The following is a 71,068-nucleotide window of genomic DNA, read 5'->3' on the forward strand; positions in this document are numbered from 1 at the left end:
TCCTGTTTGGTTAGTCCACTGCCTTGCAGGCTCCTGCCCATTCCAACCATTGTACCTTGGGTGCCCTGGAGCTTAATCCTGGTATTTTTTTTTAATTTATTTATTTATTATAATATATGAGTACACTGTAGCTGTCTTCAGACACACCAGAAGAGGGCATCAGATCCCATTACAGATGGTTGTGAGTCACCATGTGGTTGCTGGGATTTGAACTCAGAACCTCTGGAAGTGCAGTCAGTGCTCTTAACCACTGAGCCATCTCTCCAGCCCCCCCCCCCTTTTTTTTTAGACAAGGTTTTACAATGTTGCCCAGGCTGTCCCCTGAAATCCTGGGCTCAAACTATTGTCCTGCCTCAGTCCCCTGAATAGCAGATTACGGTTGTCTATCATTGTGCCCAGCGCTTACTTGATTGCGTATATGTGTGTACACTCACATGTGATCTTTACTACTTGGCTAAATCCTTTAGCCCACCTCTTTGTCAATTTTTAAATTACATTTGTGTGTGCACGCATGTATGACACATTGCACACATGGAGGCCAGAGCCTTCAAGAGTTGGTTTTCTTCTTCCACCAACAAGATCATAGCCTTAGTGGCAAGCTTTACCCCAAGCCATCTTGCCTGTTCCTCTGACTTCTGTATGTTCACTGCCTAGGCATTCTCTTATGGCTTTAAAAACATCTATTTTTTCTAAAGCAAACTGTTTATTTCAAATATGTCTTTCTAGCAGTTTCAGGCCCCCCAAAATGAGCAGAAAGCACAGCATTCGAATAGTTCCTTATTTCTTCTACTAAAATATTATTACATCATTTCTTCAAAAGCCATATACTAGCTCCTAAGTTTGGCTCTCCAGCTGTGCCTCTCCTGATTTCAGTAATTAATGCAAGGACCCACTCAACTGCCCTACACGTCTAATATGCATTTCAGACAGGAAAACCAAATTCCCTATTCCCCATCCCAAATCTGCACCAGCTCTTAACTTCTTAAAAGCTGCCAGAACATTCTTAATTCCTATCTTCCTCACTTCCTAAATTCGCTCATCTGCTCTACCTGTAAAATAATTCCAGAACATAGCTCCTGCACTGTTGACTGTCCAACCACCAAAGGCTACAAACTTCTCAATAATCTACTCAGTAGCCAGTGTTTGGGTCCCCATGCTGAATGCCTGTAACCCTAGCATTTGAAGGCTAAGACAGGAGTGAACCTAGGCCACCCAGGGAACAGTGAGACCCTGTCTTCAAACTTAACCTCTTCATGTCTCCATCCTTCACACCCCTAGCAAACGGCAACCTCACTCACTAGAAACCAAAGCTTTCAAACCACCCACTGATTATCCACAAATTGACGCCACCTTGCACCTCTGACCTCCAGACTTTAGATTCTAGTGGTTCTGCTGTCAAGGGTACTCTTCATTAATCGTCCACACGGCTCCCGTTGACTTTTTCAGATCCAACACCACTTTTTCACAGAAGCTTCTGCCTTAAATGCAATAGAAATCCCACCTCTCTAGGCCAACCCATCCTATCTCCTAATCTTTTCCTAATCTATACCCACTTATGCTTTTCCCGCCATGGACAAGGACATTGTTTTGCCTACTGTATTGTATTGTATTGTATTCCCTGCACTACAAGGGAAAAATATCCAAGTTACCAACTAGTTAAGAAGTATCAAAATAAAAGCATGTGAAAACTGGGTGGCATTGTTCAGAATATGCATCCATGGCCTCATCTCTCATTACAGAATCCATTTCTGAGGACTTACCAAAACCACAACCCCATGACCTCTAGGCCCCTTGAAAAAGAGCATGTCACATCCACAACTCAAATCCTCTCATGAAGAACACTAAATTGAAATTTGCCCAATTGGATATGCATGGGATTTTTAACCTCAATATTCATGTTTGTTTTCAGACAACAGGGTCTTGGCATGTAGCCCAGGCTGGCCTTGAACTCTTGACTCCTCTTTCTGCCTCCTGAGTGTTATGTTTGTGAAACCAGACTCAGAACGTTTGTTTTGATGGTGAGTTTGAGGGATACAAATAACTTAACAGCTTATTCCCACAAATATGGAATGTCTATGCTCAGATCTGACCCTTTCAAGAAGCTATTAGGTCACTGGGACTTTGTCCTTTATAAAACAAAACTTTTAAGACTTAGAAATGTATCTGAATTCATTTTAAGTAGCTTGCTAACCAACCACACTGTCCCTACAAAGACAAAACACTAATTGTTGGAATGGCATCTTTACAATCAAAAATACCCTAAGTGGCTCTGTGTAGTCTGGGAACACTAGAGTTGGACCTTTTGAAGAATGCAAAAGGTTTCTGGCTTACAGGTGCACTAGTTACTGGTCTTCACCTAATTCGTGGACTCCTGGAGAATACATGCGCATGCCCATGAACTAGAACATTAGGGAGATATGCAAAGCAAACAATCCTATTCTCCTCGTCCTGTCCTGGAAAAACTGCCTGGAGACCTATGAAATAATCCATATCCTGTCACCACCAGTGCCATAGTGACATTTTGTTCCTCACTCTAGGAAGTGCCTTCTCCTTACAAGATGCATACTAGCTGTCTCCCGAAGCTTAGGTTCTAAACTTTTCTAGTAAAAAGTTCTACTTCTCCCAAGTGAAAAGGACTCCTATGTGAAGCCCAGATCCAGTCTTGAGTCAACTCTAAGACCAGTGAGGTACTTTTGTGAACAGTGAAGATTTATCCTGCAAACTGAAACAAACTTCCTAATATCTTTCAAGGCTGGACATCTGAGTAATTTTAGGTATACATAATGTGAATTAAAATAAAAGCAGGCCAGGCATAATGGCAAGTCTTTAGTCCCAGCACTCAGGAGGCAGATGCAGAGGCAGAAGCAGAGGCAGAGGATATCTGAGTTCAAGACCAGCATGGTCTACAGAGGGAGTACCAGGCCAGGGCTACATAGAAATACCCTGATCTCAGGGAAGGGGGGCGGGGGGAAAGGAAGAAACCAAATCTCCTGGAAAAAAGAATTTATCCTTCCAGTTAAATTGCTTGAGCTTGGGCCATTTAATCAAACTTTGGAGAGGATTTTACAATGACTCACCAGAAGTCTATCAGTTTAGGTATGAAATCCTTCAGAGATTTTAGGGTGGGAGGTAATGTCTAAAACATATTGAGTGGCATAGACCTATATTTCAATTGACTGCAAGAAATTCATCACACAAACACCAGAGATGGAGGCAACATACTGGTTCCAAGTACAACACACACCCACACGTACCAAGTGCTTAGCAGTCCCATTTTAAACAGCTTGTTTGAGAAACAACACACAATACCTCTGGATAAACAGCACCAGCAGGGGTTTATTTAGTGACAGTAAGGTTAATGACTCCCTCAAAACAATAAAGGACAGGCCACTTGGTTTATTCAAACTGTATCTAAACCTTAGATATCTGACTCAACAATAACATAAGAAACCTTTAATGACACAAACCCGTGTTAAACCAAAGACAGTTTAAGTGAGTCTCATAAGCTCTACTATTGATGGGCTGGCATCTACAACATGACAAGTGTTCAGTTCGGTTACAAAAGCACATTTGAGTTTCTTGCTGCCATATGGTAAGCAGGTCTGAAATATGCTGTTTTATAAGGACTTCACCATGTCCCCACTGCTGCCAGTCTCTAGTCATTGTTTCTTCAGCCCTCAGAACATTTTTAGGAGAGATTTTCTTTTGACCTGCTTGTCTTGACAGGTACATAAGAACTCAGTAAACTGACAGAATGAAGATTAACTGAGATGCCAAGAATAGTTTTTATTGCAAGCACAGTGAGCAGAAAGAGATGTCTTCTCACAGAGTGGCCACTGGGTCTGCCGTTAACTAAACCTCTGACAATCTTTCATTGGTTTAAAGCACATGAATTAGCTTCTTGTTATCAGGTGTACATCATCTCTGCCATGTGGGACATTTTCTTAGGGATATACAAGTAATACTCCATGTAGCCTGCTAGGTCCTCAATGGTCACATCATCCACATAGACACGAGCTTGCTCGGAACAGGATCGAGGAGAGCCAGACAGAGTTCTGGTGTGCAGTGACTGGGAGTAGTCCTCAAGTGATCTTCGTTCTGGGGCCAAAGGAGGGACATTCTGCAGACCTGAAAAGGAATACACTTCCATATCATGCCACCTCTTACACTGGCACTCCTTGCCTACACATACACATGGCTTGCCCTGGCTTAGCTTGGAAACAGATTGAAAGTCAGAGAGATCATTGGCCGTAAGACTTTCTTGGGAGACTTGGGTAGCATCAGAGAGCTCTTCTGTTTTACTCTCTGATGGGAGCCTCAGAACTGAACTTCTCAGAGGCTCAATGGCTGCTCCTATGTGATTAATATCAAGAGAAGTAGAGTTTTCTCCTGTGTTGAACTCTTTGGGTGTTGAAATTCCCCGTCCACTGTTGCCTTCAGGTGGCTCAGTCTGGCTTCTGTGCTTCAGCTGGCTGCTGGAAGGAGATGCTGTTGTACTGCAATGTATGAACTTGGGAGGATGAAGAACAGGAGACTTAGAGCGTCTACGACGCTGGGTTCTCACTACCCCTCGTGAAGACTTCCTTGTAGACCTAAAAGAGAAAAAGACACAAGATGTGGAGATACAAAGCCCTCCCGAGAGAGTCCACATGACAGCTAGAAACAGACCTGTGGGTTTAAGGTCATCAATGCCTCCATATCCAAACTACCTAAGATTTTGTGTCTCAAAAAATTCAGCATCCCTTATTAGCAATCTACAGAAACAAGTGAGAGAACACAATCACCCAGGCCAGACATATGGGAGACCCGTGGAGAGCACTTATTTCTTCCATTCTTGGCTTGTGAGCATGGGAGAAGCAGATAAACTGATGGAGTAAAACCAAAATGCAGTCCCATCAGCTTGACTATGGCTCCTGTACCAAGGCTAATGGCTCACTGCCACTGTGCCAACATTAACAAACAGGGTGCTGGCACTACAAACCACTATCACTGGTCACAGCCAGCAAACAAACAATAAAGTGACAAGTGAGAGCTGGCTCAGTAGTAAAGTACTTGCCATGCCAGCAACCATGTAAAAAGCTGGGTGCAGTGGCAAGCACCTGTAATTCTCATGCTGAGGAAACAGGAAGATCCCTGAGACTTGCTGTCTAACCAGTCCAACTAGGTATGAGGAGCTCCAGATTCAAAGGCCTTACCTCAAAACAAAACAAACAAAAAAAAAAAACAAAAAAAAAAACAAAAACAAAAAAAAAAAAAAAACCACACACACACACAAAGAAACAAACAAACAAACAAAATAAAAAAAAGAAGAGGGGAGAGTAATTGAGGAAGACAAACAGTACACAACCCCTACCTTCACATGTGAGTGTGCATGTGTACGCAGGAGCACACAGACCCACACAAACTCCAACACAGAGGAATTAGTGTGCCCCAAGTTTCTAGAAACTGAGAATTATAAGTGCACTATGGAGCAAACATTTAAACAAGCATTTAAATAGATAACAGGAGGAGGAGGAAGAGCAGCAGAAGCAGCAGCAGCCACCACCACCAGGACTTAAAATAAGTTGTTTTTTTAAAAAACTATTTTAATTTGGGGAAGGAGTTGGCATGCATGTGCAGACATCTTTTGGGAGTTAGTTCTCTCCTTGCACCATGTGGATCCCAGAAACTGAACTCAGAGCTGTAGGCTTGCTTGCCAGCACTGAAGCACCTTTTACCCACTAACTCATCTTCATGGCCCTGATACAAAACTTTAAGAAATAAAAACCAAACCAGGTATGGTGGCAAACACATTTAATTCCAGCACTCTGGGAGGCAGGAAAGCAGATCTCTGAATTTAAGGCCAACCTTGGCTACATAGTAAATTATAAAACAGACAGAACTACATTAAAAACAAACAAACAAGCAAACCACCTGTCTCAAGAGGGGTTGGGGGGGGGGGGGGAAGAGACAGGAGGAGAGGGGGTGAGGAAATCAACTAGACAAGAAGCACACTTGTAACTCCAGCCCCCAGGAAGTGAAGTAGATGGAGGGCTGTAAGCCTGAGGCCAGCCTGAGTTACAGTGAGACCTGTCTCACAGAGATAGAAAGGGAAAGGAAAATAAAACTGTATTTGGAATTAAATGAAACAGACTAAATAAAATACTGCTATGAAAACTACTGACGGGAAGATAAATAGGGCCTCACACATGCTCAGCATAAGCTTTGCCCGGCTTGTTTTGTACAGCCTGTGAATCTTGCTCTTCAATGGGCTACAACTGTTGAGCCATGGAGATGAGGATAGGGTGACCCTTCATTCCTCTTTTCCTCCCCATTCTCTCCCACCTTTTGGGGCCCACTTAGCTACCACCCACAAGCTGGGCATTGAGAAGTAGCATCTTAGTTCAAGAATCCAACCAGGGAGAGGGGAGATGACTCAATGAGTTTCACAAATCTAATAGCCTGAGTTCAATCCCTAGAACCTACAGTGGACACAGAACCAACTCCCCAGAACTGCTGTGTGACTTCCAAATGTGCACTGTGGTACATGCCTACATCTATGTGTACACACACACAAGTGGTAATATAAAATAAAACATCCAAAAGCACCATGGAATCTGGAGGGTAGATAAGCACACTAGGAGAGCTGGGTCTCTATCAGAGTAAAGTGAGTGCCCTTTACCACACTCTCCACCAGAACCCCTACCAGGTGGACCACTTTATCTTGAAACTGCCTCAGCAACTGAAGTGCCAGGACGACAGCAGTGATGAGCCTTCTTCTCTTCAGTCAGCTCCTACACAATATCCTTGGCTTTAGCCTCCTGGGTCTGTCTGTCTGTGCCTCTCTTCCTAACCCTCTGCCACCTCTTTTTTTTTTTTTTTTTTTTTCTTTCTTTCTTTCTTTCTTTTTTTTTTTTTTGGATACAATGCCTAACTGTAGATTAAGGCAGATCTCAAACTGAAAATTCTTTCTGAGTCTCTCAAGAGCTGGGGTTACAGGTGTGTTTATCATTCTATAAAAGGTCTGCTAACCCATGGCCTAAAAGGTACTAGAGAAAAGGAAAAAATATCATGTAAAAGTAGTCTAACAGAAGAGCTCTAAATTTAGAATCGGTTTTAAGAATAGAGAGAGCAAGCTCGGTGGTGTTGGTACACACCAGCACTTTGGAGGCAGAGGCAGGTGGATCTCTGAGCTCAAGGCCAGCGTGGTCTACAGAGTGAGTTCCAGGACAACCAATGCTACACAGTAAAACACTGAGGGGGAGGGGGTGGAGAACAGAGAGGTCTGGGCAACCTAGCTTAGCTGTGGAATGCTCTAGCTTCAAGTCTCAGAGGGAATAGGAACAGACAATGAGAGAAGATGTGATTTAGAAGATCATAGCAAAGACCTTAGGCAGATGTAGGCCTTTCGACAACAGCACAACAAAGCCAGAAGACAACAAACCCCAACAAGAGCTAAAACAGCTGTCAATCCAGAAACAATGATTCAGATACAACCAATCTATCTTCCAAAACAAGAATGAAATAAAGGTACTCTCAAATAAAAAAAAAATATATTTGTCACCAAACTTGGGGTCACAATCTGTGCCTAAGAAGCTAGGCTCTAGCCTCAAGAAACCAATTAAAATAGACAAATAGTAATGACCAGAAAATGAGATTTATTCAATGTGGCCAGACTGGGGAAGAGAGGCAACGTATTGACCAACAGGACACAATATTATATAATTCCAGACTATTTGTAATGCTGGGGAATGAACAAACAAGGGGGGCTTGTCATATCCTAGGAAACCTCTCCCACCAAGCTTCTGGATAGCCCAAGTAAAACCACTCAAACATCCCCTACACAGAGCAATGCAGAGCCTTATTTACCAACAGACTTTTACCAAATGGACTTTTTAGGAACAGGAAAGGAGGCTGTATGTGGCAGGATCTAGAGTATAAGAACTGTGGGCAAAGAAGCTAAAAAAGCAAATATTAACAAATTAACACTAGTAATAACAAAAAAACCTAAACTGTGGGGTTAAAAGTAAAGCAGAATCAGCATATTAAGTAATCACATCTCAGAAGACAGTACTAAAGGGGGTTTATAATATTAACTTTTGGCCTTTATTAAAAGCTTATAGCTTCAAAGCCAATTACTTTTTTAAAAGATATTAAATACCTTCTAAATTAGTAGAGGTAAAAATAAAAATATTTTCAATCACTTTGTAAATGATAGAAAAGACAGGGCAGTAGGTAAGGGAGGGAAAACAGAAAAACCCTAACAACACTGAGCACAGTTCCTGATAGGTAAACAAAGGAGAACTGGCCGGGAAGTTAAAGCCAGCTTGAGCTACACAGTGAATTTTAAACCACCCTGGGCTATATAGAGTGAGACCTCATGTCTCAAAAAAAAGTTATATAAAATACACCGTTCACATGCTGGCAGAAATCGAGACCTGTAACACTAATTTCAGACAATGTAGACCTTAGGACAAAAGCTGTACTGTATGTATAATAATACATATATAATAAGGCTGGGATGTAGCTCAACTGCTAAGTGTGCTTGTCTGCCATGCACCAGCAGAAACATAAAAGCCAAGACTCAGAAAATGTCTCAGCAAACTCATTTTTAAAAACTGTGAAGCCAGGCATGGTGACTCAGGCTTTTAATTCCAGAAATTGGGAAGCAATTTGAGGCCAGCTTGAGCTACTTAGTAAGTTAGTGGCCAAATTGGGCCAAAGAGCAGAGTGTCTGAGAAGAATCACCAGGCCTTAGGTTGGATCACAGCATACTCTCTTTCTGGACACTTAAGAAAGAAAACCCAATCCTAAATTATTGAATGTGGTGGTTTGAATGAGAATGGCTCCCATAGGCTCATATGTTTGAATACTTGGTCCCGTTGGTGGACCTGTCTGAAAAAATTAGAAGGTATGGTCTTGTCAGAGGTGTGTCACTGGAGGAGGGCTCTGGGGTTTCAAAAATCCACACCACTGCCAGTGTCTCTCTTCCTCACAGTTATGTCTCAAGAAGTGAGCTCTCAAGCTACCACTCCAGCACTATGCCCATCTGCCAGCCTACCACACTCTCTGCCATGATTGGGCACTGACTCTAACCTCTGAAACTGTGAGCCCCAAATAAACTTGTTCTTCTATCAGTTGCCCTGGCCATGGCATCTCTTCACAACAGAAAATAAAGGAGACAAAAGTCTTTAAGGAGTAGGGCTGAGGGCTCAGTGGTTAAGAGCACCTGTTTCTCTTACAGAGAATACAAGTGGCTCACATTTTTCCAACACTGTCTCTGGCCTGCACAGAAACATGCACATGCAAAAAAGCATGCAAACACATATACACGCAAATAAGCAGACACACATTTAAAGCCCAAAACAAAACAATCTTCTGCATAGGATGCTCTTACCCAGGCCAAAGAGATAGCTTAGAATAAAGGTAAGTTTGATCCCTGAAACATACGGTGGAGAACTAAGTCTCAAAAGTTGTCCTTTGATTCTATACACACCCCCTGGCAGATACCACGCCCCAAATAAAATCATTGTAATTAAAAGGGAAGGGGGACACTCTTACCCATGCCAACTGTCTTTAGATGCACACATGGTTTTCGGTTTGGGATCATCTGCTGTTGTTCTGACTGATGCTCTGACATTTGTGCCTTCTCCAACACACAGAGAGATGATGGACCTGAGGACAAGAACAAAGTTTACTGTGATGGAAAGCTGCATCATGAGGACAACTTTCTACCCTCACTAACCCTAATACAATTCTGAATGACACCTTTATTTTCTTTCTAGTTTACGCTTCTCAAAATTTAACTTTGAGCTGGACATGGTGGCACACATCTTTAATCCCAGCACGCAGGAGGCTGAGGCAGGTGGATTTCTGAATTCAAGGCCACCCTGGTCTACAATAAAATCTCCAGTAGAGAAACAAAGAGGAACAGAAAAACCACATTTGAATTATTGTAAGCAACACTAAAGTAAATGCCAGTGTACCACATGGTGTGTGCTTGTAATCAGAGCTGGGTGGGCAAACAGTTACACAAAGAGATTCTATCTCAAAAACTAATAAATAGATAGATAGACAGATAGATAAGAAAATAAATAGAAAAATTTAGCTTTTAATGTAAAATTTTCTCCAAAACCAAACTGGAAAGATCCCCAAAAACTCATGGTTGCAAGATCATAAGCCAGAGAATGATCTGTACATGTAACCAGCAGTGGGCTATAAATAGATTTTCAGGCTGTTTATCTGGGGCAGATCAAGCCTTCTATGCTCAGGGAGAATGCTAATGATACTGACGTTCTTTCACCTACAAAATCACAGATATAGGAACTAAGTTCAAGAGCCTACCATTAAGAGTCAATTCAACTAGCAAAGGATGCCACTTTTGAGTATTTTACAACCTTTAGAAAGATTTTCTTTCTTTTGCAATTAGTAAATCTGAAATGTTACTCAGTTAAACCTTAATTTAAAAGTATACAAAAGTACTATGGGTTCCCAACGAACAACATTTTTTTAAAAATGTAAACAAGAACCATCTGTATCAAGACTACCAACATACGCATTTTGATTTAAGTCCTTCCAAAATACACACAACACAAGAACATGAGTTTGAACCCAGAATTAACATTAAAAAGCCAAGTGTAATGGTGTGTACTTGTAAATCACAGAGCTGATTGGGGGGAAGACAGGATCCAGGGACTCACTAGCCAGCCAGCCTAGCCTACTTGGCAAGCTCCAGGCTAGTGAGACAGTTTGTCTCTAAAAACAAACAAAAAACAGATGGATAGCATCCATGGAATAGCATTCCATGTTGTCTTGTCTCCACATGCACGTGTACACACACACACAGAGCCAAACATGTTAGTACCTCACAGTAATTCTAGAAGCAGTGGCAGAAGGATTAAAGGAAGTTAAATCAAGCCTAGACTACATACATAGAAAGACCCTGTCCTAACCTCCTAACCTAAAAGTATAATCCCTAAAAGTATAAGCACAAAGAACTTTTAATGACATGAAAACGTGTTTGAATTATCCTAAGAGACACTATGGTAAATGCCAGTGTACGGCATGACCTAAACCATCATGACCACCATCCCAGCACTCAGGGGGCTGAGGAGGAGGATCACAAGATGGAATCAGCCTGGCTAAACAGAGAGACCTTGTCCATGTCTCAGAAAAACAACAAAAAAATAAAACACCATATACAGCATTACATATAAAGGAACTAGAGATTAAATTGTGACTCTTACTTCTTATCCTTTCATTTTTTTAAAAATATTTTAAAATATTTATAAAATATTTTATAGGTTTATTCATTTATAACAAATCAAAGACATTTGTTCTGATAAGACAAATACCACTGAAAATCAAAACCTGTTGAACAGGATCATGCTAAACTCCTGGTAAAGCTTAATGAGTCAGTCCTCGGCAGTCCCATCGCGCGGTATATGACAACAGTAGGAAACAGAAACATAAGCTGCATAGACTCTCCAAGTCATATTCTGCTTAGTCATGCTAATTACTCATTCCTTCTCAAATATTCTCTACTGTTCCTCCTATAATTCTAATAAAGGCACATCACATGCTACAAGTATATAATTTCTTTAAAAGGTATATTTCATTATTTATTATTTCTATCTGTGAATGGGCATGTGCTTTTGAGTACAACTCTCAGTGGAAGCCAGAGGCACAGGATGTCCTTGGAGCTGCAGTTACAAATAGCTAAAGACAGGTGCTAGGAACTGAACTTTGGTATGTGCTCTCCACCACTGAGCCCTGTCTCCAGCACCCAAATGTGTAATTTACAACCATGAACTGCATGGATATTTTGCAAGGCATTTTATAATGGTCTAAATAACTCATAGTGCCATCAATAGCTTAATTTTACATTCTAATTTCTTTTCTTTGTGAAGCAGGGTCTCTTTTATGTAACCCTAGCTGTCCTGAAACTCCCTATGTAGACCAGACTGGTCTCATAACACAGAGATCTACCTGCTTCCTGAGTACTGGGATTAAAATTGTATGCCACAATACAGAGCTTATAGTTCAATTTCTTTTTTTTTTTCTTTTTTGGGGTTTTTTTTTGTTGGTGGTGGTGGTGGTGGTTTTTTTTTTTTTTTTTTTGAGACAGGGTTTCTCTGTATAGCCTGGGCTGTCCTGGAACTCACTCTGTAGACCAGGCTGGCCTCAACTCAGATATCCACCTGCCTCTGCCTCCCAAGTGCTGGGATCAATGGCGTGCGCCACCACAGCCCAGCCTTTCTGTTTTTTTTTTTTTTTTCCAGTTTCTTAAAACATCAAGAAGTGTACATGTGAAGTCACTTATATAGGTTTATATACTAAAGAATTTATATGCATGTATGTGTATACTTCTAGAGTTTTTTAAAATTAAAAGTTGCTTATACACCAAAAATCACAAAGAGTATACTAAAAACACAATCTAGAGTTATGTTCTTCCACTCCGTTCCTTTTCTCAAAAGGTTTATCCTGGGCTGGGAGACACAGCTCAGCTCCACAACAATTAGTTACATGGGCCAGATCACAGTTCTATCCACAGGACAGCACTTCCATCAAAAATAACACAGACAACAGCAACAATAAACAGTTGGGAATGGTGGTACATGGATATAATGCCGGCATTCAGAAGACTGAGAAAGAAGGATGCTGATTAGAAGGCCAGACTGGGATACATAGTAAGACCTTGTCTCAAAAGCCCAAAACAAAAGAGTGATTCTAAGTACTGATATGGCAAAAATCTGTGCTGTAAAACCACTGGGAAAATGATACTTTTCTAAAGTACCATGGAAGCAAACGAGCATCTTAGCATCCACTGAGCAGATGTATTAGCATAAATACTCTCGGGTAAGCCAACAACAGGACTAGTCATAGGAGGCAGCTATTAGCATCTACTTGGTTTTTAGTTTGTAAAATATTTCCATGCTGTCTGCAATGGACCACATGAAAGAATGGCTAAGAACAAGTTCCAGAGCAAGACACTCTGGGTTCAAACTCCAACTGTAACTTCTATCAGTAGAAAGTGACCTCAGGCCGGGCAGTGGTGGCGCACACCTTTAATCCTGGCACTTGGGAGGCAGAGGCAGGTGGATTTCTGAGTTCGAGACCAGCTTGGACTTCAAAGTGCTTCCAGGACAGCCAGGGCTACACTGAGAAACCCTGCCTCGAAAAACCAAAAAAAAAAGTGACCTCATTTTGTGAGCATCCTCTAAACTAAGACAACAGTGTCTGTCTTCTAAGATAAAGAGTAGAGAGGGTTAAATGTGTTCCAAGTACTTTCTACTCGGGGCAGGAGTGAAATACTGGTGTCTAGGACTATTATTACTGTAATACTCAACTTGAGCTTTCAGTGTTCAGTTTGGATTCATTTTTAAAAAATCATATTAAAATCACATCAGTGGTGGCGCACGCTTTTAATCCCAGCACTTGGGAGGCAGAGGCAGGCGGATTTCTGAGATCGAGGCCAGCCTGGTCTACAGAGTTAGTTCCAGGACAGCCAGGGCTACACAGAGAAACCCTGTCTTGAAAAACCAAAAAAAAAAAAATCATATTCATTAACATGAGATTTCATCTGTCTCAGGGCCAGAAGAACTAGCATAAGAGATCTATCCACACACAACATTTTTAAAGGGTGAAATAATACTTAAGACAACAGCTGGTCTGCAGATGCTCCAACTAGTTTGGCGAAAAACTCTAAGACTATTAATCTTGGTGACAGACCCCTACTGAATACAGGTTTCCATAGACAGATTTAACAATTAGAGACTGTGAAATCAAGAATGTCTTCAAAGACCTTTAGTGGGCCAATTCACTTTTAGTAAAAAAAAAACAAAAAATACTGTGATTCCCTTGAGGTATATGAGAAGTTCCTGGTGAGATACTACTTGATTTACCATTTAAATATTTAACATTAAAATAGGAAAGAAGGACCTCCTGAGAGTTAAGAAAAACCAACGCACTCCACCTTAGAGTAAAATGAACTACTGTTCTTCAAATATGTACACAGAATATAGAAGAGACAAGATATTACCATTTATATACCCTAGGATGAACAAAGTGTTAAGAGTAACATTTTAAACAAAAGACTGTTTAAATCCAGTAAATAAATAATCCTAAATTACATATCACATGTTCAATTACCCTGATGCGTCCACTCTTAGCTTCTTGAAGGCAGTTTGCAGGCTTTCCTCCTCTCCATCCTTGGCTTCAGATTTCATTGTGAAGGTTTCTGTACTCCTATTGATGTTCCCTCCCGTTAATACTAAAAAGGAAATAAGAAAAGTGAAAATCAGCGGAATCAGGAGTATATTTCCTTACACAATTACTGTTAGGAGAGAAACATCTTTTTATTTCTAAGCAGCAGGTTATATAACCAGACTATAGAGCGACTATAGAGCTTATCATGCATGCACGCACGCACACATGGACGCTTATAGTAAGGGAATTTGTTGATGACTTATAGTCTGTAGTCCAACTCCCCAACAATGGTCAGCAGCAGCTGTAAATGAAGTGTAAGGATCCAGGAGTTGCTCAATTCCACAAGGCAAACAGGCAAGAGAGAATCTTTTTTCTTTTAATGTCTTCATATAGGTCTCCAGCAGAAGATGTGGCCCAGATTAAAGGCGTGGACTACCATGCCTGGATCTGGGACTTGTTTTGTCCCAGATGACCTTGAACTCAGAGATCTCTTTGTCTTAGTCTCCAGGGATTTATAGCCACTATGTCTCAAGATCCAAGTCAGAAACTTGTATCTCCCAGCCTCAAGATCAGGATCACAGGTGAGCCTTTCAATTTTGGATTGTAGCTCATTCTAGACACATAAACCAACAGTATTCAAAACCACCTAAAAAGTTAATGCTTTAAACTCTTATTAGTTTTGGAAACAAAATCTAAGAACTATGTTTCAGACTATTAAATGAGGGGAGAAAAGCTTCCTGATTGCACATGTCTAGAAATCTATGGACAAAATTACCATCAGAGAGACAAGAGAAAGCTCAAACTGCAACACTCTGACTGATTAAAATGCTGTTGAGTATCTGTCTAGTCTGATCCTAACAATTCTAAGTATGATTTTATGACACCACATCGTACAAAGCAATCTTAACCAATATATCAGTATACATGAAAAACCGTATGCTGCTGTCGTTAAAACAGGAATAAAGACTTCAATCATCACTGGTTACTTTATACTCTTACTCCTCTGACCTTAAACTTTATTAGGTGTTTGTAAACTTTGGGTACTGTAGTCATTACTCAAGAAACAATGATGCCTATATTCAAAAATAGGTAAAGAACAAAGCAGAACATCTCTTTAGTTAGAAGTAAAAAACAAATTCATAGAATACTGTTCTGCAGATATGATTCCATGTGCTCTCCTCTTAACTAACTAGTTTGACCACTGAAAGTCTCAATTTTGGCTACTCTGATTTTCCATTTAAACAAAGGAAGGAAATAAAGGATAATCAACTCAAACAGACAGGAAATAAATTCTCTAATCTTCAAATTACCAGAGTACTAAATCTTGAACAAATAAACATGTCAGTATCCAAAAAGGGAGAGGGGGGAGAAAAAAACCTAAAGAACAATATTTTTTTTTTAAGCCAAGGATATACTTTACCTTTATATCTAACCTGGTACCCCCCTAGTCCCCTACCCCACCCCCCACCCCCAGGCACTCTCAGAGAGAGCAGTGCCTCTCTATGGACCTTTAGGTACTGATTCTAGACCAGCTTATTTCTCACAAGAGAGTTATATGTTATTATGAGACCTCTAATATTCCAAAGGTCAAGATGTCACAATGTTTGACATTTGTGTGCATGTTCAGCCTCAAAAGAACTTAGCTAGTTTTCACTTCAATATCAGAAGACAACAAACCCACTTCCCCAAATATGTGGTTTTTTAACCAGGTCACAAACACAAGGAAACCTCATCCACATGACTTCAAATTTCTCTGGTCTCTTAATTCTTCACAGGAGGAGGATTTCTCCAAATACACAGTATTCTATATACTAAGCAGAGGGCTAAGTTCTGGTATGTCTGGAGTGCCACACATATACAAAGGTCTATCACAGGTAAACAATTTCTTTTTGCTACCACAACTCCATGAAAGCTGGATTTGTGAAGACTGATGATTGGCTCAAAAAGTAAGGGTGCATGGCTAAGCCTGCCCACCTGAGCCTGTTTCCTAGAACTTGAGTAACAGAAGGAAACAACTCCCCCAGTTGCACTCTGACCTTCGTATGAAACTCTCCCATACACACCAGGCCACATGTACACTGGTAATACCGCAGGCAGAAATCCATTCCTTTCACAAGTACTTCTAAGACTCCTAGCACTACCTTGTATGCCACAACAGAGGCTGAACTGAATGCAGGGGTCCTGGGAGTCCATTTCAGTAGGGATGGCTTCTCACTCCAACTCTCCAGGACTCACACTTAGCTAAGAAGCTGCCAAGCTAAGCCTCACAACTTCTAATTACAGTGCTGACTTAATAGTATGGCAGATGACCACCCTAGATGGTAATACAAACTTAGCATTCTTGTTGAGACACTAACAGATATATCATTAAAAACCCCAACAGCCCAAAATAAAAATCTGGCTACAGACCAAAAACTTTTGAGAATAAAGTATCGCCCAACTTGTTTTCAAACTTCCACCACTGTGACTGCTCATGTTTTTCTCCAGTTACTTTAACCCAGAGCAAAGGTTAACCTCTTAGGCTTAACCTCAGGGGCTAGATCAGAGCATGCTAGTAATTACAAAAGGCTTACTACACTCCCCCTTGTTCCTAGCTCCCCATTCTGGACGCTTCAGCTCAACAGCTCTATACAACAGGTGACTAGATTGCCCATCTTCACTTACATTAACACTGTAAGAGAGAGATTCTGCTATTACCCTTTCATTGCTCTCACTTCCAAAGAATGCCCGAAGAGCTCAGACTTGCAAAAAGCCTTTAAGAAGTTACCTTGTGTGGTTTTAAGCCAAATCACATCCCAGTTTCTTTCCACAAATACCGTGCGTGTGCACAGTCTTGTTTACACTTCTGAAGTTTTAACTTAGCTCTCCTCCTTAAGTTTCAAGACGAACTCCTCATTTTCAGGAGACTGAATATGAGACCTGCACGCACCCTCACACAAAGTTAAAGCGAAGACATTTCCCCCGACATCTCGGAAGTACAGAGCCTTGGAAAAACACAAAAACAAAACAAAAAACCCAACCCTGTCCCGCAACCCTCCCGAACGACCCGGGATAGAATCAATCTGTCCCCAGGACAAAAACATATCCACACCTCTCTGGGCACACCCACTCAATCCCTCAAATCACAGGACAACAAGCAAGGCAACACGTTCGTTCCTTTCTGTCTATCACAGTCAAGCGGAGTCGTCCGGGAAAGGTCAGAACCCGAGGACACCCAAGCGGGGAGCAGTCTCGACTTGTACCTTGCCCGCCCCGGCCAACCACGGACTTGGAGAGGAGGCAGTAGTGTTGCTGCGGCGCAGAGAACGCGGGAGGAGACGTGAGTGAAGCCGCGGGAGGCAAGCGGAGAGAAGTGCGGCTCCCAGGGCGGGAAAAGGCGGGAAGGGGCAAAGGGCGGCAAAGAGAACGAAAGGGGAAGCTGCGGCCGGCGCGGCCCGGGCACCGCGGGAACGCAGGAAGGCGGGAAGCGAAGGCCGCGCAGCTTCGTACTCCAGGCCGTGGCAGCAGAGGGGCCAGGCCGGGCCGGACCGACGGCGCAGGGAGACGCCGAGACCCGACAGGGGGGCCGGACTCCGCCTCCCGCGGGTGGGAGGCCTGGCGGACGCGACGTCCCTCGCTCCTCGTCCCGTCAGACCACTCACCTCCTCGCAGCTGGGGCGCTCCGGGGAATCGGGCCCCGTCCGCTCCGAGCGTCACTCCGCGACTGCCGCGCCTGACTGACCCGGATCCAAACCCCGCAGATAGGGTGGCCCGCGCCTCCCGGGTCGTACTGCGCCTGCGCAACTTGGCTCGCGCCCTGCCCACCGCTCACGCTCCTCCCACCTCGGTGACTCGGCAGCTCGGCCAGCCGCAACTGCGCAGGCGCACGGCGGCAGTCCCGCCTCTCGCAGGCGCAGCTCCAACCCCTCTCCGAAGCACGTGCGTCTTAAGTCATTTCCTGTTATTCTTTTCGCTCCCTCCGCCCCCTGGCTTGGGTTCGCTCCCGGCAGGCTTTTGGGCGTGCCTACTTCCTCTTCTCTGTCACGTGAGTCGGCGGCTTGTCTTGCTGCTAAAGAGGCACCGCTGCTCGCTTGGCGTAGTCTGGTTCCTTCTTGTTCTCTTGAAGTCCCCAAGCCAACGGGATTCGGTGGGCTGCGGGAGTGTTTGCGTCAGCCGATGCCTCCTGGAATGCTTGGCGGAGTTTCCTACACGCAACCAAGGGCGCTTGCACTCACTCGGTCCACAACCCTCACTGTGGGTCGTGTCTTTGGGTCCGGAGAGAAGCCAAGAAAGTATTAATTGGACGAGGCCCAGGCGGTGGATGCTGCCCGGAATTGGAATAGAAATTATTTAGGTTTTGTGGGTTTGATTTTTCAAAAACAGGATCTCATTTGTTAGGCCAGCCGGAAATTCACCTTGATTCCCCCTGCCTCGGGTTACGGTGCCTTCAGTTTTGACGTATCTCTTGATAACTGGAATCAACTGTTTGCCTCTCTGGGCTTCGGTTACTAAGTCTGGAAATTAAACTGTTTCAGCGAAGGCATTTTGTTTTTGTTTTTCCAAGGATGGTTTCGGAGCATTAAGTGGGAGTACAGGAGGGAAACGCACGTACACATTAAATTCTGCAAGAAGAAGGTGTTAAGCAATTTACCTGTCTCTGGTTTTTAGTGACCTGACAGTTGCCCATCTCGCAAGGGTGGGCTGTGAAAGTCCTCCCCCTACTGCCATTGTCAGAACCTGTTCTATCTTGGGCGCTTTCCCCCATGGCCTGCCACCCTGGAGTTCCACTTCTCAAATCCTTGTGTGGAAAAACGACTTTCCTCAGTAGAGTTGGTTCTGGCAACTACACCCTAGAGTGGGTTTCCCCCTGAATCCAAACTCTCCTCTTCTAGAAGTGGCTGCTAGAGAGGATAGCCATGTCCAGCTTAACTTGGAGTCAACCCACGGAGACTGGAATCTACACTTCACTGGACAGACAGCCCTCTCCCTTCCCCCACCTCCACCCTCCAGACAGCTGACTTGGGTTTGTTTGTTTTTTCTTTTTTTTTTTTTTTTTAAGCCTGATCCTGCTTTATGATGTGAAAGCATTCGATGGGAACTTCATTGGATTTTGAATTTTGTTGGTTTTCCAAGCTAAAATACACCCTGTGATTGGGGATGCTGACCAGCAGAAGAGGCTGCACCTCCCATTCAGCCACGGGATCACAAGGGCAAACTGATACTCTAGTGTTCTGTGTTGCTGAGCTCTGGCGCTCAGCGCTTCACTTGTATTCCGTGTGTTTTGGACTCAGGATGTTTCCCCTTGTGATCTGCTGAGTAGGATGTGACCCTTTCGTAAGTTAGGGAGCATCTATATGGGGTTGTTAAACAGAAAGCTTGTGATGGTTCCTAAATAAAACCTTCAAATTCTCTCTAGATAGTAACTGGCCCAGAGTGGAAAAAAAAATCCTCTTGTAACTCACTGAAGGTTACTAACAGTCCTAACCGATGCTGGCAATAACTCTGTACCGTCTTTTCAAATGTAATATTCTTGTGATGTTTACACATTCTACGGATAGGGATTGTCTTAGTTAGGGTTTTACTGCTGTGAACAAACACCACGACCAATGCAAGCCTTATAAAGAACAACATTTAATTGGGGCTGGCTTACTGGTTCAGAGGTTCAGTCCAGGATCATCAAGTCAGGGACATGGCAGCATTCAGGCAGGCATGGCGCAGTAGAAGCTGAGAGGTAGAAGACTGACTTCCAGGCAGTTAGGGGGAGGGTCTTAAGACCACGCCCACAGTGACACACCTACTCCAACAAGGCCACACCTCCTAATAGGGCTGCTCCCCTGGGCCAAGCATACGCATGCCATCACAGGGATGACTGGGATTCAGGAGATAACTAACGTACTAGCTTCATTTGTCCTGTGTCATATAGTGCTCGTAAGTTAGGTTAGGAAGATAGCTCAGTGGGTAAAGGGCAAATCCCTGAGCCTGGTCCCTTGAACCCACGTAAAGGTGAAAGGTGAGAACCAACTTCATAACTTAGTGGCCTTTCCTAACATCTGTGCCCACACATACATCGGTAACACATATGAACAATAAATAAAGATTATTTGTATTCCAAAATGTCTTTACAGACTTTCATTCACAGCTGCTCTCCTCAACATCTCCTGGGAAATAATAAAGGAATAGTTTCTCCCTCAGATGTTACCAGCTGACTTACATCTAGACCAAATATGTGTTGGGCTTTTTTAAAAAATAATTATTTATTTTATGTGTATGTGTACACTGTAGCTGTCTTCAGACACACCAGAGGAGGGCATCAGATCCCATTACAGATGATTGTGCACCACCATATGGAATTAAACTCAGGACCTCTGGAAAAACAGTCAGTGCTCTTAACTGCAGAGCTGTCTCTCCAGCCCCAAATATGTGTTTTTGAGCTACCATTTCAAAGCATTGCTTGGTTTAAAAACCCCAGAGATGATCTCTAGGTCACTAAGAAGTTCCTAGCGCAGAGCACAGTCCTTGAGAGTTAGTGGATGTTCAATACCATCCTGACAACCTCCTGATTTACCTTATTTCCACCCAGGATGACATTAAGTACTAAAAAGTAAAAACATCTGTTAGCACATCTCCACAAAGTTAGGCACTTTCTGAGAAAGTGACTTCATACCCAAGGGATTCCTGGAAAGGAAGGAGCAGTCTGGCTACACCCTCCCTCCTGACCTGTTACTGTTCTTAACCTCCCCTGTCCAACACCTGACACACATCTGACTGCCAGAACACAACACTATCAGCTTGAAGTTGACTGCCCAGGTCTGGGACTTGGTTCCAGCCATTCTCTCCTTGTGTGGCCTTTACCAGACATTTCCCTCAGATCCTCTCAGATTTGCTATGTCCTCTCCTACAACATTGTTTCCCCACAGCTCAGCTCTTTATTTGGGTCTCTGCTCATACCCTTTCCCCAGGGGAGTCTCTGTGACTACTCCAGTAGTCTCCTTCACTCCCAATTTCTTTTTTTACTGTTTCATTTTTCCTTTAAAATCCTCTGTCACGCCGGGCGGTGGTGGCGCACGCCTTTAATCCCAGCACTTGGGAGGCAGAGGCAGGTGGATTTCTGAGTTCGAGGCCAGCCAGGTCTACAGAGTGAGTTCCAGGACAGCCAGAGCTACACAGAGAAACCCTGTCTCGAAAAAAAAAAAAAAAAATCCTCTGTCACCTTTCAACACTTTTACTATAGAAATTCACTATTACATAAATGGTAGCTACCCTGAGGACAGATTTGGTCTCTTCATCACTAAGTGCACACTTCCCTACATTTTTTTTTTCTTTAATTGCACCTGCAATAAATGGTAAATCTTTAAAATGGCATCTTGGGCTGGGGAGATAGCTCAGTGGTGAAGCACCTGTCCAGCATGGACAATGCCCCGAGTTCAACTGATGCCAAAAATAAAAGGGGGAAGAGATATCTTAGAGCTGAAAATATGGTGTATCCCCAGTGCCTAAAGTCTTGTGATACACAAACCTCACACTCGGTAATTACCCCTCAAAGGAAAGTGTTAAAAGTTCACTGTGACAATTTAAACATCTTTAATCTTCACAATTATCTAAAAATGTTTTCTGTTGCCACAGTTGCGAGGTAGAGCATAGTAATCATTTGGGAAGTCTGGGAGAGCAAAGAGAGAGCTGTGTTTGGTGTGCACAGTGTGTCAGGGTGCCTCTTCTCAGCTATTCCTCACACAGACCTCACTGATCACCAAGTTGCTTCCCCAGTGTTGTGCAAAAGCCCTTGAGAAATGAGTTTGTGGGCTGGAGAGATGGCTCAGTGGTTAGGAGCATTGACTACACTTCTGGAGGTCCTGAGTTCAATTCCCAGCAACCACATGGTGGCTCACAACCATCTGTAATGGGATCTGAAGCCCTCTTCTGGTGTGTCTGAAGAGAGGACAGTATACTCACATATCTAAAATAAATCTTTAAAGAAAAACTCCACAGAGTGCTATTGAGCCAGAAGCACAACACAGTACCCAGTGGGTAGGTACCCAGCCTACTTTGGCGGTGCCTAGGAGAGAGATTCTGGAATTGAAAAGGCAGGCTTGCCTGCACAAAAGGAGGAGCAAGATGAAACCAGCTGTGGGTGAGGCCAGCCCAGTGTAAGTGAGAGAATTATCTTCAATTATTTTCATGATGTCAGTGCAGTGTGCCAGCAAGTACCTGAGAATGCAGGTAAGAAGATGGTGAGTCTAGGAGAAATGTTAAGGAAGGGCCACAAGATGGACATGGCTCTGGAAAGACTCGAGGTGCTGGACACAGACCTAGTTCACTAAGAGAGGGAATCTAGGAAGATTGGGCTTGAGAAGTGGGGCATTGGCCTGGGCCATAAAGAGTTGGAGCTCAAGGTGAAAGGAAAACTCAGCTAATAAAGGATCCACTCTGTGTATTACTCAGTTGGTATCAGGTATTTAGAACACCAGTCAAGATATATGGACTCAGTCCTTTTGATCTGGGCATCCTGACAAAGACTTTGGGACCATGACCTTCACACCTTGCTCTGAATGGGTGTGACCCTACAGTCTTCAGCCTCTGCCTGTCATCTGCCATCTCTAGGCCGTTCCTCTGCTCCAGTGAAACTCCACTTGGGTGGCGGACCTGCCAGTTACTTTCTAGCCTCTTACCCAGTGTCTTGGTTGGATTTCTATCACAAAATCACCATGATCAAAACCAACTTAAGGAAGAAGGGGTTTATCTGGTTTATGGATCCTAGGCCACTGTCACTGAGGGAAGCAAGAAATCAGATGTGGAGCAAGGAGGCAGGAACCGAGATCATGGAGGAAGCCTGCTCATAAGGTTGATCCTTCTGGCTTGGCAGTTTAGTTTCTTATACACCACAGGCCCACTTGCTCAGTGGCCTAAGCTCTCCCCCATCAATCATCAATCAAGAAAATCCCCCTCAGGTTGCCTTCAGCAATCTGATGGTCTGATGGAGGCATTTTCTCAGTTGAGGTTCCTCTTCCCAGATAACTCTAACTTATGTCAAGTTGACAGAAAAAAAAAAAAAAAAAAAAAACACTAACCAGGATACCCAGACATCTTTCTTCATCACCTGTATGCTGAGTCTGGATGGCAAGCAGCGCCTGCTACATTTTCTCCCCGCAGTCCTGCCATCCGATCCTACCTGTGTAGTTTAGGTGCCCTTGTACTGGCACTTCATGGTCACTTCTTCAGAGCAGGACTCACATCTTATGGCTGTCCTTGTCCCCACCCCACCCATCTCCTGCACAGCCTTGGCACAGTACTGAATGAGTGAGCAAGCTAATGGAGCCTCTCCCATCAGTCATCTCAGCAAAGACTTCCAGTTGCTTAGTGGCCATTTAGAACCACAACTGATGACAGCTGATCCCGTCAGCCTTTGATCTGAGCAATGGGATTTACACCACAGGCTCTTGTTTGGAGGAATAGGCAAGGGTGGGGTGGGTAGGAATTGGCTGTTCTTTATGCTCTCTCTGTAGGTCCCAAGGCTGCCATACTCTTATTTAGGCAGTTGCTTTCCTCAAACATTGGGGAACAGAATAGAGAGTTGCAGGGAATGATAGCTCGCGTGTGGGCGTGTGGGATCTCGAGTCTTGTTAGGCTGTTGTGATTCCCAGTGCTCCAAGGAGACTGGAGCGTGGGACTCTCGACTGAGTTCACTCCATGTGCAGCACCGGGTGGGTGCTATGGGGCCCCGCCAGGTGGGGGGAGTTCTCACTCAGTCTGAAGTTCCTCAGGAGGTGGGGTGCAGGGCTCTCAGGTGGACCCAGGGAGAGGGCCACTACCAGCTCCAGGGTGGAAAGGCCAGGACAGGCTGGTGGCCTCCATTCTGGGGCTCTGGGAGGCCAAGACAGAATGGAGACGAGGAGCATGCAGGAGGGGCATGCAGGCATGACTGGCTCACACGCTGAGAGAATCGAGGGAGGGGGAAAAGAAGAAGGACACAGAGAAGCTCTCCACGGGAGATTAGACATGGCTCCGTAGTTGAGACCTTCTCTGAGGTCCCCCCATGGCAGGCCCCCAAAAGACATGAGGAGTCTGTGGGTTTTTCAGGCTTTATTTTCATAGCGATAGTAGTTGAATCTGGATGCACCCCCACCCCCAGGGTAGGCCTTTGGTTAAATACTGTTTGTAAGGAGAGTCTGGGAATAGAATACATAATTGGCTACACCCTCTGGCCTTTAGGTATCTCATTAATATGGAAATCTCTTGAGGCTGAGGCCTGTAGTCATGCCCTCTACCTGTGCTCTTTAGGAGGGGCTGCATTGCCCTGAACATGACTGAACAGCATAGATCAAATGGAGGTTTTAGACCGAGTGTCAGGACCCTGGGTTCTGGGGGCGTGGCCGAACACCTGCAGTTGTCCCTAATTTGTCCCGTCAGGGTCCAGGGTTCAAGATCTGTGCCCACCCAAGAACCAAGCTATCCTTAAGTGGTCCCACAGAGAGGGAAAGGGCTGCTACAGTAGTGTATTATGAATACACCAGCTCGCCTCTCCTGGTTCCTGGTAAACTGGCCACAGCCTGAGCTCCTGAATTCTGTTTAATAATCCTCACCAGGAGTGAGAAAGTTTCCTAGTAGCTATTTCTGGACAGCAGAGGGCAAGGGATAGCAGCTTCTCTTTAAAGCTTTTAAAGCTTGAAAGACCCTAGGGGAGTGACCTGATGGCCTGTCATTTGAATTTTACAGTTTCAATTGTGCGATGACATCAGGAAAGCTTGAGTGGAAAATAGGATTGAGATGTAAAGCTGATGGAAGAGGTTTATGGTGAGGCCAGGGACTATTGAGAAGCACTCTGGAGTTTCTCACACATCATTTCTTGATCTGTTACTGGTTATAGGAATGTGTTCACTCTGTAAAGATACATGAAGATATATATCTGAATGTCTCTGCATTTCTTAAACTCAATTTAGTCTCAGAGTCTAAAAATTACAAAAAAAGTAACAACATCCACAAACTTCAAGGCCAGCAAGATGGGTTGGTAGATAGAGGCACTGGCCACCCAGCCTGACAACCCTGGAACCCACAGAGTGGGAGAGAACAGACTCCTGAAAGTTGTTTTCTGACCTCCAGTGTGTACCATGGCATACGTTTACACATACACACAATGTAATAAAAATAAACCTCTATGCAATGATATCACTATAGCCATTGATATTGACAGGGTCATGAGACCCTTGAGCTAACCACAAGGCCCAGCTGAGAGCTTCTGCAGCCACAAAGGAGAGCACGAGTAAGAGACACAGTAGAGCACAGAAAAGGTTACAGACAGCTCTGAAGCATATAAAAAGATGTTCACCACAGATGAGATGCTCAACTTCAATCTTTTTTTGAGATTATAATAGTATTGTATCACTTCTCACTTCCCTCTCCTCCCTCCAAACCTTCCCACACACCCTTCCCTTGCTCTCTTTGTTGATTTTATATGTGTGTGTATGTATGTATACATGAAAATATAATACCTGGATGTTTCATATATATACATGTACACATATATACATATATACATATATATATATTTCAGTCTATATCATAATACTTCTATGTATGTTTCAGAGTTAGCCATTGGAGTTGTATAACCAATTAGTGTTCTCTAAGGAAGACAATTTTTCTTCCCACTTTTAGCATCCCGTAGCTGCCTGTAGTTTGTTGTAGGTTTTGTCTTGTTTTTCTCTGTGTAGCCCTGGCTGCCCTCTGAGTGCTGGGATTAAAGGTATTCACCGCCGCCACCACCACCACCCAGCTGTGTAGGGTTAAGGTCTCCTGAGCTTCCCCTGACCTGCTTTGGCATGTCTGTTGTTTGTATAGATTGTCTTTGTTCAGCTAACGTTTAGGCACTCATGTAATGCGACTATGGGTGTAGCTTTTTACTTTACTAGGAGACACTCTCTCACAGAAAAATCCCTGATCCTTAGGCTCTTACACTCTATCTGCCCAGTCTTCCAGAATGATCCCTGAGCCTTAGGTGCAGGAGTTGTTTTGTAGATGGATCCTTTGGAACTGGGCCCCACAGCTCTGCTGTCAATTGTTTATGGTTTTCAGCGTTGGTCTTGGTGCTTTGCAAAGAGAAGACTTCTTGAGGAGTGAAGACTACACTTACTTTGAATATAAGGACAAACATCTAGAGTGAAGTAAGGGACTGTGCCGGTTTAGCAAGGTGCTGGCTGTAGGTTCTTCCCCAGGCTTCAGTCTTTCAGGGATAAGTGTTTATTACCAGTGTGCTGAGGACCATTTTCAACCTATTAGATGACAGAAGTTCACAGTTTGATGGTCTCCATTCCATCAGGTGGAGATGGAGAAGTGGGTGCAGAGAGGTAGCAGGTCAATTCATGCATTGCTGGTCAAACTCTGAAGTGAACAGCCCTGTTGATTTGGTAAAATCAAAACTAAAAGTCTAGCTATTTACACAACATCTAATCATTCTGGTTGTTGGGGGAGGGGGGGAGGTAGCAGCACATGAAAGGTTTGCCTGTCTGCTCAGAGTGAGTGGGTGGAGACCTTACTCTGTGTCTGTTTCCTATGTCTGCCTTCAGTTCTGTCTAACACCAGTCCTGCCCTAGTAACCCTTGAGCACCCACGTTTCACACCTTCTCTGGAAACACTGTTTTCTGTCTGCCATGTCTAACTGTCTGTTTCTCTCATCTTTTGTGTTCGACTTGCCAATATTGTTTCAGCTTTAGTTTTTGTTTGTTTGTTTGTTTTTTGTTTTTTTTGTTGTTGTTGTTTTGTCTTTTGAGACAGGGTTTCTCTGTATAGCCCTAGCTGTCCTGGAACTCACTCTGTAGACCAGGCTGGCCCCAAACTCAGAAATCCGCCTGCCTCTGCCTCCCAAGTGCTGGGATTAAAGGCATGCGCCACCACCACCCGCCCCGGCCAGTCTTTTTTTTTTTTTGAATTTATTTATTTATTTTGTGTAAGTACACTGTAGCTGTCTTCAGACACCCATATGAGGGCATCAGATCTCATTATGGATGGTTGTGAGCCACCATGTGGTTGCTGGGATTTGAACTCATGACCTCTGGAAGAGCAGTCAGTGCTCTTAACCACTGAGCCATCTCACCAGCCGCCCCCCCCCCCCCCCCGCCAGTCTTAATTGGCTTTATTTGCAGTTCTAAAATCAGGCAGCAGTCCAGACCAAAAAGGGTTCAGAACACCCCACTCCACCACATGGGCAGGTTATATTATTTACAGACAGAGAATTTCTCTCCTCTTTTAAAACTCCAAAACAAAGTGGAGAAAGAACCATCAAAACCAAAACTCACAAAGCCCCTTCTATCCAGGTTCCTTCTGAAGTGTTGCGGCCCGAGCTGCCCCACGTTTGGGGGCCAGAAATGTTGAGAGCCGCTCTACCCCACGTTTTGGGGCCAAAATGTCTCAGACTGTTCTGTCAATTTTGGAACCCGCACTGCCAAAAGCCTTGGGGACTAACTTGTTAGCCCGCACTGCCCCAAGCAGCTCCGGTCTGCAGGTCGGGGTTCAGCAAGAGGGAGAGAGAGGACGGACTCGAAGAATGGAGACTAGACAGAGTGTGATTCAATCCCGTTTATTCTTCAGTCTTTCTTCTTCTCTCCAAGTCCCTAGTTCCTAGCACCTAATCCCTAGTGCCTCCAAGTTCCAAGTTATTTCTTCCAAGTGCTAAGTGCCTAATGTCTAATTCTAAGTTCTTCCTCCAAGTGCCTAATACCTAATAAGTCTTCTGCCTCAATGCCTAATTCCTACTCCAAATTGTACTCTAAGTTGTACTCTTTAACCTAATTCCTAGTTCCAAGTTGTACTGTTAATGTCTAATTACTAACTCCAAGTTGTACTGAACTCTTCTGCCTGCCTCTTGCCTTTTATATGTCTCACTTCTAAGCCACGCCTCTAAGTCATGCCTTTAAGTCATGCCCTTAGGCCTTGTCTCTAAATCTGATCTCTAAGTCATGCCCTTAAGCCTCAGCTCTAAATCACAGCTTTAAGTCTCACACACCCAAGGGAAGATCCTAGGTATCTAAAGCAAGATGTTATCAGAGTGTGCTCAGCTGTTGTAGGCTATTGTAATCAAGTCTCTTATCAGGGTATATGGCTCAAGATGGCTGTAAGGATGATAGCCGCCTTCTGTCGGCTCCCCACACTGAAGCAACTGTCCTTTTCCTCTTCAGAGCTTTAGTCAGCATTTCTACTTACACTCTATCTATCTATCTATCTATCTATCTATCTATCTATCTATCTATCATCTCTTCCTGAATAACCTCCTTCTATTGCTGAGTCCAGTAACCATGGTTGAAGTCCAGGCACTGTCTGGCACTAGGCACAGCCTCCTCTTGACTACTTTTGGTAGAGACTAAAGAAGTAATACAATAACAAACGAAGCATTGAATTGATCTTTTGAAAAGATAAATAACAACTAACCTTTAGCCAACTAATCAAAAGAGAAGACCCAAACTAAAATTCGAGACTAGGGACTGGGGAGATGATTGGGGGGGGGGGGTTAAGAGCACTTCCTGTTCTTCCAGAGGGTCCAAGTTCAGTTCTTGGTACCCGTGTTGGGCATGTCCCAGTAGCCTGTAACTCTAGCCCCCAAGGATCCACAGCATCTTCTGACCTCTGGACACCAAATGGGTACACATACACAAATAAATAAACCTTTAAAATTGGATATGCAAACATTGGATATGCAGGGACATTACAGATTTCAATGAATTACAGAGGATCTTCAGGGTTCTACTTTGAAAATTTATATTGTAAAAACTGGGAAATCTAGAAGAAATGGTAAGTCCCATTCCTAGACACAGGGTCTGACTGAATTCTATGAAACCTCTCCCACAGCGACCAACCTAGTGTCTGCTGCAACTGCAAATCTCCATCAACACTATCTCCTGTGCAGATACTTGGTGTTAACTCTAAATTCCCAGGAAGAGAAACAGTGGTTTAATTTGTAAAGTCACCTTCAACTTTGTATTACACACACACACACACACACAGAGGCAGAGAGAGAGAGAGAGAGAGAGAGAGAGAGAGAGAGAGAGAGAGAGAGAGAGAGAGAGACACTTAGTCAAGGACTTCTGGGACTTACAGATGAGACCCAGGAAAGTGTGGTGCCTGTGGAGCTGGTAGTGCCTCTGTCTCTGGCAATTCCTCACTCTAAAGCATGCTTCCTTCAAAGACCACAAATGCCAGAAGCTGCAGGCTGCATCAGAGATGTTGGGAGGAAGAGGTCAATGAGCCCTCCAGCTGTGTGGTTGCTTTAACCATCTCAGGGAAGCAGCACAAGGGCTGGGCAGTAGGGACTTAGAAGAGCTGGATTCCTCCCAATCACTTCACAGTTAGCACTTCCTGTGAGTCCCTGAGCAAGCTACTGTACTGTCTTGAGTCTCTGTTCAGACCCTTGAGAAGTGGAACACCCAACCTATCTGCCAACTTAGAAGAATTGCTTTGAGGACCTGGCACTGGGTTTTGCCTGATACTTGTTGGCTTGGGAACTTACTTGAAAGTTAGCTACTCCAGGAAGCCCTCTGGCTGGATCTGCTGGGGGTAGGAGGGCAGGCTGGACTTGAGCAAGGTTTCTGCCCTGTTCCTCCTTCCTTTTCTACTGGTTATTTTACAGTATTCTTAGAAGATGGTGGGGTGCTGGGGTGCCTACAGAAAGGAAAAGGTGCAGGCTGGAGAGATGGCTCAGTAGTTAAGGGGACTGGCTGCTCTTCAATTCTCAGCAACCACTTGGTGGCTCACAAACCATCTATAATTCGATCCGATGCCCTCTTCTGGCATGCAGGTATACATGTAGATAGAGCACTCATAGACATTTTTTTTTTTAAATGTCAAAAAGGTAAAGAAAACAATTGAGAAAGAAAAAGGAAAAGCTGCCCCATGCTCCCCTGCCCCTCCCTCTCACTCTACAGAGAGCACCACTATGGTTTAGCACACACCCTTCTGGGGCTTGTAGAAGTGTATATCTATAATCTCAGAAGTTGGGAGGCTGAGGAGGGAAGATCCCAAGTTCAAGGCCAGCATGAGCTATAGTGAAACCCTGTCTCAAACAACAACAACAACAAAAATAAACAAAAACTCAAAGCCCAATCACATTTCTGTGTATATACAATTTAAATGCATATACGGGGATATATCTATACACATGATTTTGTTCTTAAATGTTATGAAATGTCACACACCCCCTTTTTGTACCTCACATTTTCCTTTTGTCATTGTATATTGCCAACCTTTCTCTATGCAAGCTACCTAATTCTAATTCTGGACATTTTACAGGTATATTTAGTCAGCTACCTTTCATATGCCATTAAATTTTAAAATATTACCAATAGCACATTAAAGTGCTTCTCAACTAAATTTATATGCTTCTAAAGTTATTTTTGAAGTGAAATTGGTGGCACACATGTCTATGTTTGGTGTAGAGGGAAGGCCATGATTGAGAGCCGAGAAAAGGAGAGCCCCACCCTGAACCCCTGGAAGCCACTGCTTTCTCTGCAGGGCATACAGAACTCCTTAGTGTGGGCCTGGAGAAGCGCACACAGCTTTTAAGTTATAAGCTCCCTTCCTCTGACTTCAGATACTCTCTATTGCCCTCCCTAAGCACCTTCTTTTAGTGCACACCCAGAACCAGGAGCTTCCTCTCACAACCATTTGACCTCACTACAGAGCAGGGTTGCAAACTAGAAAGAATATTCACCAAGGACTAACCTACTCAGACACCAGAAGAAAGCCTCATTCTGATTTCTCAGGATCTTTTATTTAGTGAATTTCCAGGGACTTCACAGCACGCACACACACACACACACACACACACACACACACACACACACAAAGAAAGACAGAGGCAGATGAACCGAGAATGCACTTGTAGAGTCTGAGCTGCTGGTGGAGGCTTAGCTGAAGCATGAACAGGTTCACACCTCCTTCTGCCAGGTCTCATTAGCATGTAGACAGAGTTGATTTGGGTCCACACTCCTACCCATCCTCCCACCCACTTCAGAGCAAGCCAGAGCCAGCCTGGAGGAAGCATCCTTGAAGGACTTTGTCATCTGACCTAGATACTCCCCAGGAACTATCCCATGCAGCAGAAGTGTTGTAGACTTGCCTGCAACCTTTGTGAAGAGGATGGAGAGGAACTACCCAACAGAGCATGTAGATAGATGTCCCTGGCTCTGATGCTGGAGACAACAGTTCTGTATATTTAAGCCACAGCCCAGTGTGCATTTCCAGTACAGTAAAGGGATACAGACGCTGTCTTCAGGCTCTCTCCACTCTCAAATCACACAGAAACCAAGCCAGTGGAAGGCAGTGTCCAAGATGCAAGGCCACAGAGCTCCATCTTGCTGACTTAGAGACAGGAGAGGGGCCAAGAGGTTCGTGGTGGGAAGAAAAAGGTGGCTGTAAAGTGAGAGCAGGCCTGAGCTCTGAGCTTTGGTCCTGTCCTTCCTGCCCACACTGGACAAATCGCTAGACCTTGAAGGCCGTGGCTCCCCCGCTTACTGGCAACTGGAAACAATCACTTTTTTAATCCTGTTTTTTTTTCTCAAAAGCATTGCTAGTAATATCAAGATGGTTGAGGGATTTGGAATATCTCCAGGTCCTGTTTATTTGTTTTACTCTTTTTAAGGAACATGTTCAGAGCAGTAGAGGAGGAGAGAGTGGGAGAGAAGACGTCGCTAACGGTTTGAAGAATACGGTAGGAAAGGCCAAGTATTAGATACTGTGTTATTAATTTATTTAGCAATTGACTTAAAGCACTGCATGTATTGTACTGCTCACTTGTAAGCATGACTTCATCTGCTACCTGGAACAGAGTGACCTGGAGGAACAGCTGAAAGAATGGGCCATTGCCTTAACGGCCTGACCACAAAAGTTCACACCTGCCAACTCTAATGTATGTCTTTCAAAACAACCTGCTGGTCGGTCGCCATGAACAGTTCTGTAAAATCTCACTGGTTTGTCTGCTCCACCTTATGGTTTTAGGGTATAAAATGAAACTCGGAGTCTGGCCCCAATGAGCGTGGAAGAGAGTAGACATCACACTATGGTCGGAGAGCCCTTTACAGGCTTCAGTGCCCGGTCTGATTTGTATTCTCATTTCATACTCTAAAGCCACATGGTGAGGCAGGCAAGCAAGCAGGACTTTACAGAAGCCTAAGCAGAAGTCAGCAGGTGGCTAAGGGCAACGCCCATTGTTTTCGCTATTCCCCTAGGTCAAGCCGTTCCAGGTTAGCAAGTGAAGTCCCGCTCAGCAAATAGACACTATAAGCAGTGCTTTAGGTGAATTACTAAACAAACCAGTAGATTGAGGCCTAATAATTTGTCTCTTCTACTTTACTCTACTTCAGGAATGCAAACGGGACCCAGGACAGAGGCCTTTGAAGGAGCTCTCCTGCCTCCAGTCCACTGCAGTACTTCTCTGCACTTTGATTCCACTCTAGTGTTGGAGTGCTTATTCCAGAAAGATCCAGCAATAGCTTCTTAAGAACACTGCGCCACTGGCATCTTGGTGGGTCCTTTTAGATAGGCGATTTGATAGCCGGTTCTTAACCTAGATTGTAGGACAGATTTAGGGAGCCCCTGATCCCACCAAAATTGTGGGCTTGGGGTTTCTTCCCTTCTACTCAGTTTCCAGAATTTTCAAGTTCTCCTCTAAACAAAACTTGTTGTCTTAACATGGTCTAGGGCACATTTTAAAAATATATTTCATGAGCCAGGGCACCATGTCTTTAATCCCAGGACTTGCAGATCTCTGAATTCCAGGACGGCCTGGTCTACATAAAGATTCTCTGTCTCAAAAACCAAACAGACAAAATGTAAAACTCTACCTACAGTAGAGCTGCTTAGTAACCTGCTGTTTTATTCCATCTCAGGGTTGGAATCTGAAAGGCTCCTGTATTGAAGGTTTAGCTGCCAGTACAGGCTTGGGGAGGTGATTAGATTCTGAAGACTCTGACCTCATTAGTGGGTTAATCCCATGATGGATTTACAATATGGTTATGTTATATAGAAAATGGGCCACTTCCAGCCCCTTCCTGTCTTTCCGCTTCCCAGCTGCCACCAGGCGAGCAGCTCTGCTGGGCTCCTCCTCTAGCCATGGTGTCTGCCTCACCATAGATTGGACTCTGGGTGGGCTGAGACATCTGGAACTGTGAGCAGAGGTGAACCCCCTTCTAAGTTCTATTCCCAGGAATTTGTTACAGCGAGGAAAATTGACCACCTGTATAACATGAAAATTTGTTTCTTTAATATTGTTTCTCTTTCTGAAGCAGGGTGTCATTGTAGCCCTGGCTGGCCTCAGATTCACCTCGGAGCTAAGGATACTGTTGCACTTCTGATCGCCCACCTCCCCTTTCACAATGCTGGGGAAACAAGCACACTCAGCTTATGGGGCTTGAGGGTGGAACCCAGGGCTGCATGCATGCTAGGAAGGTGCTCTGTTAACTGAACTACAATTGCTCACAGTTAGCAAACATGTTTCATAGAAGCGTGTTCAATCATTACTTACCTGAGCCTAACTTAACAACCCTCCTTCTGTGAGCCACTTAGAATATTTTAGTTGCTTTTGTGGTACGGAGAGAAGCCCGATGAAGAATATGAGCAAACAAGAAGAAAACCACTGAAAAGGTAAACACTGAACTAAAATGAGTTTTTTAAAGGCACAGAAGGATGTCAAAGTATCTTGCTGTGAGCAAGAATAACCAATCAGGAACCCTTACGGTATTAACACTCATTTCCAACCAATTATTTTTAAGTCAACAGTTATCTCTTGGGAAGCTCCTGTTTTATGTCAGACACTGTGACAGATGCTTGGGGACTCAACAGCAGCCACTGACCTGGGACATAGCAACAAGGAGGAAGCAACCCAGACCCTGTTCTGTTCATAAAGGCTTTGTCTAAGCAGCCGCAGGAGGAAGCACGAGATGACTTTCTTCTCATCCTGTGCCCCAGCCACACTGCTTGTGAGACTATGAGACGGCTGCATGTGTCAGGCTTAGTGGAAGCATCCTTCAAGTGGACAAGAAGCACAGATGCTTCACCAAACACCTCACCTTGCCGATCATCCAGGAAGCTCATCACCCCCTCGCTCCACTCCTTCCTGCTAGTTTGAAATTTTTCCTGATTCAGCTGCAACTTCCATCTTGGAGGGGTTTTTTTTGTGTGTGTGCTTGTGTGTTTTGTTTTGTTTTGTTTTGCTGTTTCTCTGACCGGCTGAGAACTTCACAAAGCAAGTCTGTTATTGTCTTTAGCCTTTAGATCTTTGGGCAAAGCACCCCATCTTGTGGTCTACTTCTCCAGTCTATAAAGTCCTTCCCTGACAGAAGAGGCTGCAGGCTCCCTGTTGATTCATCTAGCCCACACAAGCTCAGACCTTCTATCAGAGAACAGATGGCTCACAGCATGGGGGCAACACGGCCCAGACCTTTGAGGACAGATTGTGCTGGTGACACTGGGAAAGGCTCTGCTGCATCCACAGGTGTTGGGGGAGGAGGAGACAGCTCTAGTTGTGAGACCTAATACTGTCTTTCCAGTAATAGCTTGTTTGCCTGTGTCTTAGAGCAGAACCTCTCTCTCTCCTAAGTGTGGCTGACCTCTGGTTTGGATCCAGCTGGTTCAGATAAGCCTGAACCTGGAACTAAGCAATGATTTCAAAGATGAGTCCAGATGCAGACACCTTCAAAAGACTCTTGCTAGATCCTGCCAAATGTGTTTCTTAGAAGACTCAGTTCATTCATGGTATCTTATCTGGGGTGAGTTTGGGGTTCAGATTTCATGGGATTGTAGGAAGGGAACACAGGATTGTCCTGCATATGACATGCCATTTCCAGGCAAGTCATGGCAGCACCTCACAACCAGACAGCAATCTCCATGGAGAGTAGAATAAACAAGGGCTGGCTAATACTGTCAGGCTGACAGGATGTGGACTTACCTAGGAGGCTAGCCTCCCAGCATGCCATGAGAAATCTCTTCAAATTCAAGGCCAGCTTGGTCTATATAGTGAATTCCAGGACAGATAGGGACACACAGTGAGACCCTATCCCCAAAACAAATAAAACATTTAAGGAGAAGATAAATGCTGTTTATACATGTTTCCCCCCCCCCCACTCCCAGATAAGCATGGCAGTTCACAGTTCAAAATTATCTGTAACTCCAATTCCCAGGAGATCTGACATCCTCTTCTGGCCCTTAGACTCATAAAAATCAATCTTAAACAATAGCAAAGAAAAAAATAAATCAAGTCTCTCTCACACTGAAGTATTTTGTTTGAGAAATATGATGCCTATAATTTATCCCAAGTTCTCCAGCCTTCGGTTAAATAAGAACGGAAGAGGGACAATGTTTTAATGACAGTTGTGTCTAGTGATGGATATATGACTGTCCACTGAACTTCTTTCTTCCTTCCTCTCTCTTTCTTCTTTCCTTCCTTTCTCTATTTCTTTCTTTCTTTTTGTACGTCAGAAAATTGAAAACAAACAAGCAAAGGAAAATGCTAGAATTAGGTTACATCTTCTACCTCGCTTGAGAAAACACCTCCGTGAGATCACGATGTAGAGCATTTTTTAATCAGTGACTGGTGAGGGTGGTCCCAGGCCACTGTGGGGGGGTGTGCACCCCTGGACTGGTCTTCCTGTGTTCTATTACAAATTAGGCTGAGAAGCCATGGGGAGAAAGATATTGAGCATCACTCTTCTCTGGCCTCTGTTTGCATCAGCTCCTGCCTCCATATTCCTGCCTGGTTTGCAGTTCTGCCTTGGCCACCCACAGGGAACTATAATTCATGATATGCAATCATTTTTTTTATTTTATTTTTCAAGACAGGCTTTCTCTGTGTAGCCCTGACTGTCCTGGAAATCACTCTATTATAAACCATGCTGGCCTCAAACTCAGAGATCTAACTGCCTCTGCCTCCCAGGTGCTGAGATTAAAGGCATGTGCCATCATTGCCTGACTGGTATATATAATGTTAATAAACCTTTTCTTCTCCAAGTTACTTTTAGTCTTGGTGTTTCATCATAGCAATAGTAACCCTGACCAAATCAAATGGTATTTCCTAGAATAATTAACTGAAGGAGAAAGACCATCTCCTCCCTTACCACGCACACCTTCTTTTGGTGGCCCAATATAAAAAGATCTAAAGGAAAAGAAGAGCTGCTTTTTTGCCTGCCTGCCTTTGTGCCCCGCTGGAGAGTGCATCTACTTTGCTGCTGCTTCTGCCGCCATCATCCTTCACTGGTACAAAACCCAGCTTCTTTGGCCTTCCAACACAAAGACCAGTGGCTCCCTAGACCTACAGGGTCAACTTAGAACTGCTGAAACATCACCCCCACAGATTAAGCAGTTTCTGGGATCCCAGGCTCTCCAGCATGCAGACAGCTGCTACAGGCCTACTCAGCCTGTCTCATGGAAAGCAATCTAACAAAACCCCTTTGTAACATACATTCCCTCTGTCTGCTCTGTTCCTCTAGCAAACCCTGACTAGTACAACAGCTTCCTGGCACAATCAAACTGTGAACCAGATACACCAAGGATAAAGAAGTGGGAAAAAAAAAATCACAGGACATGACAAAATTTCCCAAACAGGGAGGCTAATGTAGCAAGGATATTTAGACAATGCAGCTCCAAACTCCTGGCAGTCATGGCTTAAAGGAAAGAATAGTTTCCACAGAAGTTTACTTACTTAGTAGAAGAAAAAAAAAAAACCCACCATGTCTTCAACACAGTCTGTGAGGCGATGTGTCCAGGAGTCCCAAACAACAAACTGTGAGACCCGCTTTCTCTGTTACATTAACTCTGTTACATTAACTCATGAGAGCAGGGTTGGACAACTGGGCTCGTGAGACCAGGGGTCTCAGTGAAACTGGTTTATGTAAGTTCACTGTGTGACATTTGCAGACATTGCCCAAGGATATATTTCTCTTAACTTCTCCCCCTCTTTAGGGGCCAGCAACTGTATTTTCAACTACTATCTCAGGATCCACTTCTCAAAGGTAGACTGAGACATTAATAACATTAATATTCTGGGACTGGAGAGGTGGTTCAGCTGTTAAGAGCACTGGCTGCTCTTCCAGCGGGCTAGTGTTCAAATCCACATGGTGGCTAACAACTATAACTCCAATTCCAGGGGATCTGACACCCTCTTCTGGCCTCTGAGGTCACCAGGCATGCATCTAGCACACAGACATATACATGCAGACAAAAAAACACCCATACACATACAAATAAATAAATCTCAAATAAAATATTTTCCAGGGGAAGCATAGGTGTGCTAAGGTAACTTTACATAAGTTCCAAAGAACATTTAAGATCCCCTACAGGAGAGGCACAAGGGTTGTCTTCAGACTCCTACCTGGCTACATATCCTGGGGTAATGGTGTGACCTAGGATCTCACCAACGGCGCCCCTCCGTCACCTGGGAAAGTCATGTCTACATAGCTAAGACCCAAGATTCCTTTAAAGGGCTTGAGTTGCTGCTTGCGGGACTGCTGAATCACCAGCTGGTCCTGCATGAAGCCAGCCTTGAGTTTGAATCTCAGCTCCACCAGTTAGCAGCTGGATGACCTTGAGCAAGGTCACTTCTCTGAGCCTTCCTTTCTTCCTCTGTAAATCAGAGGGTAGATGGCTGTAAAGACCTTAGTGCCGTCCTCTGCAGAGAGTAAGTGGTGATGTGGTTAACAAATTGCAATTCATTCCCTTCTGCTGTTGGAAATCCTTTAGGAAGGGCAACGTCAGAAAATGGGGTTTCAAACAAAGCTATCTCCAGACACTACTTGTAAAAAAAAGGTTCAACAGACCTCTCTATACTGCCATTTATCTAAACCAAAAGGTGTTTCCGCAAGATTGAGAGGCACAAATGCTTAATGATGGTGAAGTCTTTGACAGGTGACTGGCCAGCTGTGAGAGCTCTGGGGGCGCGGCCCTGGTTTCTGCATCCTTCCCTCCCTAGGGCCCTCAGGGAGGACCCACAGCTGGGAGGAGGAGGAAAGAGCCCCGGGATCCCCTTGCCCCTCCCCCTGCACCCAGTGAGTAATGACATCGCGGGGAGGGGGAGGAGGAAGAGGGGCAGGCTCGGCGAGGCCATGTGATGCTGGGCGCCAGCGAGCCGCCGCCGCCGAGCTGCCTCCTTCCTCCTCGGATCTTGGGCTGTCATGGCGACCCCCAACAACCTGACCCCCACCAACTGCAGCTGGTGGCCCATCTCGGCGCTGGAGAGCGATGCAGCCAAGCCGGTGGAGGCCCCCGACGCGCCCGAGGCATCCATCCCCGCCCATTGGCCCAAGGAGAGCCTGGTTCTGTACCACTGGACCCAGTCCTTCAGCTCGCAGAAGGTAGAGCGGGCGCAGGGTGCGGACAGGAGGCTGGGAAAGAGGGGCAGGTAGCACCGGGGTTTCCTGGAGGGAACTGTCCTGAGGGGCCGCAGAGCCCAGCCTCAATGCCAGGAACATCTCCTTAGGCCTCGTTCCCTTCTGGGGACACCTGAACAGAGAGACAAAGGCCGGGGACAGACCGGCCCTGCCAGCAAGCGGCCTGTTGGGGCTGAGCAGAAGCCCCACTCTAGGCCAGCTTTCATCCCAGACACCGTGAGCTCTCCGGGCACAGCTCCCGGGCCCTGGTTCTGGCTGGGGTCTTCTTCAGTCAACGGCTTGGAAAGTGTCTGTCCCCAGCCGTCACCCCTTCTCTAGAGCTGAGAAGGAAGGAGTTAACCCATCCCCTCAGAGCAGCTGGCTTGCCCATCAGATCTGTTTTGCTCTTAAAGGCACAGACCGGCTTTGGCTCCTTACACCACTTAGAACACTCTCCTACTTTCTCGGGTAGGGGCGGTTGAAAGTACACCCTAGTGCTGTCACCGGGGTTCCCGCTTTGTGGGAGTGAGACCAGACATTGCGACCCAATACCTAGTGCCTCTAAAGGACTCAGTCTCCCACCCTGGGTAGCTGTCCTGTCTGTAGCCTGTGGGTTCAGCACCATGGCCAGAGCCCAGAACTCATTCTAAGGCAAAGCGAACTACCCCAGCTCTCTCCCTCTCTCCCTCGCCTTCTCCCATGCCTTCATTTTACACATGGGGGAGGGCGAGTATGGCTGAAGATAAATGCTTTGGAAACCAAAGACTTGGATTTGTGTTTTGGTCCGAACTAAGTTTTATAACCAGGAAAATGGGATCGTGATAGAGGTAATAATAGCCACCAGGAACTTTAGCCCCTCAGTAGAGTTACTGGAGGGGCTGTATAAGGGATGACACAACAGTACTCCAGGCTGGCTCTACTCACACCCCACTGTGCCTTGAAATCACTTCATGATCCCGGCTAAGACACAGCCTCCCAGAATCTTCCCCAGATGGCCATTAGTCTAGAGGCCCACCTAGGTGATACTGAGAAAGTTAGGCTACCTATCATTCTTTGGTCCCAATTTAGAGTCCTTGAGTCTGAGGCTAGGCAGAGACCAGTGGGAGAACCATCTTCTTCACTGGCTCACCATGACGCTTTGGATGCCCCCCCGTTTGCCTCTCCAAAGGCTGAGTGTTCTGATCTGTAAAATGGAATAAACATTGTCACTTCTGCAGGGAGCTACTGTGAGGATGATGAGAAATTGTGTAGAGAGAATGTTGTTGATGCCTGGTAAGGGATGAAGGGTCTGCTGATGAGGGTGTGAGGATTTGTTAAAGTGTTAGGGGATGGAACAGGGATCAGCTCAGTAGCAGAGTTTATGTTTAACATGGATGAGGCTCTGGACTCAAGTCTCAGCATCAAAATAAAAACTGCTAGATAAAGAAGAGTCAAAATTAGCCAAGGTCATTCCGAGACCTGTCCATGCATTTTGCATGTGCTTACGAAGCACCTACTTGCCTGCTGAGTGTGTCGTGGGTTGTACAAGGCACTGGGGATTTGGAGATGGGTCAGCCTGACCTCCAGATCCCAGAAACTTCCCAACCCAAACCTTCAGGAAGCAGGCCTCAGTGACTGGGACACAATGTGGGTCAGGGGAGGCATCCCCCTGCTGCCTGTCTGTCCCTTAAAGGGCTCTCCTGCTCTTCCCCCAGGGAAGATTGCTATTTAGCCTGAGCGCAGGGCATGGGTGGGCTGGCGTTAGGGAAGGGACTGTGCACAGCAACACTCCTTTAAGCTAAGTGTCTCTCAAGCTAGCTAGGCATCCTCCTGCCTCCTCCATGAGGGTACAGGCACAGCAGCCTGAAAGCAGCACACAGGAAGAGGATGGGCTTGGCAATCATATGGCTGGGGTCATCTCCTCTTGACTGTTTACCCTTTGAGTGACTCTGGGCAAGTCACTTCACCTGTCTGTGACTCGATAGCCTCAACTGCAAACAGGGCCGGCCTTCTTTCTGGGGGGTGTTTCCAGAACACTGGTGTGTAGTAAGAGCCTGGTGTACAGTAGGGACTTAGCAGGTACATTTGTCTTCCCCTTTGGCCCTTAGGCCATGCTTGCAGCAGACTCTCCTCAAGAGTACCTCTGAGAAGCCCATCCTTGATTGTACCTGAGCTGTTACTTTCAGAAATGTCCTACCTTGGAGAGTGATGGCAACCCCTGAGGGCACCGGGGACTGTAGCAGATCCCAAGAGCAGCAAGACGGCATAGGAGCCTAAAGCCTAGACTCTGGGCCCAGACGGCTGGGCGGCCCCTGACTACCAGGACAATATGCACACATTACTTCGCCTCTTGTCAGTTATGCATTTGATAAACTGGGAGTAAAGGTAGACTTCTGAGCATTGCCTAGAAAGTACATGGCCAAGGACTCTGTGACCACTGGCTACCATGAAGACACCAGCTGTGACATGAGACACATTCGGTCCCTGTCCCTCTCAGCCACATGGCCCTATGGATATCATAACCTCTCTAGGTTTCACTTTGTTTGGTCTTTTGTGGTCAAGAACAGTAACTCCATCTGAGGGTGTGAGGACTGAGTGGTGTCATGCATGATCATGGATGGAACTCCTGATTACACGGCCGAGCACTGACAGGGAGTACTCGGGCACCATCCTGGGCGATGGTCAGAGGCCATGGGGTTGGGAAGAGATTAGGACTGCATACTGGGAATATGAGCATGGCGTCCAAGGATGTCCCTTCTCCAGTTTCCTCTGCCTCTTGGGACAGGAGGGAGGTTGAAAGAGGCAAAAGTCAGAGGACCATAGTTCCACTGGCTGGATATGTCCCTGGCCCTCTCTGGCCCTCAGTTTCCTCAACAGGAAAATATATCAGCTACAACCTGCTGGGATCCTTTCTTCCCCATACAAAAAGAATAGCCTTTCCTACCTAAGTGGCCTCTGTCTCATATACAGACAGACAGACAGACAGACAGACAGACACACACACACACACACACACACACACACAAGCACACACGCACGCACGCACGCATGCACACAAAGACACACACACACACAAACACATACCCACAGATACACACACCACTCCCCCATTCCCCTTATATCTGCTAGGTTGGGTTGTTTGTCTATCTGTCTGTTTGTTTGGGTTTTTTTTTTTTTTACAGAACTAAGCTACTTGCTACTGAGTAGCTTTGCCAGGTCATGCCTAGTCTTTGGGCTTGTTTCCTCTTGTAAAGTTTGGATACTGACAGTGCTGGGGTATTCATAGGTACTGGTACCACATCCCTAAGTATCTGTAGGGAGTGTGTGCTTTAGTTCACATAAGGCTGTCCCTACATCACCTAGGACAGCAGACAGATCTGAGTGGCCTGGTGATGATCTTGCTATTTCTATGAAAGTGAATCTCTGGCCATCTTGGCCCCCTGCAACATACCTGAGTCAAGGTTACTCCACCCCATTCTCTTGGGCCCTGGCACTGTCCTGGCTGTGCCTGCGAAGGGCCCTGTACCAGCCTTCAGCCCCCATAGTTAAAAGCCTTATTTCTGGGTCCTGCCAGAGACCAGTCCTCCTGATACCATGCAAGAGCTGAAAGAGTAACTATCTTGCTTTTCAAACTCCTGGGCACTTTCTACCAGTCTGACCTACTGTATGTTCAGCGCACTTTTGCTCAGGCATCCACAGTAGCTCCCCAGTCCCTCCAGAAAAGACCCATAGTCCTCACAATGGCCCAAAGGCTCCTAACTTGATTGGGAGTCAGGATGCAGTCACAGATAGCCATGGACCCTTCTGCGCATACTGTTTTCAGTTGAATAATGTCCCGTGATAGGGTTATTAGAGCAGAAAAGGACCCAGTCATTTTCAAGGTCATTTATAGAAATATTTTTAATATCACCACTCCATGTAATGACGTGTCTTTCTGCACCAGCCCACTATCTAACACAGTCTGAAGGCAGGTCCTGTTCAAGTCCCAATGAGTATACACATACTTTGAGTAACTGCAACAACTGTCAGACCACGCCCACACCAGACTTGACTGCCCACGTCCTTAAAGAAAGGATGACAGCCAGGTAGCTTCTGTCACTAAAGAGACATGTCATCCCTGCCTTCACTTACAGACTCCCTGTATTTATTTGCACATGCCCCCTCCTCCTGCCTGAGTCTGGGAGTCTTCATTAAGCCACAGTACGCAATCCTTGTACTCCATTCCTGGTCCTCAGCCACCCATCCTGGCTTCCTGATGCTTCAGACATCTCTCTGTGGCCCTGCCTTGTGCCTCTGCAGTGGTTGTTCTTCCCCTGAAACTTCCTGCACAGGTCCTCACATGGATATCTCCATCCTCTCATTAGGATTGTGTTGAGATGTCACATCCTCATAGGCCTGCCTGATGTACCATCCTATTCGAAGCTGTATCTGTCTCTGTGGTACCCTGACACTGTGGCCCTATTGTCTTAGCAGTTTGCCTTCATCTGTCCCACTAGAGCATCAGCAGTAGCAGTATGGGGTCTGTTATGTTCACCACAGAGCCTCCAGCTCTTAGAGCAAGGCCTGGCTTGTAGGTTCACAATGACCGCATACTAAAAAGCGATGTGTTTATAAGCCATTGCTGTTTGATAAACCAGGTGTAGTGACACACACCTGTAACCCCAGCACTAGGGAGACAGAGGCAGAGGGTGAGACTTTAAGGTCATTCTTGGCTATACTGGGGAGGGGGAAGAGGTCAGCCTGGGCTAGAAATCCTGTCTCCAAAAAAGGGGGGCGGAAATGTATCTGCTTCAATAAACCAGTAGCTGTTCATAGTTTTAAATGGGGAGGAGCATTGGAAAAGTAAGTAAGGCTTAGTGCCTTTTACAAAGTCACTCAGCAACTACACTACTGGGTAGAAAAACCAAGCCAGGCCATTACAACCATCCTACTGTGTGCCCTCCTAATGAAGCAGCAGGAAATATTCCCAGGCACCCACAGAGGAGGTAGATTCCCCTGAGATGGTGACACAGAGTGGTGACCCTCCTGGGTCTAACTAACCAAGTCTCCAGGAGACTGAGTGGCAGATGGCTGTGGTGGCTATGTGCCCTTCCCTTGGGCCTGGCTCCCTCTCTGGGTTCCCTCCCCTGCAGAATGGCACATGGCTCTGGCCTTCAGCTCCACTAAAGGTGAAAGCCTCCTCGGCCATCTGCCAGGATGACCTGAGGCAGCTCCCAGCAGGGCTACTATGTCTCTAAAGATAGTCCCTCTCCAGGCAGAAACTCATACCTGACTCCCTCAAGGGAGCCTCAGGGCACAGCCCAGAGTGTGGCTTCTTGGGAAAGGTGCCCTGACAGGGTAGAAGGCCGAGGGCAAGGGCAAGGGCAAAGGCCTTGTTTGGTCTTCTTTCCAGCCAAGTTGACCACAAGCCCCTTCTCCCAGTCTGGCAGAGACCACTGGGATACACAGGAAGAAGGGACCTGGATGCGTTCTGTGCCCAGCTCCACCTCAAAGTTTAGGAGCTTCCCCAAGGCACACCCCCCCAACTGCCACTGCCATGGGTTCACATATGCACATCCACACATGCCCTGCCCATGAACACACACTCTACCAAGCAGAACACACACACTTTCTTTAAGCTCCCACAAGCACACTGTACACATGCACACACAGCTGCCCACTCATTCCTGCCCCCTCACCAACCTAGAGCAAATAGATGCTGCCCCAGGCTGCTCACTCTGCAGTGCTTCCTCCTGGTGACACCAGAAATCCCTCCTACTACCTCAGAAGGAGATGATGGGAGGGATGAAGGGAGGGAAGGAAGAAGCTGGAAAAGTGGGCCAGGAAAGGATCAGTGACAGCGGAAGCCGCATAGTGGAGCCAGAAAGATGAGCTGGGTCCCTGTGTGTAAACTACTGGTTCTGTCTATATCATGGCCACCCCTTATAGAACTAGCTTTGGGCTAATGGAGCACGTGAAGCCAGGAGTTAGTGTTGGAAGTTCAAGGGTGAATTACCTCTCCCTTTGCACAGCCACGAAACCGAAGGAAGGGCAGTGGTGTGTGTGTGTGTGTGTGTGTGTGTGTCCATGTTAGGACCATGGATTAATTCCCTGTGCTGGGACTCTGTCCACACCACTCCATCTCAACCTCGAAGCAACCTCACGGAGATAAACTAAACCCCCTCCAGAGGTCAAAGCGGCCGGGTGGCTTTTCAGATCATGGCAAACATCCAGCAGAGCCCGTCTCCCACTCTGGGTCTTTCTGTCTATCAAACCTAGTGTCTTAGTTTTCTATTGCTGTGATAAGAACAAAACTGATGAAAAGCAACCCGGTGAAGAAAGGGTTTATTTCAACTCTCAGGTGTCGCGGCCCAAGCAAAATGTTGAGGCCCGGGCCGACCCACGTTTGGGCGGCCACTGTATCCCGGCCCAAGCTGCCGCTCCGGTCCTCGGGTCAGGGTTCAGCAAGAGCGAGGGTGAGGACGGACTCGAAGAATGCAGACCAGACAGAGTGTAATTCAATCCTGTTTATTCTTCAGTCTAAGTCCTAAGTCTTGAGTTCCTAGTGCCTAGTCCCTAGCTCCTAGTCCCTCCAAGTTCCAAGTTACTTCTTCCAAGTTCTCTTCCAAGTGCCTGCTACCTGTCTTCTCTCTGCTGTGTCTGGTTCTCTCCTCTGTGTCTCCCTAATGTCTGATTCTCTACCGTCTGCCTCTGCCTTTTATATGTCTCACTTCTAAGCCACGCCTCTAAGTTACACCTTTAATCATGCCCTTAGGTCTTGTCTCTAAATCTGATCTCTACACTTCTAAGTCACACTCTTAAATCACACACCTTTAATCTCACACACCTTTAATCTCACACTCCTTTAATCTCACACACCTTTAATCTCACACACCTTTAATCTCACACACCCAAGGTATCTAAACCAAGATTATCAGAGTGTGCTCAGCTGTTGTAGGCTGTTGTAATCCAAGTCTCATGTCAGGGTATATGGCTCAAGATAGCTGCAAAGTTGATAGCCGCTTTCTGCTAAAAGTCGGCCCCCAACACTCAGGTAATAAACAGCCTATCACTGAGGGAAGTTAGGGCAGGGCAGGAAGAAAAGCAAGGCAAGAATCTGAAGGTAAGAACTGAAGCAGAGGCCATGGAGGAAGGTAGCTTACTGGCTTGCTCAGCCTGCTTTCTTACACTCCCAGGACCACCCACCCAGGGGTATCACTGTCCCCAATGATCTGGATCCTCCCACATTGATCATTAATCAAGAAAATGTGCTACAGGCTTGCCTTATGGAGGCATTTTCTCACGTTGAGAGACCTTCTTCCCAAATGACTCTAGTTTGTCTAGTTGACAACCGCTAGCCAGAATATCGGGTCTAATCCAAGTAGCTAATACCCATTACCCTACTGTGTGCTTGAATATCATGCAGGGTTGAGTTTTTACTCCTCCCACAGCCCTCTGAGGGAACACAGTAGGACACCCTACAACAGGAGGCTCCCAGAAAAAAAGAAGACTTTTAAAGTCTTCTGAGTTGGAACAGACGCAGCAAGCCTATGATCCTGACACCAGGCTCCTTCTTCTGATACTGAACCTGGAATCTCGGACAGGGTTGGGATGTTCGATCTGTGTTTGCCATCTATGGTGTGGGCACCCACATAAATGCTTAGGAACTGGCCTCTACCTCTTTCGGGGGTAGGGTGGTCTCTTGGCCCTGGATTGGAGCCAAAAGATAGGAGGGTGGTGTAGGCGTGGATTACCACTACCCCTCTCCAGGATCTAGGACGAGACCATCCTCCTCCTGAGTCTCACCCCATATGTGAGGGCACCTGGGCTGTAAGAGCGTTAGGCATCTTCCAGCTCCCAAACACAGGCTGGGTCAAGAGAGTGTACCCCCTCGTTGGGCCCCTGGAGACATAAGGGAAGACTTGAGAGAGACTTGCCCTGCTGTGTGAGGTGGGACTGATGCCTACCCACTCTTAGCTTTAGCTCCTCCCCCTCCTCCCCCCTCCCCCCATCTGTCTACCTCTGGTTGCTGTTACCAGAATCCATCCTGGCAATTAAGACGGGAAGGTGTTTGGATCAACGCAGGACTACGTGGATATGGGCATATTATCTTCTCCCTCACTCTGTCCCCCAAACCATTTGAGGCATTTAGCTCTTGGTTGTGATGGTACTTGGGATTTCTGTGAATTTCCTGGCCAGATCCAGCCCTGGAGTCCGGGCTGGCTGGCTGCATCATGGTAACAGTAAGCATGAACTGAGCCCATCAGTGTGCTAGACACCGACTTAGAGCTATTGATACTTTCATTTGGCCCTAAGGGTTTAGGCAATTTGTCCACATCTGCACAGATGGAACATCCCAGCCCAACATGTTAGCCCCTGAGCACTGCCCTGTGTCCTAGCCTCTAGCTACATTCGAGTCCACAAGCACATGCCCCTGAGCCAGAGCCCCCCACTCAAGTGCCCAAGAGTGGGCTGCAAGCAAGTGTCCCCTCTTGTGTGTGACCTCTGACCTCCCTTCCTGCATGCCTCCCCCACCCGGGCAGAGTGTCCCCTGTGTCCACCCGCCTTCCCCCCCGCTCTGACCCTGGCACCTGCAGGTGCGGCTGGTGATCGCTGAGAAGGGCCTGGCCTGTGAAGAGAGAGATGTGAGCCTGCCTCAGAGTGAGCATAAGGAACCGTGGTTCATGCGGCTCAACCTGGGTGAGGAGGTGCCAGTCATTATCCACAGAGATAACATCATCAGTGACTATGACCAGATCATCGACTACGTGGAACGCACCTTCACAGGAGGTACGCTGTGCTCCCAAGGGTGGGCAGGGACCCCATGGACTCAGACAGCTTTGAGTCTAAGCAAGCCACTGACCCATGGGCAGGACTCAGTGTTCCCCCCAAAGAAACCAGAGGCTACCCTTAGGGCTCAGATGCCTCCAGAGCCACGCACCTCTCCCTGGCACCCCAGGGAAGGCCTGGCCCAAATAACCCAGGTCAATTGGGGTTCAGCTCTCTTCTTTCTCCAGGACCTCTTTCAGGTTCATCCCTGGCCCTCAGGTTTCCCTTAGGCTCCCATAGGTTAAGATCAAATTTTCTCAGGGCCCAAAACCCTCTAACCCTCTAAGCATAGTTCCAGACTCCCAGGAACCCCGCTGGCATGCTCTCAGGCACGGTGAAACCCTGAAGATACACACAGGACACCCTGGAACTTCTCTGTCCCCTCCCTGACACCCTTTGGCAGGCTCAGGTGCTTGCTGCCTGTAGCAGAAGTTCAGGCAGCCGAGACAGTGGGCCCAAGGCCCGGGCTCGCACTATTTTTAAGAACAAGATTTTGCAAGTAGGACATGGTAGCCCATGCTTGTAATTTAAGCACTTAGGAGTTAGAGGCCAGAGGATCAGGAGTTCAAGGCTGGACAGTTACACAGCCGAGTTGGAGGCCACACTGAACTACATATGTGAGACCCTAATCTCATCTCAAGACAATTTGGCCTAGAACTCACTATGCAGACCAGGCTGGCCTGGAACTCACAGAGATCCCCTGCCTCTGCCTCTCAGGTGCTAGGATTAAAGGCATGTGCCACCTCGCTCAAACTCAAAACAACTTTTTTTTTTTTTTAAAGAATATAAATTTTCTGGACATGGTGGCATATGCTTATGCCCTATAGTTCCAGTTCTGTGGAGGCTGAGGCAGGAGAATCTCCAATTTGAGAACAGGCTGTGCTACATACTGAGTGAGATACTATCTCAAAACTAAGAAGCATCAATATGAATAATTATTTGCCAAGTCAAAGAGGCTCAAGTTCTAAGCATCCAGCTCTTCAGCCCAAGGGAAGCAGGCGACATTGGGCATATACCTCCACCTGGCTACTGTCTGGTACTGAGAGGGCTGGCCCCATGAGGTCAGTTTAGTGAAGCCCAAAGTAGCCACCGAGTCACCAGGATTCCTAATAGTCAGTGGTTGAATCCTAAAAGGATTGGTCTGGGACTTCTGAGTATGACTTTGGAGGCTCCGGGTTTCTAGGGGTGAGTATCTAGGTGGGATCAGGCATGGACTCTGCTCCAGCCCTTGCTGGTATCCACAGAGCATGTGGTGGCCTTGATGCCAGAGGCGGGCAGCCCACAACACGCCCGAGTGCTGCAGTACCGGGAGCTGCTGGATGCGCTGCCCATGGACGCCTACACACACGGATGCATCCTGCACCCTGAGCTCACCACAGATTCCATGATCCCCAAGTATGCCACGGCTGAGATCCGCAGTGAGTGCTGCTCTACGGAGCCCCCCTCTTTCCTTGCGGGAGGTCTCTTCATCTCATGCTTCCACTCCTGAGCCTCTCTATTCATCCTCCTCTCCTTCCTCTCTCCATTTTGTCTTTCCTCCCCATGCACCCCCAAACCCCAGCTCCTGCCACCCCATTCAGATAACTGCACAGAGGTCTATCCACCAGTAGCTCTTCTCTCCAGGCTGTGAGACCCCCTGGGGAAGCCCAGCTGCAGATACCTGAGGTCAAAGACTGGGAAAGGGTCTGGCATAGATAGCCAAGAACACTGAGTGACATCAGTTTCTACAGAAGGCTGCCCAGACATGGCAAGATACCCAATGGATCTCTGTTTTCTAATCCAAAGTCACCATATATTCTCCTCACTACCAGGCTGCTTATAGTCAGTGGATGAGAATTAGACCCAGTCAGATGGCCCAACGATAGTTTATTCGTGGGGAGTTGGGTCTAGATTCTGTTATGGTATTTGGTGGTCCTAGAGGCAGAAGAGCCATGACCATATCTGATAGGTCCTAGATACTTAGTAAGTGGCCACCTCCTCTCCTTCCCATCCTCCTCTGCCCCAGTGTTGTGTAAAGATGGGGAGGGGTCGGCTTGTGGAACTGGGCCCTAACTGGAAGAATCCTGTGAAGAAGATCCAGGAGCTACCTATGCTGGTGCTCCCATTCAGTCAGCCATAACCTGGATGAAGATGCTAACAGGCAAAGATAACACAGCCTCTGCCGCCCCAGAGTCACTACTCCTGGGAGTAAAGTCAAGGTCAGGCAATGACAGCGAAAGATAAGGGAACTTGGGCAGCCAGGGGTGGGGGTGGAGGTCTCTGTACCAAACACCAAAAGGGCTCATGCTTTGAGGATTTGCCCAGAGTCACTCTCGTGCACTTGAACTTGTCCACGAATAAACACATACACAAATATTGGCCAGGCATGGTAGCACACGCCTTTAATCCTAAAACTCAGGTGTCATCAGGTGTCAGAGAAAGGCTGATCTGTGAGTTCCAGGCCTGTCTGTTACACAGAGAAACCCTGTTGGGGTGGGGGGAGGGGGATATTCACTAGAACATAGTGAGAAATATCACTGGAACAACCTTGGTGTCTACAAGTTAGAGACTGAGTAAATTCACTTATGGCGCTGTTATACTGAAAAATAATAGGCACGTGGAATGTTCTCAAGATACATTAATGGCTGTAAAAAGAGGAGAGACCCAAGCATGTAGTGTGCCATTTGCTCTAGGAAGTCCTGAAGAATTCCCTGGGCTCTCTGTGCAAGGGATGTTTCTGGAAAGGTGTACAAGAAACTGCAGTAGTATTGGTCTCCAGGGAATAGAGCTGAGAGTCTGAAGATGGGGCGGTAATTGTGGTTTGGTTTGGTTTTGTTTTCGGGTTTTCGAGAGCCTCATGTAGCCCAGTCTGGTCTTGAACTCACGACGTAGCCGAGGATGACCTTGAACTCCTGATCCTTCTGCCTCCAAGTGCTATAATTACAGACATGTTTGTCACCCCACCTGATTACAAAGATTTATTTTTATCCCACGTCTTTTGCTTTTGCTTGCCTTTTAAATTATGAATGTTCTAATGCCTGTATAACCTGTACATAAATCAGGACAGGTGCAGGGCAGGTGCAGAACAGGTGCAGAACAGGTGCAGGGCAGGTACAGGGCAGGTACAGGACAGGTGCAAGACAGGTGCAGGACAGGTGCAAGACAGGTGCAGGGCAGGTGCAAGACAGGTGCAGGGTATGGAGCGCTGAAGGAAGTCTACTGAATGCAGAGTGGAACATGGGTCAGTGGCAGTGTCTCATGTGGATGTGAGGGGCAGGCTTGGAGGAAGGGGAGCTTTACAGAGAAACAAAAGGGGCCTTGACACGGGCAGCTCTGTATTTCATAAAGAGAAGTTCCCTGAGAGAGGAAATGTGACACCTTGGCTGTCACTTAAGTGGGCGGTGCTGTGACACGGCAAGGCTGTGGGCACCTGAGCCATCCCATGGGATCTGGAAGGCAGCAGGGTTCAGAGTGGGCCCAATTTTCACCCCTTTGAGGAAGCAGAGATAATTTCAGGATCCCACAAGGATGGGGGAAAAGGAGACCTCACACGGGATACAGAAGACCAAGCCAGCTTGCAGTGACTATGCAAGTGGCCTAAGGTCTTCCTCATAGCCTACAGACAGGCACAAGGACGGCCATGGAGGGAGAGAGATTGGCTTGACATTCACATTCATAAAACATCAGTGAGAGTTAATACAGCCTGGGGCTGGAGGAGCCAGCTGAGAGTGTTTACTGGGGCTGCACCAGGCCTTAGTGGGAGGGAGGTGAGGAGACCTCAGTGGAAAGATACCAGATGGCTGCAGCCTCTCACAGTCTTGCCCATCCTCTTCCTTTAATACTCAGAGTCCTGCTCTGGCCTAGGCCTGTGCTGGGCTTTTAGGGGACAGAGGTGAGTCTCATACAGCTGCAGTTCAGCAGGAGTTCAGAGGTCGTGAGAAGAGATGAGTACACAACATCCAGATCATGACATCTGGCAAACAGTACAGGCTGTACACTGCACCGTGCAAGGAACACCTTTGACAGAGGCCACAGATGAGCCACGTTGCTGCTGCAGCCCCGGGTGGTAGCTTTGCATCTCCGAGTGGAGGTCTGCAGAGCGTATACTGGGAACAAAGGCTCTGAGGTAGGACCTGGGAGATAAGGGGAAGCTTTGTAAAGGGGAGATGGCCAGCTAGATCCAGAAGGAGGATTTCAAGAATAGTGGGCGGGCTGGAGAGATGGCTCAGTGGTTAAGAGCACTGACTGCTCTTCCAGAGGTCCTGAGTTCAATTCCCAGCAACCACATGGTGGCTCACAACCACCTGTAATGGAATCTGATGCCCTCTTCTGGTGTGTCTGAAGACCAACAACAGTGTATTCATAGGAATAAAATAAATAAATCTTAAAAAAAAAAAAAAAAAGAATAATGAACATGGGGCTGGACAGATGGTTCAGCAGGTAAGAGCACTTTTTGATTTTGCAGAGGAGGTAGGTTCTGTCCTAGCTCCCTCAGGGCAGCTAAAACTGTTGACTCCAGTTCTGGAGGCTCTGACACCCTCTTCTGGATTCTTAGAATATTACACGTGTGTACAGACATACATGCAGGCAAAACACCCAAATGTATAAAAAAATAAATAAATAAATCTTCTTTGTTTGTTTTTATTTTTATTTTTTCCAGACAGGGTTTCTCTGTGTATCCTTGGCTTTCCTGGATTTTGCTCTGTAGACCAGGCTGGCCTTGAACTCACAGAGATCCGCCTGTCTCTGCTTCCCAAGTGCTAGGATTAAAGGTGTGTGCCACCACTGCTCGGCAAAAATAAATAAATCATAAAGGAAAAAAGGAATAGAGGACATGGTTATTCCAGGAAAGGAGATGTGGGCCAGGAGGCTTGGAGTGGTCTGGTGCATGGGAATTTATTTGAGTGTCTGAGATGTACCCAGTGGGGACAGGGTTTGGGGCAGCTCAATGGGAGACAGGGCAGCTGAGCAATGGACCCCATGGTTCCTGAAGGCAAGCCGAGAGCTGTGCATAGAAGATCTTTGGAAGAGGTAGATTCGAGTAGAGTGATGTAACACTTAGGAGACAGAGGCAGGAGGATCACCACAAGTTTGAGGCCAGCCTGGCCTATACAGCAAGTTCTAGGCCAGCCAGGGCTACATAGCAAACCCTGTGAAACTCATCCGAGTAAAGATCACAGGTAGGCACTGAGCAGTGGTCTCGGTGGGGAGTGTCGTGTGGGGAGTGCTGGAAGAAGAGCCTACAGGGCCTGGTTTAAGGTGAGGGGCTCTGAGGATACCCCAGGCTGGGCTGGCTTCATCTGGCGGAGGAGATTCTGGAAAGGTGAAGAGCACTGGGTTTCAGGTTCTATACATCTCTTGCATCATCTCCCCCTCTTCATCTTCCTCCTACCTTTCTTCCTCCTCTTCATCCTCCTCCTCTTCCTTCTCCCCATCAAGGCTATAGTCTCCCCTTCAGCAAGGTTTACTAACCCCTTGTGCCCCAGGTCCTATGGGACAGAGAGGCCCTAGAGAGCAGGGACACAGGACCTTTCCTATTCTTTCCCAGGACACTTAGCCAACGCCACCACAGACCTCATGAAACTGGACCACGAAGAGGAACCACAGCTCTCTGAACCCTACCTTTCTAAACAGAAGAAACTTATGGTGAGTGCCCCGCCCTTGTCCCCTCCTCCCACTGACAGGGACAACTAGGCATTGATGATTCAAAATGGAGGATCGGCAGATGCTTTGACCTGGAAAAAGCACTGGTTGGCTCCTCCAATCATGTCTCCTCTACCATATCCTGGCTGTTTGACCATGAAGAGCCACTGCTACGCCAACCTCTGGCTTCTTGTGTTGTCCCTGGAAACACAGCCCTGAACACAGGGTCTTGCATCAGACAGTATGGAGAGATTGTTCCAAGGATATGGGAGAGCTAGGGAAGAGGAAGTGGCTGAGCCTCCTCTGACCCTACAGAAGGCTCTGGAATATAAAAGGCACTGTATGGCTGACCATGCTTTAACGCCCTGTATCAGCCAGCTATTGGCTACAGACTGCCTGTTGGGGTGGGGATCATCTTCCATGTGCTTCTAAGCAAGTCACCTCCTCATTGGCAGAGGGCCATTCTCTGGGAGAACATCGATGCACTTAGCACACTGCAGTGGTACCGTTGCTCCAGTTCCATGCCAGGGAATGTGGGCAAGGTGGCCAAGCTCACTGGACTGGCTCAGCCCTGGATAAGGGTACATTCAATGGTGAACCATGCCCTATACAGGAGGGAGCATTTGAAGACAGGGTTATATGGGGGTGGGGAGGCAGGGTTTTAGACAGAGCTCCTCCATCTCTGGCTATCATGACTCCCATGAGACCAGCTCATGCTGGAGCACCTCTCCTGCCTGTCCTGCCATAGGCCAAGATCTTGGAGCACGATGACGTGAGCTACCTGAAGAAGATCCTCGGGGAGCTGGCTATGGTGCTGGACCAGATTGAAGCGGAGCTGGAGAAGAGGAAACTGGAGAATGAGGGTGGGTACCGCACCAGCGGTGAAGGGGTCAGCCCACTTTCTTGCCCCACCACTCTGCCAATCCCCAGCCTTTTTCTCCCAGATACCAGATACCATAGCCCTGCCAGCTGGCTAGGATCAGGAGCTGGGGAATCCAGAAGACCCTAGGTTCTTGGGCTGCAGTGACCTTGACAAGTCCCCACCCTGTACTGGGACCTTGGTCTCCCATCCTCAGAGTGGGAAGAAAGACAGAATCGTCGAGACATTTGGAGCACCCAGGGTGGCTGCAGGTGGCATGTGTTTACTCCCATGGGTGAAGAGGACAGCGTGGTGATGACTGTTTGAACTCACGGTCTCACCTGACCTTGTGAGGGGATGTCTTCGGACTCTTACTGCTGCAGGGCAGGTCTCAGACCCTGACACGCCAGCTTCTCTCTTGCCCCACACCTTTGCAGCAACTCTAGCCTGGTGTCCCCTCTGTGCCACTCTGCCCCATGAGCTGGTAGCCCACGTTGTTCTGAGCTCACCTTGTAGTGAAGAATGGCAGTAAACTTCTGATCTTCCCGTTCCCATCTCTCAAAGGCTGGGATTACAAGGCATGCTCTAGCATGTCCAGTTTATCCAGGGCAAGTGTTCAAACCCAGGCCCTAGTACAAGCTACCAACTAGGGGCTATGCCTCAGCCCCTTCAGTTTGAGATTAATAGTCTATGAAGCCCCTTGAAAGGACATCAGACACCTACAGAGGAGGTAGATTGAGCCAGTCACTCTTGTAGGAGAATACTGCTCCAGGCACAGGAGACTGCCAATGTATGGTGCTGAGGTGAGGTCAGGCTTGGTATGAGGCTCTGCAAGGAGATCCATGTTGGAGATAAGCCTTAAGAGGGAAACAGAATCTGCGGCCTGGAAGGAAGTGGGGGCAGAGCACACAGGTAAGACCATAGTGTTTTGCTGTCAGTGAAGCATGGGTTTGACAGGTCCCACTTAGATCTTAAGAGGATCCGTGTGCTGTTGTGGCCCGAGTTCTGTGTGCTGTCTGTGCTCTGTGTGTGCTGTGCTAAGAGTAGACTTAAGCAGGTAGAAGTGGAGGCAGGGGGACCACTTAAGAAACACTGTGATCACATGGGTAGGAGAGAGTGGTGGTTCAGGCTGGAATGGTGCAAGAAGAGACACTAGAGTCTGAATGTATCCTGAAGAGAAAGCTAATCAGACATACTGGCAGACTGACTATGCGCGAGATGGGAGAAATTGTTCATGGTGGCACCTGGACTCTGGTACTGACTAGAAGGGTGGAGAGACACTACTGCAGTGGGGTGTGGTGAACTTGGGAGCAACAATCCAGAATTCCCTGTTGGACATGTTTAATTTGGCATGCCGAGTGACGCTAGGTGGAGCTATCAGCCAGACAGTATGTAAGCCTACAGTTTTGGGTGATACAGCCTGTAATTCCAGCACTCTGGAAGTTGAGGCAGGGGGATCACAAGTTTGAGATCAGTTTTGACTTCAGAGTCTGTTTCCAAAATTGAGAGATGGGGGTTGAGGGGAAAGGTGGGACAGGGGGAGGGAGGAGGGTGAGGAATGTGGTTTGGCTGGTAGAGTGGTTACCTAGCTTGTACCAACTCCTAGGTTTGACTCCCCAGCACTGCATAAACTTGGTGTGGTGGTATAGGCCTACAATCCTAACACTCAGGTGTGGGCAGGAGGAGGAGAAATTCAAAGTTATCTTCACTACATAGTATACTAGAGGCTACTCTGAGCTACACGAAACCTTGTCTCAAAAAAAAAAACAACAAAAAACAAAAAACAAACAACAACAACAACAAAACAGAACCAAAGCCAAGAAAAATATGAGGTAGATCTTTGCAATTTACAAGTCAGTCAACTTGAAGGAGGAATGGAGATTGGAGATAGCAGGTGTGAGGATATGGCAGACACTGCTAAAGAGGTTCGGGAGGGAATGGCCTCAGGAGACATTGGCAGGCAGACCAGAGCCAGGGCTTCCAAGAAGTGAGTACCAGGTGTCCTCTCCCTCTCCAGGGCAGACGTGTGAGCTGTGGCTCTGTGGCTGTGCCTTCACCCTGGCCGATGTCCTCCTGGGAGCCACCCTGCACCGCCTCAAGTTCCTGGGACTGTCCAAGAAATACTGGGAAGACGGCAGCCGGCCCAACCTGCAGTCCTTCTTTGAGAGGGTCCAGAGACGCTTTGCCTTCCGGAAAGTCCTGGGCGACATCCACACAACTCTGCTGTCAGCCGTTATCCCCAACGCGTTCCGACTGGTCAAGCGGAAACCGCCATCATTCTTTGGGGCATCCTTCCTTATGGGCTCCTTGGGGGGGATGGGCTACTTTGCCTACTGGTACCTCAAGAAAAAATACATCTAGAGCCAGGCTGGGGCCTGGTGTGTGACTGGCAGTGTCTCTGTGCTGTGTGCTTCCCAAATCCCTCTCAGTTACTCACTGTCCCATGAGCACTGGACAGACCTTCCTGCCCCTTCTTCCTAGTAATTCTATTGTCAGTGTGACAACATTCCATAGTTTAGAAGTAGACATTGTCAACACCATGATTTGAGGCCACGGCTCTACCAGAGGACAGAGAGAGAAAGCAAGAGAAAGGAAACCCAAATATCTTTTCTTCTGATTCAAGGATGCAAGGCGTTACTGTGGGGACTGGTTAGGACCTGAGGTGAGTCCCAGGACGTTCCACCCAGCAGGGCCCAGGTTCTGGGAGGTGCTGGGGACTCAGAGGGCCTGACCTCAGCCTCCCCTTCCCTCTTGGCAGGGACCTCTTCTATAGGACATAGCCAACATGGAGACTCAACTCATCTAACCAGTACCTCTGTTCGGAACTGGAGAGCCCGAGTCCCTGTGGAAAGCCTCTGAAGATCAAAAGGGGTCTCATTCTTCTCCTGGACATGGACTGAGACAGCAGTGGCTCAAGCCAAGCAGTGGCACCCCAAAACCCATCTATGGCTGGGATCAACTAACTCCATGGGCACACCCTTCCCCCCTTCCTTCCCCATTGGCCAGCTGGTGAGGTCTGGCACTTACCTAGAAATCCCCTGAGGCAGCAGCCATCAGCCACTCCTACCTTGAGTTGAGTCCCCACCCTTCATGGTGGGCCTCTCAGCAAAAGCCATGTTGACCCTCCCTCCCAGGGTCAGTCTCAGCTCAAGACCAGGGGTGCCTCCCTCACGGCCTCCACCTCTGAAGGTCCTTCTCAGCTCACAAGCGGGGTACATCCCTCATGGGCTCCACCTTTCCTTTTTTTCCAGAAACCCCTCATACTGCATGCAGTGGGGTCTCTCCTCCACACTGCCCCTGGGTCTCACTTTCCTGTGCCTTCTGCATGTTGGGAAAGGGTCTGGGTGTCACTGCTGCTCATGCTTAGAGTCCCCAATAAAGCATCCAGGAGGAGCCATTGCTTTTCATTTCTAACGCTGTGGTCCTACTCAGCTCTCATTTCCAAAGTCAGGACAGAGGGCTGGAGGTGTGAGGCCAGATCCTGCTCTTCCAGAGAGCAAGCTTACCTGGCAAGGGGGGCATTGACTATTTTCCCAGCTATTGGGAGGCTGAGGAAGGATGGAAGGGCGGGGACAGCCTCCCCTGCAGCTAAAAGCTTCTGATACTATCATAAGTCCACTTCATTTGGGCACCTAATTTCAGTTTACTGAGTGGGTTTACATTTATTTGCTTACCCTTGCTCTTGGGGGCTGACGGGGACACATGTCTACACCCTAATTTCTAAGTGGAAGAAACTTGTTAAAATGCTCAAAGATGAGAGAATATAGCTTGTTCCAGAGAAAGCATAGTTTTATTTATTTTACAAAAAAATTAATAAAGTGTGAAAATGTGTGCATTTTCAGCAAGGTTACAAGAAAACAAATAGGGCCAGGAATATGGTTCGGTTGGCAGAGTGTTCCTCTTGCATGCATGATGTTCTGGGTTTGATTCCCCAGCAATGTGTAAACTTGGCGTGGTGGTGCACACCTGTAATCCTAGTGTTTAGGAGGTAGAGACAGGAGGATCAAATTCAAAGTCACCCTCAGGTAGTGAATCAAGGCTAGCCTGGACTAAGTGAGACCTTTTCTCAACAAACAAACAAAAAGATTGGGATAGTGAGATGGCTCAAAATTTAAATTTTTTTTTTTTTTTTTTTTTTTTTTTTTAAAGAGGACCCAGGTTCAATTTCCAACACCACATGGTAACCCACAACAAATCTATGACTCCATCTGCAGGGGACTGGATACCCTCTTCTGACCTCTACAGGAACTGAGCAGGCAAAACATACACATGAAAATAGCCATGGCCAAGACTTGCAGACCTGGAAACTGCCTGGCACGGTCTACCCTACTGGGCATCCACAAAGACCTTTCTCAGTCCTAATGAATATTCTATTCATGAACAGTAACATATGGATGCTAGTGGGGTAAACACCCCAAGGACATGGTCCTCTCCCCAAAATGAGACTTTCAGAGCCCTTCTCTGTCCCCTCTCTGGTGGAGGCAGGAGACTGGGTTCTACTGGAGTCTCTAGTTGCAGCAGTCACATCCTTCCTTCACATACTGTAAAATACAAATTAGATATAAGTGTAAGCATTGTTAGCCTCCTATTCTGCCTTCAACACACACACACACACACACACACACACACACACACCAGTCCTACCAGTTTCTGAAACTGACCCCTAGGCCACCACTGATCTTTACTGTTGGGGACCCTGCAATTGAGTTCATAGTCTACCATGACCAGATAGCTCCCCGAGCTCAGAACAAAATGGAGGACTCCCTTTTCTAGTGGGGCTTTTTGGGGAGCCGACAGAAGGTGGCTATCATCCTTGTAGCCATCTTGAGCCATATATCCTGATAAGAGACTTGATTACAATAGCCTACAACAGTTGAGCACACTCTGATAGCATCTTGTTTTAGATACCCAGGATTTTCCCTTGGGTGTGTGAGACTTAAAGGTTTGTGACTTAAGGGCATGACTTAGAGATCAGATTTAGAGATAAGACCTAAGGGCATGACTTAAGGATGTGGCTTAGAGGCGTGGCTTAGAAGTGAGACATATAAAAGGCGAGAGGCAGACAGAAGAAATTATTATTAGGTATTAGGCATTTGGAAGAAGAGCACTTGAGACTTGGAGCTGGAAGAATTATAAGGTATTAGGCAAAGAGAATTAGACATTAGGCACTTAGCACTTGGAAGAAGAAACTTGGAACTTGGAGGCACTAGGGACTAGGAACTAGGAACTAGGGACTAGGAACTCAAGACTAGGGACTTGGAGAGAAGAAGAGAGACTGAAGAATAAACGGGATTGAATCACACTCTGTCTGGTCTCCATTCCTCGAGTCCAAGTCCATCCTCTCTTTTTCTTTTGCTGAACCCCGACCCGCAGACTGGAGCAGCTTGGGACAGTGCAGGCTCTAACAGTTTGGCCCCCAAGGCTTTTGGCAGTGTGGATTCCAACATTGATAGAGCGGTCCCTGACATTTTGGCCCTCAAGTGTGGGGTAGTTCAGTTCCCAACAGGGCTTCCTCTTCTCTGCCTGACTTTATCTGGGGTAGCCTGACCCCCACGTCCTCTACCTGAGGAATGTCACATAGTCCTTGATAAAATTTCAGCTTCGACTCCCTTTCTCCCAGTTAAAACCTGCCCAGCAAGCACCTGAAATGCCTTGCTATGTAAATGAGGCATTCCCAGTATCCTAAGCCTCACCCAATTCCATTTACCTGGAAAGCCCCTTCCCACTCTCCAAGTCTCTATTATCCTTGCTCACCCTGAGTAAGCTATATATGCAAGCTCACTACCTACATGTTCTGTTTCAACAGTGCCTCAGCCAGTTGGGGCAGTTTATTGGGAAAATGACTTATACCCCAGTAGTCCTTGGGTGGCTGTGGTTTTTTTTGTTGATCTTTTATGGTTGGATGTGGAAATAGTCCCTTTCCATACATTATCTTCTGTACCATCATTGGTAGAACAGCAGCTCAGTGTGCCTTGAGCAGTAAGTACCAATCTGCCTAGCCAAGAGACAAGCCACACTTTTGCATATAGTGCCAATAGTATAAGCCCAAAATGAATAACACAATGGCACCACTGACATACTCCCACTTGGAACTATGATCTCAAGTCCATGGATGGAGAGATGACTCTGCAGTTAAGAGCGCCTGCTGCTCTTCTAGAGAACCTGGGTTCTATTCCCAGCACCCACATGATGGCTCACAACCATCTAACCCTGGTTCCAGGGGATCTGGAATGTCCTCTTCTGACCTCCTTGAGGCAAAATGTTCATACATATAAAAACATTTTTAAAAAAATCAAAGCCCCAAATTTCAGACTGAGAAGTGAGCTACTTTTCTTATTGCTATAACAAAACACCCAGAAATCAACTTGAGTTTGTTTTGGCTTATGTTTTGAGAGATCTGTTGGGGGCAGGAAGACATGGCAGCAGGATCATGAGGGAGCTGTTCATACTGTGGAGAGAGGGAGAGGGAGAGGGAGAGGGAGAGGGAGAGGGAGAGGGAGAGGGAGAGGGAGAGGGAGAGGGAGAGGGAGAGGGAGAGGGAGAGGGAGAGGGAGAGGGAGAGGGAGAGAGAGAGAGAGAGAGAGAGAGAGAGAGAGAGAGAGAGAGAGAGATGCTGGCACTCAGCTGGCTTCCTCTTTCTCTTTTTAATTCAGTCCAGGCCCCCCCGCCTGGTCCCACCCACACTCAGGGTGGGTCCTCTCTCCTCAGTTACAACTGAGGAAGATAAACCACCACAGACAGACTCAGAGGTGTGCCTCCTATGTGACTCTAAATCCCATCAGATAGACAGTGAAGATGACCCATCCCAGGAAGCCAGTTTTGTGCCTGGGGTACAAGTAGTCATGGGAGTAGACATTCCCACTTCTTCCTCTGCACTCCCTGACTTGGGTTTTCCTACTGTTCCACTGCAGGGGCACACGCTCAGGATTGGCTGTGTCCTGTGGTTTAGAACTATACCAGCTGTCCCCCAGCTAGCCTGGAACACAGCCTTCCCTGGTCCACCTCAGTGTCCAGCTATTGGATGAGAGAACACATCGGCACAGCAGCACGCTGTGTGGGTCCAGCCAATCACATTTCTTTTGCCAAATCATCAAATCCTTAGTGAGAAGCAAGATTGGAAACAGGGCATTGTGGGTCAGGGAAGGCAAACCCCGCTGTAGATTAAGTACTAAAAGGACTGCTCCCACTACAATGTCTCCACAAGGTCGACATTTGTTTTAGCCTGTCTGCCATCTAGATGGCAGGTTTCTGTGGTGAGTGGGGCCATATCAGGAACTCTAAGGCTATGTTATGTCCATTTGCAACCTGTAGCTCAGTCCCATGGCCGGTCTGTGTGTGAGCAATTGATTGAACACAAGAGTAGCTAGACAAAGACAATGCCTGACATCTCCAAAACACAGCATCTTGTCCAATGATCGCAGACAGTGGTGTTGTCTGCAGGCCCAGACCATCCTCCCATCCGGTGCTCATTGTCAGAGCTCCACCCACATGTCCTTCCACAGGTGTCTGCTTGCTTCCAATCATCCAGCTCTTGCCATTCTCCTGGGCATCCAGGCAAAACACCAAGCATCGTATGCTTACATGGGTATGTGGTCATATCTCTGGACCTCTATGTTCTTCTTGGTGAAATGGACCACCTTCTGAGAGGTACTGCTTAGAATTCCTTTTTCTAGAAGCATCTGCCTCCTGTAATGCCTGCCTTGCCAGGCTACAACCATCCACTTCCACTTGGCATCAGGCCAGAGTTCCTTCTGCCTCTACCAACTGACCACCAGGAGCCAGTCCAGTGTGAGAACTCAGAGGTAGGATAAGAGAGACGGCAATGCTGCAGAACAGGTGGTACTCACCATGCCACCTCACTTTCTCTTGAGGATGGTGTGTTGCTGCCCAAAGCCTGGAAGGGTAGACTGAGGGCCACGAATACCAGTTCATGAAGGAGAGCTTAGGTTGTATAGATACTTGGTGTGGTCTGGTATGGCGTCCCTTCCAGAGCCCAGTGGCCTGCCAGAGGCTGCTTCTCAAAAGGATAATTCTTATCTGCAGAGAAGAATGTCACCTTGTGCCAAATGACAGTAGGCATTTTCCTACTCGGGTCTTTCGGGAAGACCGAAGTGAACGCCTACCTTAAGAACTTATCTACCGTTGGGTCTGCAGGGTCATGGGTGAAGCTCCATGGCAGAGCATCTTAAACCCGCAACCTGAATCTGCTCTGGGGCCCATTCAATACGGGCAGTGGTGTGGCTACTCAGTAAGCACTGGTGGTACATACAGACGGGTGTGCACGGCCTCCCAGAGCAAGAACCAGGCACAACTCTCTTATTCTTAGTGGTAGGAGTGGGAACTGGTCTTTCCCTTGGAGGGGCTCTGGAAAGGACATTCTAACCATTTCACTTCCAGGAGAAGCAGGTGACCGCTTGGGGAGCCAGAGGATTTAAACTAAGGGGTCGGGCAGGGGAGATTATAGTGCCTCTGGATCTGCTGGAAGAAGGGCAGGACAGAAGCACAATGTGACTGTGGGCTCAGGACCTTTGGCAGTGGAGGAGAATCACCACAAACACGGCCAGGGCACACCCCAGGCCAGGCTCTATAAATAAGCCCCAGTCCTCAGGCCTGGATCGGCTCCAGTACAGGAGCTGCAGAAAACACTACGGTGGACTCTGGGGCAGCAGCAGGAGCAGCTGCAGCCAATGACAGGCAAAGGTTTTGTCTGTGGTTGTGGGGATTGGGGAAGTGCTGACTCATTGGCAGGGGTGGGAGGACCGTGGTATTAGTTCCAATTATCAACTTGACACAACCTAGAATCACGGGGGAAGAGAAGCTCAATGAGAGGCTGTCAGGATGTGACAAGTCTGTGGGGACTGTCTTTTTCCTTTTTTTTCTTTTTCTTCTGTGTACAAGTATTTTGCCTGCATGTATACCTGTTCACTATGATGTACATGCATGCCTGGTGCCTGCCGAGGCCAGAGGAGGATATCACATTGTCTGGAATTGGGATCACAGACTGTTGTAAGGCACCACGTGGATGCTGGGAGGAGTGGGGTAAAGGAAGTAGAGAGCATCCAGGGTGAATTCTGAGGTGTCTTAACAGGAAGGACACAACTGGGCAGATGAAAGACCCTCCCACTAGCAAGATGAGTGGTGGACACTTGTGAGGTCCTTCCTCCACATCCCCATTCAATCCAGGCTGTTGCTCCACCATCACTACACGGCCTCCAAGGGTATGGCCAAAACTTAACCGCAGGGGCTGAGGGCACCACCCTGCAAACCCCCAAACTCAGTCATGATGAGGAGCTGGAGTTAGATACCCCAACAATCAGACTGACAGAGAGAGGGGCCAAGGCTAGACCATGAAGAACTTCCAAGATAGCCAGCTTTTTCCTCACCCTCCGGAGGGGAAACAAAAACGTGTCCACTTAAGTCAAAGGCTCTGTGGACCTTTCTTCCTGCCAGCAGGCCCCTGCTGACGGATTAGTTCCACAAGTTCAAGGCCAGATCAGGACATGTTACACAACAGCGGTGGGCCAATCAGCCATCCTTTCTTCAAACACCTAAATTAAAAGATATAGACTCTTCAGAAAGTTTTTTAAAAAAAAAAAAAAAAAAAAAAAAAAAAAAAAAAAAAGCCCTCAAGAAGAGACTGGATATTTGGCTTCCAGAGTCCCATCTCTGCTTTGAAGAAAGTATTTTTCTGTGTGTCTGGGGATTGAGTGTCTGTTCACCCCCAGTTAAACACCATTCTCCAACGGCTGATTCCGCCTGCTCTGCTTGCTGTTCAAATACCTGCCCTGGTTGAGAGTTTCCTTCCCTTTTAATCCTTTAACTGGCAGAGAAGCACAAGTCACTGGGCTCCAGCCTGTAGGACTCAGGGGTGGAGACAGTCCATCAGTAGGACTTCAGCTGGCCGAACTCGCTGTCAGTCGAGGAGTTTGTTGGGGTTGGGGATACCAAGCATCAGTGCAGCAATAGCTGGCTTATACAGTGGTGGTGTTGAACTATGAAGCCACATGTGTGTATTAGGAGATAAAAGCCTTGTTATTTTTCTCTTGGTCGGGGTGCCAAGGAGCCAGAGATGAGATGCTAGTAAATCAGGGACTGGGAGGGGACTGGTGGTGGCTTGGTGGTTAAGATAGAATTTCACTCTTACAGAGGAGCCAAGTTCAATGCCCAGCACCTATGTAACTCTAGCTCCAGGGAACTTGATGCCCAGGTCTGCTCTTTGCCGGCACTGCATCCATGTGCATTTAAACACACACATACACATAATTAAAAATAAAATACTTTTAAGTAGTTAGGTAAAGAAAAAAAGAAAAGGAATTGTTGGGTACTGGACTAAAACAGTCAAGGATGGCCGGGTGTCGTGATACACGCCTTTAATCCCCAAATTTGGGAGGCAGAGGGGCAGGTGGACGTCTATGAGTTCAAGGCCAGCCTTGTCTACAAGAGTTCCAGGCCACCCAGAGCTACATAATGACATTCTGTCCCCCCAAGAAAAATGACAAATGCCAGTCACTTTCCTTATTCAGTGTTGCGTACTTTATTATATGGATGACACCAAGTGATTTCAGAGTTATTGGGGCATTTGGGTATTACGGTCCCTTGGCTTTCAAGAGAGATATTCATTAAGCAAAAATCTTCAATAAAAAGTGGTTCTCAGTCGGGTGGAGGGTGGTGCACATCTTTAATCCCAGCACTCGGGAGGCAGAAGCAGGCAAATCTCTGAGTTTGAAGCCAGCCTGCTCTACACAGAGAAACCCTGTCTCAAAACAAAACAACAAAACAAACAAAAAAAATTCCAAAAAAAGTGGTTCTCATATGTACCCAACATTTTAAAGGTTATGTTTGCCCATCTATGATTTAATTAAGCCAGGCAAAGACTAATGCAACAGAAAGTATTATTCTCATCCCACGCTGAGTAACAAGCCCAGAGAGGCTCAGAGTTTTGCCCAGGATCACACAGCTAAGGGGCCTGATAGGATTTGAATGCTGTCTGCTTATCCTCAGGTCCAGTGCTTCTAATCATGCAAGCTGAAAATCAGTGTCTGACCCACCTGCTTCCTCCGCCTTGTTCCTGTAGCACAGGGAAAACTGAGGGGTGCACAGGGGTACCTGATGGTTGCGGTATTCCCTGAGAGTGCAGGCAGAAAGGCATAGAGTGACATATTGGTTCCTGCAGCCTATTGGGGCAGGATCTGAATACTTTTGGTCTTAGATACTAAGGTTGGATCCAGGCAGTTCCCTGGTGCCCCACCCCCTCACCTCCTGTCATTCAGACTCTCAGGAGCATGTACACTGCATGAGCGAACCTGGCAATGAGAGACAGCATTCAGAGAGAAGGATCCTGGTTCTGTGGCCAAAGCAAGCTGCTGGGAGTTAGCATCAGGCAGCCTTCAGTTCCCTGTAGCATCAGCACCTTCAACATGGCTCTACCTTGGCTATGTGGGCACCACACATCTAATGTCCTTCCCTGTTAGCTGTCCCAGAAGTCAGCTCCCAGCTTTCTGCCACCCTTAGTTAACCCAAACTACAGACTAAAGCTTGACCTTGGGGACATGACCCTCCACATCCAGACAGTACCTCAAACCTTCCAGAAAGTCCAAAACCATCTCTGTAGAGAAATGACAACGATGGCAAGCTTAGGACTCTGCATGTATACAGAAGCCACTCATATGGTGCCCCCTCAAGCCCTGGGCTCTGCTCTAAGGACTTCTCCAGTGTTAATTCATCCCCATAGCCCTATGGAAACTAGGGCACAGAGAGGTTAAGGAACTTGCCCACCGTCACACAGCCAGCATGCCTGTGGAGCTGGGGTATGAACCCAAGTACTCTGGTTAAACTCCTCACTCTTTTTGTGTAACCGCTTTAGGCAGACTGTATCTGCCTGAGAGATGACATCAGGGCAGTGTGATGGCTAACCCTGATTGTCAACCTGTCAGACCAGGAGATGCCTGGGAGATTAGGGAAGCAGAGTGTCTGTGGGCGTGTCCCTGAGACAACAGACCACTAATGCTTTGACCTATTTATTGATGGTTCAGACTCCAAAGAAATAGACCACAGGAAGATGGTGGAACTGTGGAAGGTGAGGCAGAGAGGACCCCTCAACTGGGTCCCGGAGGATGAGCCTTTGTTTTGAAACAGAGTTTCATGTAGCTCAGGCTGGCCACACATTTGTTATGTATCTGAGGATGACCTTGAACTCTTGATCTTCCTGACTGCTTACTAAGTGCCTGGGTTACAAGTTGAAGCACACCAGCTGTGGGTGGCACTGCCCTTTTGTGTTTCTCTCCTCGGCTCCCTGGCTGCCAGAGGTGAGTAGTCTTGCTTCTACATGCTCCTGCCTCTGTGGTGTTCTGCTAATGGAGCCAGCCACACCATGAACAGAATCTTGCAAAACTGTAAGCCGAAATAAACCTTTTGATTGAGGCTGTGGTGGTGCACACCTTTAATCCCAGCACTCAGGGGGCAGAGGCAGACAGACCTCCATGAGTTCCAGGCCAGACATGAATACAACGTGAGAGCCTGTCTCAAATAACAAAAACAAAAACAAAACAAAAAACTAGGGATGGAGAGATGGCTCAGCTGGCTCAGCTGTTAAGAGCACTGACTGCTCTTCCAGAGGTCCTGAGTTCAAATCCCAGCAACCACATGGTAGCTCACAACCACCTGTAATGGGATCCGATGCCCTCTTCTGGTGTGTCTGAAGACAGCTACAGTGTACTCACATACATAAAATAAACAAATACATCTTTAAAAAAAACCTAAACATCTCCCTCCCAGAGAAACACTCTGCTCTGGACAGTCCATGCACTTTTAGGGGTCACTCACTCCACGGTCTGCCCGGCTGGCAGCACTAGCAGAAGGTAGGTCCATGTTCCTGACTTAATGCTGTGTCCCCTGTGCCCGGCAGATCTCAGCACTCTGGGGCTCCTCTCCTCCCAGCCTGTGCCTGCTGAGTGAAACCCGGCACTGTCAAGGCAGCTTGCACTCCGGAGTCAGGCTTAGAGGTTAGCCTGGCCGAGGACACATAGCCCAGGTCTTCTGCCTTCACCGTTGACACCCCATACCCACACGCATCATTCATTCTTCATAGTGACTGTGCCCAGTTATTAGTGAGGAACGACAATCATTTATGTGACTCATCGGCATCTGAGTTCCTGACATTTTTGCAGGCAGCCGTCTTCCTGTATTTCACAGCGGGTTCCCTACTTGAGATGCTTAGATCTGCATGCATTCAGTGTGACTACCACCAGGTCATCATCTGTACAGGTGGTGGCAGCCTGCCACCCTTTCCGAGGCAAGACAGAGTCTGTGCTCTGTGCTGTGTTCAATTGTAAAACTCCCCAGACATTCCCTAGTGGTTACTAGAACGCTGCCCAGTGGTGCCTAAGCTGGGAATTAGGTTTGCTCCCGTGTGCTGAGAAAGCCCACACGGGCCCAATCAATCGGGTCAGAACTCATCCGCATGTCCACACAGAGAAAAAGGAGGTGGGCAGTGATTGGCTGCAGCCTGTAGTTTGTTCCCTGTCACTCACCGGGAAGCCAGCTGCCACTTGACCCAAGTGCGAGTTTTTTTCATGTCCTTTCCTAAAATAAATCAGAAGGAGCTCGGAGGGTGGTGTGGGGTGGGGGACTTTTCACCAAGCAAAACAGAAAAACGGAGAGTAGAACAGATTCCAGGGTTTCAGGAGTTACCTGGGTAATCTCTACCCACCCAGTCTATCTAAGACCTAGCAGATGAGGAGACTGAGGCCCAGAGATGCTGTTGCTGGTTCAAGACCATAGAAGAGCAGAGAGAAGCAGTGGTGGACCGTGTCCAGGCTAGGCTTTCTAACAGCAGCCCAGAGCCGTTTGCATCGAGGCAAGGCTTAGCCTACAGGCTCCACTAATGACTTTGTAAGTCTCTAGGCCTTTTGAAAATGAAGGAAGCCATGCTCCCCACTCTAAACAAAAGCCATGGGACTACCTACATGGTTTTGGGTGTTCTATCCCTGCCTTGGCTTTTCTTTCCTGGAGGAATGTTTGGATTCTTCTCCATCCTTTCAGACCAAAAGGAACATTGCCTTCTATGAATGTTTCTGGATCCCCAGGGTAGCAGGATCTCCGGTCAATGTTCTCAGGTCCTAACCTTGCCCCAACACTCAGGACACTTAATGGTGGCACGGGCTCTTTTCCATGAAATGCAGGCCTGCTTCAAATTCATCTTATAACCCAGCACATAGCTTTAGTTAGGGAGGGGATCGCTCTGAGTCCAGACTCCTAAGTGGAAGACGTCCAGCCTGTACCTAGCTTGCAGCAGAATTTAGAGTTGGCTGCAGCTGCAGGGCCAAACCAGTGTGAGAAGATTCTAATCTCAGATCCAATGGGCTTTCAACACACACTGCCTAGAGGTGCCAAGCAGGTCAGACTGACAGTGAGTGGGTGTAGGGTATAAAGTGGGTGTAGGGTGTAGAGTTCCAGGGCTGCAAAGTGACCTTATCCCTGTAGGCTGTCACTGCTCTTCGGCATTCTGTCTGTGAGACCTACCTCTCTCCTTCTGCCAAGGGGACAACTCTCAGGCCTGGCTGACCCAGAGCTCAGGATCAAGGACAGAGTAAAGCAGGCTGATGGTACCTGTACTTAGGACAAAGGGCTTAGGTGAATCACCCCGACAACCTCCAGCTATGAAGTGCCTTTTAATGAGAGCAACTTAGGGAAGGATGAGAAATTGGGCTGAGTCTAAACAGGTCAGATGGCTCCTGGGTAAAAGCATGAGCTAGCAAGCCTAAAGGACAAGGCGTGATCCCCAAGATCCACACGATAGGAGAGAACCAACTCCATAAATGTCCTCTGACTTCCACAGGAAGATTGTGGCACATGTATACAAACACATGCATTATACACACAGTATTAATAAAGATTTAAAACTAAGGTCAACAAGATGGCTCCGTGGCAAAGGCCCTTGCTGCCAAGCCTGACTACCTGAGTTTGACCTGAAAGTCCTATATGGTAGGAGAGAATAGACTCATAAAAGTTGTCCTCTAAGTTGTCCTCTGATCTTCACATGTATGCCATGGTGTGCTTGCAACACACACACACACACACACTTACTTCATGTAAAAGTTAAAATTTAAAAAGTAAATTAAAACACATAGAAAGGAACACAGCAAACTCTGGAATGTGGACTCAAGTGCCCTTTAATTCGCTTGTTTACACGTGGACTGTGCGTACTTAAGAGTGGCATGAGCCAGTCTCTAAATACAATCTGGTACCCAGACAGTGACGGATGGACGTGGAAGCTAGTGAATAGACCTCCATACAGGGAAGCAAAATGCATGGCACGATTCTAGTCAGATGCTCCCAAAGCCTTGGGTTTACCACCAAGGGACAACAGACACTTTGAAAGATGGCATGAGACTATTTCCATAGGTGACCCAGGCTCTGGGTGTTTCCTCAAGAGATACTGGTTTCTCTACTTTCTCTAAAGGAACCAGAATGTTCTAAGTGCTGTCAAGAGACAGTTGGGGAGATGATAACCTATGTGGCACACATGCTCAGCATCTTACAGACCATTTTCTTTAAGTGCTAAGAGAATCGCTTCCCTTTACAGACAAGGGCAACAAGGCTTGCACACTGGTCAGGTGGTTTGGGAGGGATGCCAACATTCACACCTACACCTCATGGCTGCCCAAGCCCAAACACTCATGCCACGCTTCCTCACACAGGAGGGAAGGCATGTTCCTGAGAAGGCAAGGGCTCTGAGGAACTCGGGGTGTGGCTCAGGGATAGAGGGCTCACCCAGCGTGCACAGAACCCTGGGCTCCACCCCACCACCCCACCCAGAGCAGAGAAGGCTATCACGTATAAACATGTGTGATCTGATCTGTCTATATGTACAGAATGCTGAGCAGCTGGGAGTCCCCATGTGTTGTCGATTTAATGTTAAACCTGGTCAGACCACGTGAGAAAAATGTCCGGAGCCACAATGTGACAAATGAGCCTCTGGCTGCATGCTGTGTCTGCTCCCCTCTGCTGTTAAGTGAAGCTTGAGAGACTTCACCTGTCCTACCAGTCATCTCCAGGCCTATTCCTACCCTGGGGAGATGGGTGGAAACTCCCAGGTCAAACATCCTTTCAGTCCACTATCCACTCAGCAAAGCATCATGGCGACTCCTTTCTGACTGCCTTTCTTCCCCTTTGGTGACAACATCTCACATCTTAAATAGTGACTGGTCAAGTTGGCCTGTAGCTCAACGAGATATAAAATACATATTTTAAATAGATTCTTATATTTTTAAAAATTATTAGCCAGATGTGGTGGCTTTAATCTTAGTATACCTTTAATCCCAGCACTTAGGAAACAGGGGCAGGCAGGTAGATCTCTGTGAGTCTGAGACCAGCCTGGTCTACATAGTGAGTTCCAGACCAGCCAGAGCTGCATGGTAAGACCCTGACTCAAAAGATTAAATTAAATTAAATTAAAAATTAAAAACATAGTAAAATTAAAAGAAAAAGAAAGAGATTACTCTTAATTTACTAAGTGCCTAGCAACCTCAGCTTGAGCGAGGACAGTCAGTCCGAAGCTTATCAGGTAATGTTATCAGCCAGCTCTGCTAGGGCAGGGCAGCTGATGGAAGCTGCTGCAAGGATCATCATCCAAAAGGCCAGGGCTCAGCTGGGCCAGGCTTAAGGCGATACCCAGGAGAGGAAAGGACCCTTCTCATCAGACTGGAAGCCTGCCACGTGGGACATGGGTGAAGAGACTTCTTACCCTAACAGTCACGGTAAAGGCCACAGAATGACATGGCTGGAAGCCAGGGAGTACTGCAAAGAAAGACTCTCATGGCCATGGCCACTGAACGCCCCCTCCTAGGGTTGTCCTGTTGGTAAGATGAGGAGGAAGAGGCGGGGCCAAAGTCATGGCAGTCATGGCGCTATGTAATATGGATGACTGCAGGGCAGCAGTATGTAATATGGGTGGCTTTGCATGCTGGCTGGCTTCCTGCATCAAGCGGAAAACATTTTATTTCACTTCTAAATTATCATAATCTCCAAAGGGGAAAATCCCTTAGGCTGTGGCACTTGTCCTATGGTCCTGTGAGGACCCCAAACCCTATTCTGTCTCTCTCACCAGTCAGTGGGCAGGAAAGCCTTAGGACAGATGAGCGCCTGACTGAATTACTTTTCCAGCCTAAAGTTCATCAGATAATGCAAATCTGCTTGTCAGTTTTTTCTTTTCTTTCTCTCTCTCTCTTTCTCTCTCTCTCTCTCTTTCTCTCTTTCTCTCTCTTTCTTTCTTTCTTTCTTTCTTTCTTTCTTTCTTTCTTTC

At 46.9% G+C, this 71,068-nt stretch overlaps 3 protein-coding genes across 4 annotated transcripts in view; 1 reads left to right on the forward strand and 2 right to left on the reverse strand.

Moving 5' to 3' along the window:
- Nucleotides 1-3,316: 3,316 nt before the first annotated feature.
- Oser1 (oxidative stress responsive serine rich 1) lies at nucleotides 3,317-17,970 on the reverse strand. Its single transcript, XM_034496352.2, has 4 exons — nucleotides 17,829-17,970; nucleotides 14,131-14,251; nucleotides 9,541-9,654; nucleotides 3,317-4,592 (listed from the first exon to the last, which is right to left on the reverse strand). Exons 2-4 carry the CDS (start codon nucleotides 14,205-14,207, stop codon nucleotides 3,908-3,910), a joined length of 876 nt encoding a protein of 291 aa, XP_034352243.1. The 5' UTR covers nucleotides 14,208-14,251; nucleotides 17,829-17,970; the 3' UTR covers nucleotides 3,317-3,907.
- A 20,241-nt stretch (nucleotides 17,971-38,211) lies between these two features.
- Nucleotides 38,212-57,159, forward strand: Gdap1l1 (ganglioside induced differentiation associated protein 1 like 1). Of its 2 annotated transcripts, XR_013108958.1 has the most exons (7): nucleotides 38,212-38,483; nucleotides 47,054-47,246; nucleotides 48,530-48,703; nucleotides 52,813-52,910; nucleotides 53,656-53,770; nucleotides 55,784-56,428; nucleotides 56,525-57,159. XR_013108958.1 is itself a non-coding variant. In XM_034496788.2 (6 exons), exons 1-6 carry the CDS (start codon nucleotides 38,304-38,306, stop codon nucleotides 56,125-56,127), a joined length of 1,104 nt encoding a protein of 367 aa, XP_034352679.1. In that variant the 5' UTR covers nucleotides 38,212-38,303; the 3' UTR covers nucleotides 56,128-57,159. The 2 variants fall into 2 exon arrangements, 1 of the variants encoding a protein (XP_034352679.1); XM_034496788.2 differs by having other exon boundaries at nucleotides 55,784-57,159.
- An 11,759-nt stretch (nucleotides 57,160-68,918) lies between these two features.
- The window catches only part of Fitm2 (fat storage inducing transmembrane protein 2), an 8,899-nt gene continuing 6,749 nt past the window's right edge, over nucleotides 68,919-71,068 (reverse strand). The window contains exon 3 of the mRNA XM_034495704.2: nucleotides 68,919-71,068. This exon is cut by the window's right edge and continues 1,764 nt beyond it. The gene's annotated coding sequence lies outside the window, so the exon portion shown is untranslated.

Source organism: Arvicanthis niloticus, chromosome 2, assembly GCF_011762505.2.
Source record: "Arvicanthis niloticus isolate mArvNil1 chromosome 2, mArvNil1.pat.X, whole genome shotgun sequence".
Lineage (NCBI taxonomy): Eukaryota > Metazoa > Chordata > Mammalia > Rodentia > Muridae > Arvicanthis > Arvicanthis niloticus.

Coding starts and splice junctions, on each gene's coding strand:
- Oser1 (XM_034496352.2), bottom strand. CDS start 14,207: ATGAAATCTGAAGCCAAGGATGGAGAGGAGGAAAGCCTGCAAACTGCC. Junction 9,655..14,130: donor CTAAGAGTGGACGCATCAGG/GTAATTGAACAT, acceptor TCTTGTCCTCAG/GTCCATCATCTCTCTGTGTG. Junction 4,593..9,540: donor TCTAAAGACAGTTGGCATGG/GTAAGAGTGTCC, acceptor TTTCTCTTTTAG/GTCTACAAGGAAGTCTTCAC.
- Gdap1l1 (XM_034496788.2), top strand. CDS start 38,304: ATGGCGACCCCCAACAACCTGACCCCCACCAACTGCAGCTGGTGGCCC. Junction 48,704..52,812: donor TGCCACGGCTGAGATCCGCA/GTGAGTGCTGCT, acceptor ATTCTTTCCCAG/GACACTTAGCCAACGCCACC. Junction 52,911..53,655: donor CTAAACAGAAGAAACTTATG/GTGAGTGCCCCG, acceptor GTCCTGCCATAG/GCCAAGATCTTGGAGCACGA.